The sequence below is a fragment of the Antedon mediterranea genome, chromosome 7 (assembly GCF_964355755.1).
Source record: "Antedon mediterranea chromosome 7, ecAntMedi1.1, whole genome shotgun sequence".
NCBI lineage: Eukaryota > Metazoa > Echinodermata > Crinoidea > Comatulida > Antedonidae > Antedon > Antedon mediterranea.
Window position 1 is genome coordinate 23,843,261 of NC_092676.1, and position 60,948 is coordinate 23,904,208.

The 60,948-nt window shown below is 33.9% G+C and overlaps 3 protein-coding genes and 2 long non-coding RNA genes across 8 annotated transcripts; 1 reads left to right on the forward strand and 4 right to left on the reverse strand.

Annotated features, from left to right (window-relative positions):
- Positions 1–6,851: 6,851 nt before the first annotated feature.
- Positions 6,852–8,018, reverse strand: LOC140054238 (uncharacterized). Its single transcript, XR_011846496.1, has 3 exons — positions 7,949–8,018; positions 7,559–7,656; positions 6,852–6,930 (listed from the first exon to the last, which is right to left on the reverse strand). It is a non-coding gene; the product is annotated as an uncharacterized lncRNA (long non-coding RNA).
- Positions 8,019–15,058: 7,040 nt separating this feature from the next.
- On the reverse strand, positions 15,059–15,796 carry LOC140054894 (uncharacterized). Its single transcript, XR_011846583.1, has 3 exons — positions 15,750–15,796; positions 15,352–15,422; positions 15,059–15,088 (listed from the first exon to the last, which is right to left on the reverse strand). It is a non-coding gene; the product is annotated as an uncharacterized lncRNA (long non-coding RNA).
- Positions 15,797–17,873: 2,077 nt separating this feature from the next.
- On the reverse strand, positions 17,874–37,238 carry LOC140054702 (uncharacterized). Of its 2 annotated transcripts, none has more exons than XM_072099777.1 (5): positions 37,043–37,238; positions 25,632–25,773; positions 23,010–23,966; positions 21,810–22,579; positions 17,874–20,492 (listed from the first exon to the last, which is right to left on the reverse strand). In XM_072099777.1, exons 1-5 carry the CDS (start codon positions 37,043–37,045, stop codon positions 20,403–20,405), a joined length of 1,962 nt encoding a protein of 653 aa, XP_071955878.1. In that variant the 5' UTR covers positions 37,046–37,238; the 3' UTR covers positions 17,874–20,402. The 2 variants fall into 2 exon arrangements, with proteins under 2 accessions (XP_071955878.1, XP_071955879.1); XM_072099778.1 differs by having other exon boundaries at positions 20,429–20,495.
- Positions 37,239–38,947: 1,709 nt separating this feature from the next.
- LOC140055764 (protein downstream neighbor of son homolog) lies at positions 38,948–51,861 on the forward strand. Its single transcript, XM_072101163.1, has 10 exons — positions 38,948–39,091; positions 39,690–39,984; positions 40,307–40,402; positions 41,399–41,572; positions 45,590–45,711; positions 47,898–48,130; positions 48,456–48,561; positions 50,002–50,148; positions 50,663–50,858; positions 51,416–51,861. The coding sequence occupies exons 2-10, from the start codon at positions 39,691–39,693 to the stop codon at positions 51,755–51,757; spliced, it is 1,710 nt and encodes a 569-aa protein (XP_071957264.1). The 5' UTR covers positions 38,948–39,091; position 39,690; the 3' UTR covers positions 51,758–51,861.
- Positions 51,862–52,064: 203 nt separating this feature from the next.
- LOC140055763 (uncharacterized) lies at positions 52,065–60,473 on the reverse strand. 3 transcript variants are annotated; one of them, XM_072101160.1, is made up of 9 exons: positions 60,315–60,473; positions 58,239–59,944; positions 57,673–57,860; positions 56,781–57,173; positions 56,490–56,600; positions 56,083–56,205; positions 54,129–54,276; positions 53,530–53,717; positions 52,065–53,424 (listed from the first exon to the last, which is right to left on the reverse strand). In XM_072101160.1, the coding sequence occupies exons 1-9, from the start codon at positions 60,389–60,391 to the stop codon at positions 53,290–53,292; spliced, it is 3,069 nt and encodes a 1,022-aa protein (XP_071957261.1). In that variant the 5' UTR covers positions 60,392–60,473; the 3' UTR covers positions 52,065–53,289. The 3 variants fall into 3 exon arrangements, with proteins under 3 accessions (XP_071957261.1, XP_071957262.1, XP_071957263.1); XM_072101162.1 differs by lacking the exons at positions 52,065–53,424; positions 53,530–53,717 and adding an exon at positions 54,966–55,031 and having other exon boundaries at positions 54,213–54,276; XM_072101161.1 differs by lacking the exons at positions 52,065–53,424; positions 53,530–53,717 and having other exon boundaries at positions 54,136–55,031.
- Positions 60,474–60,948: the final 475 nt, after the last annotated feature.

The window sequence follows — 60,948 nt, forward strand, 5'->3', positions numbered from 1 at the left end:
GCACACGATTTTGAGGAATTTTTGAAAATATTTAAAATGTCCTCCTCACTTGCAGGTTCAAACTGAGAAAACTGTATGGACCTAGTTAAATCATAAGATATAGTACATTTATCAGAAGCAGTTATAACTTCTGCAGTATTTTCATTTTCTAGTGAATCACGAATTGATATAATTTTAATTACAAAAGCAAGAGCTTCATCTGAGACAGCCGAAGGAAGGACTGATGACTTGGAGCGATTTAAAAGTTTATTTACTAAATTTAAAAGTTTCTTTTGATCACCTGTGCAGTTACTAACCAGACTAGAGTATAATACCGCGTCTTGGCCTTTTCAATCAGTCCATTTACTACGCATCTTTGGTCACAGTATTCCTGTCTATCCTTAAGAAGCTTTGATTTCATCCACTTACGTTCAAGTTGACGACGTACTTTCCTTTCAGATCGAATTTCATCTGTATACCACGGTTTAGCTTCCTTTTGCCTAATTGGTTTTTTTTTTTCTGAACTGGTGCATGTAAATCAAGTACAGCTCTGAGATCAGAATAGCTTTCTACACTATCTTCAAGAATTACACTTACATCGGTTATATTAGACACACAAGCTTGAATTTCATTTGTGAATTTCTCAACATCAATTTGTTTTAGGTTGCGACTTTTTGATGTCATAGAATAGTTGTAATATTCTTGTTGCTTGTGTTTGCAAACATATGCTCCATAACTCAAAAATTTATTGTAGATGGAGAAGTATCCTATATATTTAAACTTAGAGTTTACGAATTTTCTTTTTCTGTTTGTACGTTTGTTGATATGGATGAAATTTCCAAAATAAAAGAAATTGAAAATATCATTACCATATTTGTGCATATAAATATCATATTTGGGTACATCACAATAGTTTGATAGTGTAGACAGAGCTTTAGATAATGATGTACTGTAATCAGTGAAGTTTATTTATATAAGTTTTAAGCTCTGTCTACACTTTCAAACTTTATGTGACAAAAAGTGTGATGTGCCCTAATATTGTAGTGATATATATTTTTGTCACATAAAGTTTAGACAGAGTTTTAGAGTACAGTGTGCCTACCTAGTGCCGTATTCCTACAACGAACTCCAGCAAGTTGAGTACGGTTATAGCAACTTCCAGATATAATTCCAAATCCCCCTGCACCACCGCCATTTGTACATTCGCTCAATGCATTTTCATACCCGTTGCAGTCGACTCCATCTGTAACCATGCCACTACCTATGCCAAATGTGGCGTATCTTTCGTAGTCGTAACAGCAACGATAATCCAAGTACCTACATGCGACTGAACAAGCCTTAAAGTTCCAACCAAATGAACAGATTCCTCCACGGATGCCAAAACGGGCGTCAATTATCAGCTCAACTAGGCCTTCATTAGGTCCATCTCCGCCCACAAGAACGATTTCTGTACATAAGAGCAAAATCACGGTATCAACAAAATTGTACATTTGTATAACAAAATTAATGCAAAGCCCAAAAGACGTATATTACCTACTGTATACAAACAAACAAAAATAGGGCAACAGTGTAAAGCTCTGTCTACACTATCAAACTTTATGTGACAAAAAATGGGATTTTCCCATATATGGACATGGTTATATCACTATCATAATGTGGGCATATCACTACCATATTTGGGCACATCACACTTTGTTTTTGTCAAACTAGTTTGATAGTGTAAACGAAGCTTTATGCAAGAAAAACGAATATAATACAGTAATAGTAATAAAATGTAATTACCTTGTAACTCGGCCATTACAATTTGGTATGCTATGTAAAAACAGTATACAGTAAATAGAATGGTCAGATTGCTCAAAAGACCACAAAAATGTTTATAATAAATTAAAATTTATAAATCAAAATGCAAATTACTAAGAAAAATGACGATGTTGTGGGTATAAGCTGCTGGATCAAAGCTATCAAAACAGTCGGCTTTTTGGGCCCTAACCCTTGTTCGGTGTTAATTAAACTGTGTTAATTAAACTTTCTTTTTTCTTAAAATATCAATTTATATGTGATATTATTTACCTGAATAGTAAAACGTTGTAAAGACCAAGACAATCTTGAATAAAATCGCATGGAAGTACATCGCAAGTACACGCTAGAATGAAAAATGATAAAAGCAGTTTCTAATGTTAGTTTCCACTGTGTCTAAGTGTCTACATAGTTATTTAAACATCTAACACTTTATCTGCAGATATGTTAAAATTAGCCAATATGCCTACCTGTGGTACCACCATTACAACCATACCTAACAGTAATGACGTATCCTTAACATTTGAATAGAGTCATTGGCCTACCTGTGGAGTACCACCGTTAAAACCATGCCTAACAGTAATATATCCCTAACATTTGAGGAGAGTCAATAGGCCTACCTGTGGTACCACCGTTAAAACCATGCCTAACAGTAATAATTATATCCCTAACAGTTGAAGAGAGTCAATAGGCCTACCTGTGGTACCACCGTTAAAACCATGCCTAACAGTAATAATTATATCCCTAACATTTGAGGAGAGTCAATAGGCCTACCTGTGGTACCACCGTTAAAACCATGCCTAACAGTAATATATCCCTAACATTTGAGGAGAGACATTGGCCTATCTGTGGAGTACCACCGTTAAAACCATGCCTAACAGTAATACATCCCTAACATTTGAGGAGAGACATTGGCCTACCTGTGGTACCACCGTTAAAACCATGCCTAACAGTAATATATCCCTAACATTTGAGGAGAGACATTGGCCTATCTGTGGAGTACCACCGTTAAAACCATGCCTAACAGTAATATATCCTTAACATTTGAGGAGAGACATTGGCCTACCTGTGGTACCACCGTTAAACCTATGCATTAACAGTAATATATCCCTAACATTTGAGGAGAGACATTGGCCTATCTGTGGAGTACCACCGTTAAAACCATGCCTAACAGTAATACATCCCTAACATTTGAGAAGAGTCAATATTATTGGCCTACCTGTAGTACCACCGATATTCACATAAAAAGAAAGTCTTCTCAGCTTCTGGAACCCAACCCAATGAATAAAATGTAATGAAAAATGCAAATCGGTGACCAACTAAAACGTGATATTGAAAAAAAAGCGTGGAAGATTACTTTTGCAATCTACAATAACACCATCGTCAATTTCTTAATAAACTTATTGATATTATATATTACTCTAAATAATGAATTATTAAACAAACCTTTCCACGTTAGCAAAAAATTGTCTACTAACTATATTGAATCCTCGAACCAATGCAATTATTTTAGCATTATCGAGGTTTGCGTCTTGTCCATTTGAGATTATTCTGGGCATAATAAAATAACATTGCAATAGGATTCTCATTTCTTTTGAATTAATCACATTAGTATATTCGTTTTCAAAATTAATGAAAATATACAGTAATACTCGATTTAGATACATTGCAAAATGAGATAATAATTGTATTTCTCAACATGCCAACGCGGAGGAAAGAAGACAAATTCTCTACCATGATACTGAATCTGAAATATGGTATAGTCCATCTATGGCATAGTCCATCTATGGTATAGTCCATATATGGCATAGTCCATCTATGGCATAGTCCATCTATGGCATAGTCCATCTATGGCATAGTCTATATATGGCATAGTTCATCTATGGCATAGTCCATCTATGGCATAGTCCATCTATGGCATAATCCATCTATGACATAGTCCAACTATGGCATAGTCCATCTATGGCATACTGTAGTCCATCTATGGCATAGTCCATATATGGCATAGTCCATCTATGGCATAGTCCGTCTATGGTATAGTCCATTTATGGCATAGTCCATTTATGGCATGTTCATCTATGGCATAGTCCGTCTATGGCATAGTAAATCTATGACATAGTCCATTTATGGCATAGTCTATTTGTGGCATTTAGTCCATTTATGACATAGTAAGTCTATGGCATAGTTTATCTATGGCATAGTCCATCTATGGCATAGTCTTCTATGGCACAATCCATCTATGGCATAGTCCTGTGGCACTGTCATCCAATATCTGTGATGCAGTTTTACATAATTCTGTATCACATGTGGTGCCTGTATTTATGTTAAGGCTTGGCTGAGGTTAGGCGTATGGCCAATTTTACCGGCGTCCCATGTGATAATATGCGATTATGTATTAAAGAATTTGATACTTTACATATTATAGATACAGTATCAAAAATTGGCTACTGCTCTAATCGCAATAAAATGTTTTCAAACTTACTAAAAAAATTATTGTAAAATATGCTTCATGTGCTTTTTCAACGCTTCATTGATTGAATACAGGTTTCATTACAATTATACAATCGATTTCTTAATTTTATCTAATAACTACATAAACAAATCGATATGCTATATATCCCAATTCATGATTAAAAATCTTGCATAATGTTTAATATGTTGTAATAAGTAAATTAACTTGTAAAATTTAATTTAAAATAAAAACATTTAAAAAAAGGTAAAAGGTACTAGTTACTACAATTATTGCGTACGGTAAATTTGTCAAATCATTAATTGGTACATACATGCTTTTATTATTGTCTTGTAAACTTACAAATGACAATGATTTTGACCACATAAAATGAATGAATGAATGATCAATTTTCTCTCGTCTTTCAGTTTATTAGTTTATCTCATTTCACATTTATTTAGTCTCATCGTTTTAAGCTCTTTTTACACTATAAAACTTGATGTGACAAAAACAAATGTGATGTGCCCATAATATGGACATGATGATGTCATATCACTACCATATTTTGGCATATCACTACCATATTTGGGCACATCACTTTTTGTCAAAACTAGTTTAATAGTGTAGACAGAGCTTTATAGTAGCACTCATACATATCATAGAAGAGAATTTTGTTTTTGAAAGAAACGAATATGAATAGTCAAGTTATGTATATAAAGCAAATACCAGAATAAACTTCAACCGAAATTGTATTGTATTCCAAACATGATTTACTGCCCTCTCTGTGTAGAACTTTAAAAGATGTAACATAATGTGTAAGTGTAGTTTTAAGTAATACCACAGTGTCGAAATCATAATCATACAATAACTTGATTATAATTGATTTATACGACTTAAAAATATTTATATATAAGTAATAGACAAAGTTTCTATTCCAAAATGAAACTGAATTGTGGGTTACACCATGGAGGTAAACATTATAATTATTTTATAACTCCTCAAACGTAAATCAATTGTATGTTATAATGTAACTACCTGTACCTTTGATATGCGATATTATGGATCTTTAACTATTTTTAATTTTTTTCTTTTTAAAGCATAAACATAATATTATTTTGAACGAGCGGTTCAACTAAAGGCCCTATTACTAAGTACAGTGATTGCTACATCTCAACCAATAATTATGAGAACAACTTACAAGCATGAGCAAATTTTAATATAAAAATAAATAATTCTAGGCCTATATTTGTGGCCTACCGGTACGTTTCAACAGGATTATTCAAAATTATACCATACATTCTAAAAACTTTAAAAAATTTTAAAATGTTATTCTACATGAACTGCTTTGCTTCAGTGAAGTTGTACAAAAATATCTCTGATTGCACCGCCGCCCACAATCTTTCACCGTAGATATTCGTCAAAAAGACACCATGCATTATGCTGGCCTACAAGCCTTTGTACAGGCTATTTGACTATCGTGTCGGTGTAAACTAAACAAAAACTTTCTTTATCTTAAAAAAAAATAAGCGAACAAAAAAATAAGCGAACTAAACCTTAGCGAACAATAATTCATAATTCTGGTTTACAATGTTTTGCCCTAAAACTCAACTTAAAACGGTTTTTACTTACTAAAGTCGTTAAAGATGTCGCTCTTTTCTACCTCGGTTGACTTAAATAGTGGACTGCACCCCAGTCATTTCGTGGGTTTGGTTCAATCGCGATAACATCAAAGGACTAACCAAATTGTAATTGACGAATGGGACACAACGTCTGTGGTATTCAATTTATGCAACACATCTGATGATGAATTGTACTGTGCTGTATTGTTTTCATTATTGATGCATTTATACGAGGGGTTATTGTTAAGGTTTCAAAGACCGCATCCCATTTTTACCCTGACGTTTTAAACTATGCAGACCAGTACTGGCAAATGATATGCCTAACTCATGCCTAACCAATCCACCTAGTTTCTTAAGCTTGTACTTTCCCCTTTTTTTGCGGGACAAATAACCCCTGTGAAAATAATGACAACGTCCTGATTGTTTTATAACTATTAACTAGTGGAGGTATACTCTCATATCTTATCAGAAAAAAGACGTGTTTTCTCTATGATCTCAGCTACAAGGAAAAGGCTTCGCCTTTCTAATACATTTCAATTAATATTCTGCTATTCCGAAGAGGTATCAACGCTGTTTGGCATGTGTTGCATTTTGAATTTCTTCCATGCTGATTTTACCTAAAAAGTATACAAATATAAATGCTGTAATTAGCATAAATATTGGTTCTTGTTCACCTGGGCGTAAAGAAGTATTGGACGTGGCGAAGATCGGTAACTAACAGTATTTCTATGCATTAGTGTGTCTACCTCACTGCCTTCAAGTCACATGCTAACTAATGTTTTTCTTATGTAAACCAGCACAAAGTATAGAAAAGAAACATTTGCTTTTATATTACAATATTCTAATTATTCCGGTTGATTTTTCAAAATATGAGACACGTGAATGGTTAGTTATGTCTTAGCTTTAACTTTTCTCACCTCTTTGCTAAGAAAACACTGTGTAAACCAGATCAAAAATCCTTGAAAAGACGACGAAAAAACAAACAGGTATTGTAACACGATGCTGTTGTTAAAGAGTAGGAAAATACCGAAGATCCAGGTTAACCCAACTGCTGGTGTCAGAAGAAGAATTCTATACAACAGCGTTCTAAAATTTAAATAAAAATGTTATGTGTCTCGTCTAGTTATTTAAAATCTCTTTGCTTGCAAATTGTTGCAGTCACTATTCAGGGAAAAGTGGGACTCGTGTTCCTTGATCAAAGTCATACTTGCAAGATACAGTCAACTTCCTAGACTGATTGAGGCACTCCTAATTCGATCTGGGAACTGGGCATCACATCAACTATTAAAATTGTCTAAACAGGCTGAGCGCGAATCATCGATGATGATGGCACTATGGGTTTTTTCCCGAGAGAAACTTAATCGAACATTATCTCTTACAGCGTTTATTTATTTATTTTATTTAACCTTATTTTAAAAAGGGGTAACCCTAAACAGCGTATGCGGACAATCAAGGGGCCCTCTTGATGAGTTATGATAAGTGTCTGTGTGTAGACTGGACCGACGGTTTATAGTCCTTATCCAAGAAGATCGTTCTACCACCATGGCAAGGTATTACCATGGACCTATAAATTTATAGGTCCATGGTATTACGGTTAACCTGTCTTAACCGCTCACTTGCATGCGTTCAATTTGTATTAAAATAGCCATTCGTTGGATTGCTTACTTTGAGGGAAGAGTATTAGGAATTCTTAACTATACCACTGTTTACTTACCTTATCTGCTGAAGTTTACTTCTCTCATCATCATTTTGAATACTTTGTGACTTAGTGTACGCAACATACCCTACGACACTCAGTTGAACGGTTACAATCTGAAAGCCAAGTTAACCAGTGTAAATGTAAAGAATATGGTTAGAATATAGAAATGTTCCCGCAACTAAAAGTCTCTCTCCTACAGATATTTCTGGCCTCAATGAACTTATACAGCTGTATCTGTAATGCAGATAAAACATATACCACAAACCCAGGTAAAAGAGACATAATTTAATTAAAAAATGTATGACAGTTATATAATTTATACTATACATTCAGTTAATTGCTATCTATTTTCATACTATAAATAAAATTCTTTCTGTTTAAAAATTATAATAAAATAATGTTTACCAATATTGTGAAAATAACGGGACCTATGAATGTCCATGTCACGCCATTACTAGTGTTTAGCCAACAACTTAAAAAAATAAAAGAAAACTAGTTTCATTACACCTCTCACTAGAAATAAATATATTTATAAATGAATGTGTAGCCGATCGGTTAGTGGCTAGAACCGTAGCCCATAGCCTTATGGCAAGGGTTCAGGTTCGAGGCTCACTCATCGCTCCATGGTTATAGCCTAGTACAACCGTCGATACGAGTAGAGGGTTGTGTACTGTACTAGTACACACATCATGTCGCCGACAGACGAACAATGTTGTTGGCAGCACCGAAAGTTGAAGCATGATAGTAGAAAATCTAAGTCCATAGCGCATTCAGACGACATGATTTGTAAATAAATAAATTCTATTACGATTAATTATGGAGGCATAACACAGATTCTGTGGTACGTTACGTAGGCATAAAGCTCTATTTTGTAAATTTAAACTCTGGTGATAAAAAGTCTTTTCTTATTTCGTGCGATCCTACAGTATGATTCAGGACACATTAACAGGAAAGTCTTATCAGGTCCATTTTTTAAAATACCAGGGTAGGGTGTTTAATACCTTTCAGATGCGTAGTGTTTGCCGCCAAAAGAAACGGTAATTATAACCAACAGCAGAGGAAATGCCCATCCGAATATTCTGAAAAATACAAATCTTCTTTCTGGATCACAAAACGCATGTTGAATACACATGTACATATCTGTAGACAAAATTGCCATCCACGAAAACGCCACCAACAGGGAGTAATGCAGACAAGCTGCGATGAGAGAACAGACGACCTGCGATAAACAATCAAAATCTTTAATTCATTGATTTGATTTTGTTTTTGTACTATGATATCAAGTTAGTTACTATTCATTTAACAAAATAAATATAATATATTGGTTGTGTCTTAAAGAAAATTCATTTATGAGGTAGGGAAGTTGCTATTTAAATACCCCATCTCCCCCCTTCCTCCAAATCATTTATTCCATTTATTTACAAAGTACAGAACAGACAAATCGTAGAAGGAAGTGGACATTTACTAAAAAAAAGTGAGTGGTACTGTGTGTAATTTAATGAGTAAATTATAGTGTTATATTATCGACAAATCAAGAACGAGTTTGCAAAGACAAATTTACCAAGAAAATATAATTTGCTAAGCAAATTAAACTCACCTTGTTTGTTATGTTAAATGACAGAAAAGAAAAACAGAAGTTTGTACATAGCAAAGAAATAACCAAATGCCTCAACATCCTATACCGTCTGGATTTCCTAAGGTCACTAAAAAAGCAAAGTAAATTTAAAAGCTGTCAAAAATATCTGTTTCGCTGGCGATATTTCAGATTTTATGTTAATATTAAACGGGTTTTATTTGTTCAAACCTGAGCAAGCATATGATACACATGGTGAATATAAGAAACCCGTTGGATATTGTCAACCCTGCATACGATAGTACTTCCATTCCAACGGCAGCGTTTTCATCTACATTTGAAGTATCCTGAAATGATATCAGCAATTTACGTTACATTTAAGTTTTAAGGTAAAATGCCACGCATACATTTTACAAAATGTGTAATTTTGTTTGCCCGATATCCTAAAGCGTGGTTCCCACTAGCGATGCAACACAAGGACGTAACGCAACGCAAGTGAATTGACCAATCACAAGCAATGGCTTATTCGCTTGTGATTGCTAACTGTCTATAACTTCGCTTGCCATTGGTTAAAACGCTTGCGTTGCGTTTACGTCCTTGCGTTACGTTCTCTAGTGGGAACCAAGCTTTATCTGATCAACAACCATACAAACCAAGCTTTGTGTTGAGTTTTTTTTTATTACCATAGTATATGAATTTCATAATATTCATAACTTAACATAGTTAATTACAATAATTAAAAATAATAATAAATACTACAGTAGTAATGAATACAATTTATGTGTTTAAATTTTAAATGTAAATATGTATAATTATGTTTGTATGATGATGTATGTTTAAGCGGATATTAGCCCTTGATGGCATTTGCAGCAATAAAGAAATTGAATTGAATTGAATTGAATATACAGTACATCTCCTTAAATATTGAAGTTCTTAACACATTCACTTAGCGTATTAAATTCTTAGCGTATTCACACAATTCATATCAATTTGGCATATTCATTTCTTAACATAATCATTATTTTAGCATATTATTGTGTTCATTTTTATATATAAAGATTGTCGGGTTGCACCAAGGTATACTACATTCGTTGATAAAAACATGATAGATTCTTGTAACTGATCAGATCGATACAGATCAATTACTCATTCGGAATCGCTAAGTTGCAATCGGCTTTTTCGGCAGTGGGATCAACCAAAACTCAAACATGGCAGATTTGCCCCCCAAAAAACAACATGAAAACAATCAAGAATGAAGTCATACCTCTGACGTTTGCATAAGAATTGCAAACGTTGTCAGGTGGTTACATTGACAAGTTATTGGTGAAGTCAGAAAATCTTCTGATATAGTTTCGCAGCCTTCTTTAGACCATGTGCTTAAATAAACAAATTTGATAATTTGGATGATAGAAACTCGCAAGACAACATAAACTCTAATTTGTAATAATAATTTTTTTTCGATTTGTGGGTGTGAAACTCTTATATAGATGTCCCTCCCCCACCCCGACACTAAGCAAACACTTACACAGGGTTTACAGTTTCATCAATAAAAGAACAGATTGGTTCCATGTTTGCAAGTTCTGTATTTTCAGATATCTAAACAAAACACAATATTGATTAGTGCAGAATAAAGACTATTGGTTTTATTCATAATTTTGTCGTAGTCATTATTATTTTCAAAACTAGTTATACATTTTGTATCATTTAGTATACATAGTATTGTTTAATTTCTAGGCCCTATTCCAGTTTTACACGATCAATTTTTGTGTTAATTAATAATAAAAAGATGTTTATTTACCCTTAATGTTGGAAAAACAAGTTTCACATTCGCACTTCGTGCATCATTTTGTCCATTAACATAAACTGTTACAGATACAAGATCACTCACAACTTCAGAATGTGTAAGATTGCTACTAAATATGAAGAAATGAAGAAATGAAAATAAGAGGGTTTGATAGTTAAAGATTGAGCAAGGGTGCTAAATTGGACATAACAACGCATAGTATTTGTTGTATTTTGTCTGATGACTGCGTGTATACACAGAGTTTTTTTTTTAAAGGGTAAATTTTGGAAATAATATTATGGGGAGATACGAGGATCGAGTAAATACTTACGGTATTGACACATTTACAGATATCAATTTTGCTGCGATTATTCCAATTGATTCTATTTAAGAAATGAACTACAATTAGTGGACAAACACTATTTAATAAAAATCCTGTAAAACATTTTAACAGCTTTTCTTAGAGTGAAAGATCGAACTCAGAACTAACTAAGAACTTGTACTTCCCCAAGTCTGTAGTTATTGACATTTTTTTATGTTAATCCACCAAAAGTCGGCTTTTCGCTTTTTGTCTGAACATACACGAGCTCAAATAGTATACGTATGAAACGCCATATGTCAAAATATTTATCTGTTTACTAATATTTTAAGGGAGTGAAAGAAACTTGTATTTGCTGTACTACTATACAGTACATAGAGCTTGTTGATTCCAATCAAACCGGTTTACTGTGACTGTGACTACTAAAGCGCAACGCAAGGACGTAACGCAACGCAAGTGAATTGACCAATCACAAGCGATGGCTTATTCGCTTGTGATTGCTAACTGTCTATAACTTCGCTTGCCATTGGTCAACACGCTTGTGTTGCGTTTACGTCCTTGCGTTACGTTCTAGTGGGAACCAAGCTTAAGAAACAGTAACTTACCATTTGTGTTTGCGTCTGATTCGAGTGCAAATTCAATTGCATTTGGTCCCTTTGTTATAGGAGTTAATTCAATCGTTGGACTTGATGACTTAATGAGTACACCATCTAATGTATAAACATAATTAAACTTAGATAATCTAACAACAGGATGCTGAGATAAAAGGGTTTATCTATGGCTGCGACACGATCAGTTTCACGCTCCTTGACAGACACTGCGCGCCGCAGTGAATAATGTACATAGTACAATGCTGTTGGTTTTGTCGCAATCAGACATAAGATCAAAAGAGTGCCTATCTTAGCAAGGCGAGCTCAGTGTCCTGTTGTAAGATTGCCTTGGTTACATTCATTATATGTAAGATACAAGATACAAGTCAACTTTATTACATCACCATCAATACGCTTCATATTGTTGTTAGCAATATGGCTACTATTTTGTGCCATTTATTCCTGTCGTGGGCCTCGTGTTTCTCAAGTGGCCTAGTGTAATTTAGTGCGGTTAGTAATTCCGGAGGCATATCACCTTTATTGTCAAAATACAATTTTGAGATATGTTCTGTATCTGAGTAGAATCATTAAATAATACGGATATATCCAATATTTAGTGTTCATTAGTGCGCATTTACCAGATACGTTTTAATTCTTATATGTGAAATATACAACTGACAGGACATAGAATTTCAATAGTCTAGTATCGAATATTTTGATAAAGACATTTAATTATTATCGAAAACTATTTTTTTAAACGGAATTTTAATTATTACCTGCTTTGTCATCCATCGTAAAATATTTCGACTCTCCGTCTGCTAGTTGATACAACTCAGAATAGAGCACAGAAGTGATGTTATCAACAAGGGCAATGACGTCATTTGAAATGTCGGTATCTGGTCATTTAAGGGAAGTAAATGTTAAAATATAGCTAGCAATTTTGAAATCTTAAATTTTGAAAATCGTTAGAAAGTCATACACGATGATGATAGAAGATGAAAGTATATAAAAAAAATAAATATGGCCTGATGTGTAGACTCAATTAAAGTGAAAATGTTTTAGTCTCAACGATTATAGGCAACGTCTTATATAGGCATAAGTTAAGATAAGTAGTAGTAATTAGTACAGTCTTGTATTTTTAATGTATTTATATGTAATGTTACTTTCTATGGACCAGCGATTCCGAAATAAAAGATTGAATGAATGAATGAATGAACACACCAGTTTATTGTTAACCACTTCGACAGAAAGTTATTTTATTTTATAATATTAGACATTCATTCCGAATATCGTACCTTGTGGATCATCGTTAAAACATCTAACACTAGCTGTTTCGGAGACCAAACAACTTCCAATTCTGCCAATTCCATTATGAAGGCAATCACTAAGTGTTGCCTCGGAACCAACACATTGCATCGACTTAACTATAGGATTTGCTTCTCCGTGATACGAGCCCGTGTAGACTTCAACGGCAGACGCGTAACCTAGCTGTCGACAAGCAATTGTCCCATCATCAATGTCCCATCCGTCATCACAAACCGCTCCCCATGCTCCGTTTTTGTCAGATATCTCCACTCGACCTTCATTGGGAGATGGTCCATTTACTAGTCGAATATCTAGGACCGTATAACAAAACATTTATAAAAATTAAATTTTACCTCATAAAACTTCGTAAATTAAAATGGAGGCCCGTTGTCTGGAAGTCAACGTGGTTTCTGGTTAAATTGAACTTTATTTTGTCTTTTTTCCCCCAATAAAAAAAAACCCCATATATTTCTCAAATTACATTTATATACAGACAATTAGCCTACATAAATATCTATGACAATTTAAATAATAGCTTCGTGGCTATACGTTTTTCTCCTCTTTAATACAGTCTTTTATTTCTTCTTTACTTTTCTGACCACAGAACACAATTATTTTCTTTACCAACAAAAAAAAGAAAAACAAAATTAAAAATATTAATTTTGCAAAAGTAACTTTCATCTTTTTGAAATTTAACACTTACTATATAATAAAACAGTTCTCATTAAATGTTAGGAAGGGGGAAGTTAATTTAAAGCTCTGTCTACACTATTAAACTTATGTGGCAACAAAATGTGATGTGCCGATACATGGACATGATGTCATAGAATAGTTGTAATATTCTTGTTGCTTGTGTTTGAACACATATGCTCCATAACTAAAAAATGTATTGTAGATGGAGAAGTATCCTAAACTTAGAGTTTGCGAATTTTCATTTTCTGTTTGTACGTTTGTTGATATGGATGAATTTTCCAAAATAATAGAAATTGAAATTGAAAATATCTCTACCATATTTGTCAAACTAGTTTGACAGTGTAGACAGAGCTTTAGATAACGGTGCACTGTACTCAGTAAAGTTTATTTAGATAAGTGTTAAGCTCTGTCTACACTATCAAACTTTATGTGACAAAAAAGTGTGATGTGCCCTAATATTGTAGTGATATGACGTCATCGTGTCCGTATATATAGATTTTTGTCACATAAAGTTTGATAGTATAGACAGAGCTTTAGATTACAGTATGCCTACCTAGTGTCGTATTCCTACAACGAACTCCAGCAAGTTGAGTACGGTTATAGCAACTCTCAGATATAATTCCAAGTCCCCCTGCACCACCGCCATTTGTACATTCGCTCAATGCATTTTCATACCCGTTGCAGTCGACTCCATCTGTAACCATGCCACTACCTGTGCCGAATGTGGCGTATCTTTCGTAGTCGTAACAGGAACGATAATTCAAGTACCTACATGCGACTGAACAAGCCTTAAAGTTCCAACCAAATGAACAGATTCCTCCACTGTAACTGGCGTTAAATAACAGCTCAACTAGACCTTCATTAGGTCCATTTCCACCCACAAGAATGATTTCTGTACATAAAAGCAAAATCACGGTATCAACAAAATTGTACATTTGTATAACAAAATTAATGCAAAGCCCTAAAGACGTATATTACCTACTGTATACACACAAACAACAATAGGGCAACAGTGTAAAGCTCTGTCTACACTATCAAACTTTATGTGACAAAAGATGTGATTTTCCCATATATGGACATGACTATATCACTACCATATGTGGGCATATCACTACCATATTTGGGCACATCACATGACGTTTTTGTCAAACTAGTTTGATAGTGTAGACGATGCTTAATACAATAAACAACGGCTACAATACAGTGACTATAATACAGTAATACAAATACCATTAAACACAAATGTAATTACCTTGTAACTCGGCCATCACAATTTGGTATGCTATGTAAAAACAGTATACAGAAAATAGAATGGTTAGATTGCTCAAAAGACCAAAAGTGTAATAAATTATAATTTATAAATCAAAATGCAAATTACTGAGAAAAATGGCGATGTTGTGGGTATCAGTTGCTGGATCAAAGCTATAAAACAGCCGAAACAAAATTGTAGAGTTTTTTGGGCACTAACCCTTGTTCGGTGTTAATTAAACTATGTTAAATAAACTTGCTTTTTTATTAAAATATTAATTTATGTTTTTATATTACCCGAATAGTTAAACGTTGTAAAGACCAAGACAATCTTGATTAAAATCGCACGGAAGTACATCGCCCACATGCTAGAATGAAAAGTGATAAAAGCACTTTCTAATGTTAGTTTCCACTGTGAGAAAAGTGTCTACTTAATTGTTAAAATATCCAACTCTCTATCTACCACCTACCACCGTTAAAACCATGATTAACAGTAACGTATCTTTAACCCTAACATTTGAGGAGAGTCAATTGGCCTACCTGTGGTACAACCGTTAAAACCATGCCTAACAGTAATGTCACCCTAATATTTGAGAGGAGAGTCAATATGCCTACCAGTCCTGTGGTACCACCGTTAAAACCATGCCTAACAGTAATGTAACCCTAACATTTGAAGAAAGTCAATATAAACCTACCTGTAGTACCATCGATATTCACATAAAAAGAAAGTCTTCTTAGCTTCTGGAACCCAACCCAATGAATAAAATATGATGACAAATACATTCATATTATGCAAATCGGTGACTTGGAAGATTATTTTTGCAATCTACAATATCACCATCGTCAATTTCTTAATAAAATTATTGATATTATTTTATTCTAAATAATGAATTATTAAATCAACCTCCCCCCGCAAGCAAAATAAAATGTTCTACTAACTATATTGATTCCTCGAACAATGCAATTATTTTAACATTGTCGAGGTTTGTGTCTTGTCCATTTGAGATTATTCACGGCATAATAAAATAACATTGCAATAGATATCTCATTTCCTTTGAATTAATCACGTTAGCATTTTCGTTTTAAAAATTAAGGAAAATATAATACTCGATTTAGATACAATGCAACATGAGATAATAATTGTATTTCTCAATATGCAGCGAGGATCGTGTCGAGAAAAGTATGCCAACGGAAAGGAAGTAATGCACACATAGAAACTGAAACCACCCGATTCTCTGCCATGATACTGAATCTGAACTATGGCATAGTCCATCCATGGCATAGTCCATCTATGGCATAGTCCATCTATGGCATAGTCCATCTATAGCATAGGCCATCTATGGCATAGGCCGTCTATGGCATAGGCCATCTATGGCATAGTCGAACTATGGCATAGTCCGTCTATGGGATAGTCCATCTATGGCATAGTCCATTCATGGCATCTATCCATGGCATAGTCCATCCATGGCATAGTCCATCCATGGCATAGTCCATCCATGGCATAGTTCATCCATGGAATAGTCAATTTTTGGCAATATTACATATCTAATAACTACATAAATAAATCGATATGATTTATATCCCACCACAAATTTTATTTAAAATGTACAATTCCAATGTTGCATCTTCAATTACCATCAAAGTTTGCTTTATATAATTACGTTTTATCGAATGTATCGTATCTCAAGGTCCATGTTTCACTCTATGATTACATTCATGATTAAGATCTCTCACAATGGTTAATATGTTGTAATAAATAAAAAACATAAAAAAGTGTAATTAGCCCGAAAGGTTCTAGGTACTACAATCATTACGTACGGTAAATTTGTCAAATCATTAATAGGTACATACATAATTCTTTTCTTGTTGTCTTGTATAGTTATTGCTGACAATGACTTTGTCCACAAAAAAAATGAATAATAAGCATTAACATATTAAAAAATAACATAACATTTGATTATTCTATGGTTAAAAATGGTTGGGAAATAATTGTTATCTCCTTAATATCTAGAATCTTTAACAGTGCATAATTTGTTTTGTGTTTTATATTTCAAACATGCTTTGCTGCCCTCTCTGTCTAGAACCAAACAAAAATGAGTTTATGAAGTTTTAAGTAACTCCACACAATTTAAGCGAGCGTAGAAATTATAATCATACAATTAATATGATTATAATTTATTGATATGACAAATTTTCTATTAAAAAATGAAACGTGTGGGTTACACCATGGAGAGAAACATTATAATTATTTTATACCTCCATGGTTACACATACTCAATAATCTTTGATTGTTTTTCAATACTGTACCCCTATAAATACAGGTATAGGTATAATAGGCAGAAAGAAGAAATTGTAAATGCGTTGCTTTTGATAATTTTAGAATGAACTTAATACGTCGCATTTTCAGGATTTTTTAGTATGTGTTGTGTTTGTGTACTGATGTGCTCCAACGACAATTATGTACCGTAATTAAAGAACCACTTTACGACGTCACCTGATCCAAGAACTACTCCATGTAGACAAACAGCTATATCTTCGGTGACGGAACTTATTTCTGTTCGCCGAAAATGTACTCGGTAAAAGGACTCATCGGACTACTTCAGCTATCCACGTACTTACAGTAGTCTGACCTATGACGTCAATACCTATGCCATACGTCACATTACGATATTTAAAGTTCAATTACACAGACATAAAAACACGACAACAAATATAACATAAATCACCATTTATTATACACTGAATACGTATTACGAATTTTAGTAGATTTTTTTTTTTAAATCAACAACTAGACGGCAAACCACAGTAAAGCTATAATACATAAAACGAATTACATAATCTACTTCTGAAATGAAAAAAAACCCCGAATTTACATAAGACACATTTTTTTTTAACTGTAGGCCTATTGGTTATCTATATTTCGTTTACAATTGTTAAAAACCAACACTACCGGTTACAATAATAAACAACGTTTATTGACGGTTAAGTGTGTAGGCCTTAATCATTTAGTTTTCATTTTAGTTAATTGTAATATAAATATAATAGAAACTCCTCAAACGTAAATTAATTATATAATTTATTACCTGTACCTTTGATATGCGATATTTTGGATCTTTAACTATTCTTAATTTTTTTTTTTTACAGCATAAAAATATATTATTTTGAACGAGCGGTTCAACTACTAGAAGTATGCCCTTAGACTTGCCCCAAGTCTGTATTATCTTTTTTTTTTATTTATTTTTTGTTATTTCGACCGCGATTTTTGTCTGAAAAAATCAAGTAGTATACGTATGAAACGCCATATGTGCCAAAATATTTATCTGTTTACTAATATTAAGACAAAACTCCGTCTGAAACCCAGACTAGTATGCCCTATACATACAGTACAGTGATTGCTACATCTTAACCAATAATTATGAGAACTACCCAGCATGAGCAGATTAAATATTAAATTATATAATTCTAGGCCTATATTTTTATTAGGCCTACGTTTCTACAGGATTAGTCCAAACTATACCATACATTTTAAAAACACATAACAGAGTTCACGATTAATAATTAAAATGTTATTCTACGTTAATTGCTTTGCTTCAGTAAAGTAGTACAAAAATATCTCTGATTGAACCGCCGCCCACAACCTTTTCACCGTAGATATTCGTCGACAAGACATCATGCATTATGCTGGCCTACAAGCCTTTGTACAGGCTATTTCACTATCATTCCGGTGTAAACCAAAGAAAATACTTTCTCTATCTTAAAAAAAATAAAGCGAAATAAACATTAGCGAACAATAATTCATAATTCTGGTTTACAATGTTTTGCCCTAACACTCAACTTAAAACTGTTTTTACTTACTAAAATCATTAAAGGTGTCTTTCCTTTCTATCTCGGTTGACTTAAATGGTGGACTGCACCCCAGGCTTTTCGTGGGTTTGGTTCAATCGCGATAATATCAAAGAATCAACCAAATTGTAATTGACGAATGGGACACAACGTCTGTGGTATTCAATTCGTGCAACACATCTGGTGTTGAATTGTACTGTGCTGTATTGTTATTAGTATTGATGCATGTATACATGCGTAAAGCCTGGTTTCCATAAAATCGCTACACCATTTCCATTGAAATCGCTACACGCGCAGATGTCGCCGACGCGCATCGGGGAGGTCTCCCCGATTCATCGCAGACAAATCGGCAAAGTTCAACCATGTTCAACTTTGCCGATTTTGTCGGCGATGAATCGTATACGCGTGTGTACCAAAGGATATTTAGCGCTCGCGTACTAGATCCCCGATAAATTCTAGCGTTTCCATAGAATCGCTACGCTCTGTCGGCGACAGCAGTCGGCGACACGGTGTAGCGATTTTATGGAAACCAGGCTTAACCAGGGGTTGTTAAGGTTTCAAAGACCGCATCCCATTTTAATCCTGACGTTTCAAACTATACAGACTAGTACTGGCAAATGATATGCCTAACTCATGATCTATCGAGTTGCTTAAGCTTGTACTTTCCCCCTTGTTTGCGGTACAAAGAACACGTGCAAAATAATGGCTAGTCCTAAGTCCTGATTGTTTTATAACTATTAACTAGGGGAGGTACACTCTCACTCTTTCCCGATTTAATATAGGCTATAACTTACAAAACGAGCACAGTTTTTAAGGCTAATCTATTAAACACAGTACTTTCTAGCAAAATATGTTGTGAAGCCTACATTTTTTCTTTAATTTAATTGTTAAAATTCATATAAATATAATATAGATAGTTAGTTGATATTTATCATTGTTCATAGTTATTCATATTTATTAGTTGGATTGGTAACAATTATCTAATCATTGGATGGACAAAGTAGAAATGACAACATTGTTAGTGTTTGTGGAAAACATCAGATAAGACGGATTTTGTTTTTATCAGTATATGTAAAACATTTTGGAAATTTCAAATTATAATCGAGGGTCTAAAGCTCTGTCTGCACAATCAAACTTTATATGACAAAAAAAATCCGATGTGCCCATATATGCACAGACATGATGACGTCATATCATATTGGGGCGCATCACATTTTTTGTCACATAAAGTTTTTATAGTGTAGACAGAGCTTTAAGATTTAAACACGACTGAAATCATCTCCAACAAATGCTGCGTTTCAGTGTAGTATCGGGTGCACTAAAGCAACTATAGGTAATGTACACAATAAATTCGTCAATTAAAAATATATAGATATACTCGAGATAAAGTGTATTAATCCCAGCCAAATACAGTCCTTGCGTATAGTCAGTCGATGTTCTGGAACACAGCACACGTGCAAGCGTCACGAATGACGTAAAGTCTTTCTTTTTATAGATGATGCCATTCATTTTCTGTCTTCAGTTATTTCCACAAGTTTGAGCAACTTCTCGATTATCTCTAGTTCATTGATCTCTTTCAACAAGTCAGCCAAATTCTACTTTAAAAAATACGAAAAACACTTAATCAATATAGAAATAAATTGGAAGGAATGACACAATATGCGTAGACTACCAAAAAAACTAATGTTGAATAATTAAGTGAGAAAGCACGTTCCAATGTTCTACGCATGCGCACAAATTATTTCTAAGATCGTCTGAAATCGTAAATGTCCGGTGTTCTCAATCAAGCTTACAACGTTACACCTACAGATTTTTTTTTATGTAGAACACCTTTTGCCAATTGATTGAAAGGAATACAAACTACTAGAAAGGAACACCGTATACCAAACAAGATTGTTCATAACACGTTCCACCTTAGTAATTGGTCCTTGTTAACATCCGCTTGAACATTATTGATTAAAAAAGTGTACATTCAAGAAACACAATTATGCTCGTGGATTGCAACTAGACTACCTTGCGAACTGAATGCAATTATGGATTCAAGAGAATGCGTGGTTATATGCTGAAGGTAAAATTGTAAAGTAATATGGCACTTATGTTATAGACTTTAATTGAATCTGAAATCATGTTCGCAATAGGGTATATTTGTACTTGGGTTGATGTTTGAAATTACTTATTGGAAGGACTGTCAGCAAATAGATGATAATGATGCTCAACGGAAGTTTTGTCTTTATTTGGTAATGGTCCGTGTGTTTCGATTTGTACTGCATTACCTACTATTGCCAAAACAAATGGAAATTGACATTTATGTAGATGAGATTTCAAAAGATGTCAACATATCAGGCAAAGAACATTATTTCTAAACCGCCCGGTGATATACTGAAATTTTAATTAATTAATTTGAAACGATACAGATGAGGAAATCTGTGAGAATGAGAAAAAGTCGCCCCAACCGAGACTCGAACTCGGACCGCCTGCTTGATATGCAGATGTCCTAACCATTAGACCACTGGGGCTTTCATGGTATTGTTCAAACTCGATTGGATAGCGACTCTTTAACATTCTCGGCGTGGTACGACGGAACAGCACTAGTCCTCAGTTGTACGCACGCGCAACAGAGATCAAATTGATACGCCCTCATCTTTCAGTATTTTTATTCACGAGGCGGGATCTCCGAAGAGATACTTTTATATATATAAACATATCAGGCAAAGAACATTAATTCTAAACCGCCCGGTGATATACTGAAATTTTAATTAATTAATTTGAAACGATACAGATGAGGAAATCTGTGAGAGTGAGAAAAAGTCGCCCCAACCGAGACTCGAACTCGGACCGCCTGCTTGATATGCAGATGTCCTAACCATTATATATATTATTTATTTATTTAAAAAATTATAAGCCTATATTACCGTAGATATATCGCTTCCTTCGGCAATATTATCTTCTGTACTTGATGTGACTATGGATGCTTCTGAATCTAAATATTCATCTATAGAGTTTAAAGTGATGTCGTTACGTTGAGGATTTCTCTGTTTCGACTTATACACTTGTTCCAGACGAATTGGCAATGGACGTATCAATGCCTTCTGTAAAGGACTACGCTTTGAGCCGAACATACCCCTGTGGATTTCATTTCCATATGCCTGGTATCCAGCATGTGGGCCTGGCAAATACATACGTGGCTTCCTAGGGTTGATGAGGTCTTGTGAATTCAACTTCTCTACAAGCCTGTAGAGCTCTAATAGCTGTGATGGATCTGGTACATCCTGGTTATCAATTGGATCATCAGCATTCGTAAGAGGATTTGGGTTAGCGCTTCTATATGCAAAGTATTTCCCTTCGTTGTAGTCAGGCATATCAAATCTGTGCCCTCGCCGGCTTTCCAATTCTGGGGAAACGGAGATAACATGCGGTAAAAATCGACCGAATTCCCTAGAATCACTAGGCCGAATTAGTTCGGGCATATATACGTCATTGTTGAAAACCTCACTTTGCTCGCTTTCCGAATCAAATGGTTCTTGCAGATCATAGCTGGATATGTCAATAGATTCTTCTAATGCGTCCCATACATCATTTTCTACTCGGGGCGCCTGAAGACTTCGTTTGGTTTTACTGGCTGCTGGAACTAAATCATCCGCAATGTGGTTTAAGTCAAACGGAACTAAGAAATCATCGTTTCCTTTAATAAAGACAAATATATAATTGTATTAAATGAAGTAACGCATATCTACATTTCTGACATTTAGTAGAAATAATAACTTTTTTCAGTTAATTTGTGTTCTGTTTTGATACACTTCTCCCGTTAGTTACCTAATGTGTGCTAATTCAGGAACAGCAGAGTGTTTGGATTTAAGACATTGTCAATTATTGGAATGCATTTTGTCAAAAGTTTGTATATTGTCCGTGACGTTCTAAGCATTCTGGTAAGAGGATTTGAAAATGTAAGTTAGGAAAAAGAAGTATATCAAGGCAACGACAAATTGTAAAAGATTTGATATCTTTCCAAAAAAGTTAAAAACATTCCGGTATTAATAGAGGATTTTCACATAAAAGTAATAAGAAAATTAAGTTTATCAAGGCAGAAATAGCATAATTATCTTACAAATTACCTCTTTTTCGCATTCCTTCAAGTGTTGGAAAGTTTACTGCGTAATATTTAAATAAATCTACTGCCCTCTTATTTCTTTTATCTCCCTCATAAAACGGCATGTCATTGAAAGCCTCGGCCACATTATTAACGTCACCAGGTCTAGGATATCTTGCTAGAGCCTTCTCAATATCCGCTCTTTTAGGATCCACTTCATTAAACTCCTCTTCTTCTATATCGGAAACATCTTCAGAGACACTACTGAACAGTTCAGATACCTCAGAAGAAGTTAAACTAATGTCATAATAAGATGATGATGAAAGAGAAGAAGTATCAGTTCCATCAACTTCTTCCTCTTCTTCATTATCACTTTCTTCAAAACTTTCAAGAGAGCGTTTGCTTCTTCGAGTTTTCACTTCGTTGATGGCTTCCTCCATACCGCCAACATCGTTAGTCTGCTCTTTGCTGTTTTCCTCACTTTCTCCACTCTCAAAATCAGTTGGTCTGTCGTATGAAGGATCCTTAATAGTGTCATAACTATCACTATCAAAAACTGTGTTCTTAAAACTGTCGTCTTCTGATCCTTCACTGAATTCCGTCAACCAGGAGAGTTCTCTCCAGTCTCCGATGTAGCTATAATATTCTCCATAGTTACTTTCACTTGCCATTTTCACGGAGCTAATTAGTTCATCTTCTACTGGCTGTTCCTTTACTGATGTGTCAATGAAAGATGATAGGTCCGAACTTTGATCTTCTACGTCTGAAATTTGACCTTCTACGTCAGACGGTAGTTCAGACGATGGTATGAAGATCATGTCATACGGTAGGTCATTTGGTAGAATGTTTGAAGACGAATATGCAATTGTATTATTTGGATTAAAGTTTGCAAATGTGTTGTCGCCGGATGCCTCTGTTTCTTTAGTTTTTGCTTCTTTTGTTTCACCTTCAGTTGATATACCAGCCATTAAGTTTACTTCATCTATTAAAATAAAATCAAGAACATCAAGAATTATTTCAACAAAACAAAATGAAAAGTTTGTTTCTATCTGGAATGAATATTTAAGTACGACAAACAAGTATAAAGTTTGTACATAAAATAGTTGGATAAGAATTATCAGAAATTATATCATAAAGTTATTATATTCTATAGAATGTAGTTAGCGGCAAATAGTCTAACGGAAGTCTAGACTTTGCTTTATAGTTCGGCTCTGCTGGCGCGTCTTACTACAAGTTATGCATAATGGAACATAGGCCTACGGATCAAGTAGAAGACGGATCGATCTTTTGTAGTTCACAACGCGACCTCATAACACCTTACAACAAATAGTAATTTGAAGTCTGGATGATTAGACGCCATTATATTGCGAACAAGAGATAAAGCGTCAAGAAAATGCATGTCTGAGACTTTGTACATTAATACATTCAAATTTGTTTATAACTCATTGGTTTAGTTGCATCTAAAGCGTTTTGGTATGAGTTTCAATTTGCGACGACCGACGACCTATATTGCAATTTGTGTCGTTGGTTGTCACCTGGACCCCAAATTCTTAAAACGTTCCGGTTTGAATGATTCTGCGTGCGCACAATTTTTAGATCGTCGCAAATAGCCTAATAAGCTCCCTATCGACACATATTCGAGAGTGACACATTGAAATATGATTGAAGCATTTATTCACATAGCTACCGCTTGGCACCAAAGGTATACCAACGTTAAGGCCAATTCACGAATGGTAACGGTAATACGAATATAGCGACGGGCGGTTTCCGCTAAAGATAGATACAGACTCTACATGGGACAATTTACTCGGTTTTCCGCTTACCGTTACCGCTCATCTGTGTGAATTGGCCTTCTTACATGTAACCACATGCGTAGACGTTTGGTTAGACGTAATTACTTTCAACCAAAATACCCCACCCATTCAATACATTCTTCCCCTTCTACTTTTAGTATTAACCGATGGATAATTACGTGAATCTTAATTGGTGTTATCTGTCAATAATTGCTTTCGAAAAACGTACAGCGAGTTGTTGGCTTACTCTTACGCACGGATTGCTAATAAGCATCATTTAAGGATTCGGCTAACCAATGAAGCGAATCCAAAATCAGTTTAATGGATGACCGTTTATAACTATATAAACCTATTTAAATACGATATTAAATTTCAAAACTGCATGCTATTGTTTTATGAGTTACAATCCTGGCACTAGGTCAGGATTGAACCATAGACCTTGGGATTGAAGGCAAGCACCTAACCACTTTACAGCTTCATTACTCTAAATGTGTAAATGATGTATTTATAAAAAAAAGAAGTATTAAATAATTATAATAAATAGGCCTATAATGATGAACACAAAAGGACAATTAACTTAAGCTCTGTCTACACTATCAAACTTTATGAGACAAAAATGCGATATGCCCATTTATGGACATGATGATGTCATATCGCTACCATATTTGAGCATATCACAACCATATTTGGGCATATCTCACATTTTTGTTCAAACCAGTTTGATAGTGTAGACAGAGCTTTATATTAGCTTATAGAAGTGTTCACGGAATATTTTGACAGCGAGTTTTTGATGTATAATAATAAATCAAAAAGGTAATTAGGAGAGATTAAAATTGAAGTTATGACATATCTACCTTGTACGTTTGTGTTTGGTTTAAAAATGTCACCGCCTGAGGTGTTCTCTAAGACAGGTGCGCCAGCAACGCGTTGGCTGCTCTTCATAAATGCACTCACCATGACAACGAAAAACAGACGATGTAGAATCATTGTTGAAACCTGGCAAGATAAAAATACAAAAGTGCCAAATTTAATTAATCTGCATTGATGACCACAAAAACATATTCTATAAATTGATAAATAATTATTCATCCGTAACTTTATGCTCTGTGTCTCATTAAGTCAATTCAATTGTAGGCGTTAATCAACAATGTTTTTTTTACAGTGAAAATAATGTGTTGCGTCATTGCGTATGGTTATCAAATAACGTAAATTGTACGCAGCATTAAAACCAACGCGTTTATTAATTTAAGAAGTTGATGATTAATCAAAAGATTTCAAGAATCATGTATTTATTATCATGTATGTTATTGTGTATCATGGAAATAAATTAAATTTAATTGAATTGAATTGAACTGTGTCGTCGGTGCGAAGAGTAAAATTATTACTATACTAAAATACCAATAATGTTGGTTTGGTTATACAAGTAGGCATAAAAGTTACAGAATACATAATTTTTTTTACGCGCTATTTTAAATTATGATTTTTAAAGTACGCGGTACGTAGGCGAATCTCATTTAATATTCAGAATCATGCCACTGTTTTCGTTCGTCCTTCAGCTCTGTCTACACTATCTAACTAGTTTGACAAAAACTGTTTGATGGGCCCAAATATAGTAGTGGTATGCCTAAATATGGTAGTGATATGATGTCATCGTGTCCATATTATGAACACATCATTTTTTTGTCACATAAAGTTTGTGTAAACAGAGCTTTATGAATCTAAAATAAAGGCTAGATGGTAAATCTAGAAGAAATATTAGAAGAGATATGGAGGATTTTTTCAAGAGCAGCAGCAGAGCAGTTCCATCAAACAAGATATGTGTCCTTTTTGTCGATTCTTTACGACCACTTCACGTTGAAAGCATAAAGCTTACAGAACATCGATGATGATTCAATGTATTTAGCTTAATGTTTAGCTTTAACAACAACGTTGACAATGTATGTAAGTGCACTACGGATAAACAGTAATGTATGAAAATAACCTGTATACGTATCCTACTGTAGTGCCCAGTTCTTAAAAAATGTTGCGCACAAAAGGCTAAACGTTGACAATTTATGTAAGTGCACTACGGATAAACAGTAATGTATAAAAATAACCTGTATACGTATCCTACTGTAGTGCCCAGTTCTTTATAAATGTTGCGCACAAAAGGCTAAACGTTGACAATTTATGTAAGTGCACTACGGATAAACAGTAATGTATGAAAATAACCTGTATACGTATCCTACTGTAGTGCCCAGTTCTTAAAAAATGTTGCGCACAAAAGGCTAAAACACACACTACGAGTTCCTTGGGTTTCTTGTAAATCTGGATATCCCGTATGATACCGTTCTCCACCAATATAGGCCTAATTTTTCGAAAAGTAGAGGCCTACAACTATTTAGTGATAATTGATGGTTAGAATATTGATACATTACAGAATAATGAATTTTGAAATGATCAAAACATCTTTATACAGTAAGATTTTACCAATCACATTCGGACTGTCGCTTGTCATTCGTCAATCTTCGGAACCTGGTAAACTGCCACCCTGAATATGAAGGGGTTCACTGTTACTAAACATTTTTTTTCTCTAAATGATAATATAATACCTAAAAATACTATGTAGGCCTACCAATTCATGTTCTTAAAGAAAAATAAAGCAATACATTTCAATTCTTTAATCTTATATTTTGATCGAAAACATATCTTTCATCAATTATAAAAATGTATGTCATAAGTCATTATTTCAACCGAATGTGCGAAATGTCAATAAAATGCAATGCGATCTGAAGTTGAGCCAGATTAGTCATTAAGGATCACTGATCCAATTCTAACCTAACATTGTATGTAAGGCAATCTTCTCAGCATTAATATCCTAACACATGTATGTAAAGTATCCTACTATTAGGAAGCCAGATAAAGATCTTAATAGCAAACACGTCCGCTCTCAGAATAATTCAACTCACTTATAAGTTTTGTCACTTTTCAAAACCAGCCTGGAATACTAATGTTCTCTACTATAAATATATTGATTTAGGTTTGTGTGCAATGCTTGGTTTTCACTGGAGACGCAACGCAAACGTAATCACAACGTTATGCGTGGTTCTCATAAAGCGTGGTCCCCACTAGCGACGCAACGCAAGGACGTAAACGCAACGCAAGCGTTTTAACCAATGACAAGCGAAGTTATAGACAGTTAGCAATCACAAGCGAATAAGCCATCGCTTGTGATTGGTCAATTCACTTGCGTTGCGTTACGTCACTTGCGTTGCGTCGCTAGTGGGAACCACGCTTAAGTGATTTGATCAATCACAAGCGACGGATTATTCGGACTGTCGAAGGCAACTCATTATTATCTAACTAAAGCTAGACCCAAAACTACCATTCTTTCAGTTGCCTAAAACGCATAAACTCGAAACTTTATGCAAAAAAAGATGTAGGCCTATTAAAGAAAGATGGACAACTTTTAAAAATAAATAAGTAAAGATCCACCTGTATATCCTGGCTACACATGCTTATTGAATACAATCATTATTAACGAAGATTCCGTTTGTCTGTTAAGACTAGAGTTTTGATTTAGATAAAATATATTGAAATAAATTTACACTAAATCACTTTTGATACAGTGGCATACATCAGGTGTTTGTACACCCTAATGATGATTAATTCTGTCAAACCTATGCAACTAATGACTATCGATAAGAAATCAATTTGTTACGTTAGCATTGCTTCTAGGCTAACGTTAGAAACAGGTCTCGGGTTCACCAATTTAGACACGGAAACAGAACGGTCGTGATTCTGCATCTATGATATCACTTAGAAGATTGCTTTACATTATATCAATTGAATTTTACATTCGTACGTATAACACATGCTAAGTTTACGGGTGTATTTTATAACGATGTAGTTATCGCCATCTTTAATGTCTCTATGTCGCATTGCCACAGTTATCAAAATGCCTGAAGTAAAGATTTACTTAAATGAGACAATTTAATTAAGGTAGTTTCTATAAAGTACAATTCCTAATTTAATTGTGTATGTTTGAAAGAGAATTTATCCCAGACTTGTACGTAAGTTTAGTTATACATACTATACTAGTGCCAATCCACTTTTACCAATAGAAATCCTGATTGATTAGCGCCTATAAACTTGGATGGATATTATGCTTATTATATTCCTGCAAATATTCTGTCTCCCCTGTTAACAATTTGTCTAATACGAGTAATACGCCATTCTGGGCATTAAATGAGATGGAGATGGTTTAAAGCTGTTTTACACTATAAAACTAGTTTGACAACAAAAGTGTAATATGACGTGCCAAAATATAGTAGTGATATGCTCAAATATGATAGTGATATGACATCATCATGCCAAAATATGGACCCATCACATTTTTTCACATAGAGTTTTAAAGTGTAGACAGAGCTTTACAAAACACAGTCAACTAATCAGAAATCTAAGCGCTGTATACATCAGTACAGGCATTGCTAAAGCGATCGGCGATAGCTTGCGATAGCATGCAAAGGTTCATTATAATTAATAATATATTATGATGATATTTGCTATGTGTAAACTGACGCGCTAGAATCAACATCAAGCTCACTCTTGAAACCATTAATATCCGTTTGATGTGAATATGGTAAAATACTACAGTATAGCGTTTTATCATCGCCACTAAAGCTTAAGCTTGGTTCCCACTAGAACGTAACGCAAGGACGTAAACGCAACGCAAGCGTTTTAACCAATGACAAGCGAAGTTATAGACAGTTAGCAATCACAAGCGAATAAGCCATCGCTTGTGATTGGTCAATTCACTTGCGTTGCGTTACGTCCTTGCGTTGCGTCGCTAGTGGGAACCACGCTTTAGTTCTCACTAGAGACGCAACGCAAGAACGTAGACGCAACGCAAGCGAGTTGACCAATGACAAGCTACAGTTTGAATATTTGGTCAAATCACTTACGTTGCGTTACGTCCTTGTGTTGCGTTTCTAGTCAGAACCAAGCTTTAAGTCGGCCTATATTCACAACCAACCCACACTCTCACATCCATCATATAGTGATGTATAAATGCAAGCTAAACCAATTTAAAAAATGGTTCATTTCAATGCATTCATCTCCATGAAAACCATAGTCTGGCTTTATCAAATTACTTTTCTAACTCATTATTACATTCGTCGCCTTCTTTCTCAATGTCATTATAAATTAATAAGGAATAGTAGTCTATAGCAGGTCTTTTCTAGCTGATGCTATGTTTTTTGTCACGAGATTACGCATACGTAATGAGAGTTCGTTACCTGCATTGTTCAACTAAACCATAACAAAGTATGAAGTCTTGCTTGTTATAACTTGTACTATACTAATAATGTACTTGTTGAATACATTAAAATGAAGAGAAACCCTAGACGGTCCAGCCATAATGATGTAGGAAATAAGTAAATGATTGGGTACTGTTTACGTTTTATGTTTCTGACGAGTAAAACGAAAATAAAAACAAGTTTAATGTGTTAAATCACAAGAAATGAGATAGATTTTTTATTTATTTATTACACCTTATTTATAGAGGATGACCATAAACAGCGTATGCTGACAAAAAAAAGGGGTTGTGTGTATACTAGTACACCGGGGTAACCCCCTACTCGTCTCAAAAGATGTACTAGGTTCTTTAAATTGCACATGACCCTGATGTGTATAACACTGGACCTACGGTTTATAGTCCTTTCCCGGTAAGAATCATTCTACCACCAGAACCATGGAGCGAGTGAGGCTTAAACCGATAGATGACAAATGCCAGCGTAAAATATAAAAAAAAACCTAATTGACAAACAAAAATGTTAGAACAGTATAAATGTAGACTAGTGGTAATTAAAAGGCATAGGCAATTAAATACAATATCTTGAACATAAGAAAAACAATTTTATAGCCTTATAAATGATGTTTTTTCACATTGCTTATACCGTACTCTACGGTTTAATCCAGTTCTGACCTGTAGATGACCAGTTCACAAGACTAACAGAAATAATTATCAATTTGTATCGTTGGTAACGTTTAGGTAATGAGCACACGTGATGTGCGCAAGATATTACTGGTGCGCGACATTATGTTAAAGCTGTTGTTTTATTTAATTTTAACTAATGCAAGTGGACATTTTAAAGGGCATTGAAGTATATTAACCTAAAAACATGAAGCATACACAAATTAAAAAAAGTATCACAGAAAGGTAAGTTAAATAGACCTTGACGGTTTGAAAACATTATTCATTTCATAAATGTATAATATTATATTATTGAATAATGTATCCACAATCAATAATTAAAATTGAAATAAGTCACGGTCGAACCAATACCTTGACGGAGACTCATAATTAAACAATAACGAATGTCCTTATAAAGGTGCAATTAAGTGAAACAAACTTGGTGTTTTACCAAGGCAATCTAACACACAGGACACTGAGCTCACCTTACTTGGATAGGAACTCAGTCTTTTGATCTTTATGTCTGGCTGCGAAAAATACCAACAGTATTGTATATTCTCCGTAGCGCACTGTGTATATTCAAGCTCGTGGGACTGATCGTGTCGCAGCCACAGATAAACCCTTTGATATGCGTAGCAATATCCTGTTGCTATATTGCCTTGGTTTGACGTTCATTCGTTTCATCTCATTTAAATATCAAGAACTTAGGCCTACAAAGTAATGCTGTGTTTAAAACAGGCCAATATTTAATGACTTTCAACGTATTGTATTTTGTATGCACACGACGAGTTCAGCCATGAGTTGAGCCTAGCCTTCGTGGATATGGTTAATCTAAATTGAATTGAAATTACGGCCGGGTTTGTATTCTGCCCAAGACAATCTAATTTCCTTACTCGTAAGCGTGGTTCCCACTAACGACGCAACGCAAGGACGTAACGCAACGCAAGTGAATTGACCAATCACAAGCGATGGCTTATTCGCTTGTGATTGCTAACTGTCTATAACTTTACTTGTCATTGGTTAAAACGCTTGCGTTGCGTTTACGTCCTTGCGTTACATTCTAGTAGGAACCAAGCTTAACCGAGGCAATCCTTGCTCTGATGCTTAGGCCTACTATGGTTTGACAAGTCAAATTACTGTAAATTTAGTTAGAATATATAATAATATTATAGAGACTCATGTATGGCGTATGAATGTCATACTTAAAGTAAAATTAAGATATTACGTCACAATATCTAATTTAACTACATCGGATTCTTGTTATGTCGTTTAGTAAAAGCGTCTTTCACAGCGATAAGCTGGAATTTTGTAGGCCTGCGTCAAAGAACGCCATATTCAAAACCGATTTGTTTACATGTAATTATACTCAGAGAATGTAGAGTAATATCCTCATTTAGTGTAGAATAATTACTGGTTAATAGCAACGCGAATATTTCGAACTAATTAAACTGATTTAAAACGAGTTCTATTGAATATAATTTTCCGTACACGCAACAATTAAAAACGAACCCACGGATTGATAAGATTTATGGTACAGGCGGAATAGTGAGGCAAAACCAATGTAGCAATGTGGTTGAGAATGATAGATTCTAGCAAAGCTACCCAACAACTCCCCCTTCCTCTCCAACCCCGATCTCAACCTCTCCGCAAAGGTTTTAAAATGTAGTTTAAAACCTCCACAGTGTAACAATTCTGGTGATTTTGATACTGTACTCTTTTAAGTTCCATAACCCAACCCATCCTCACCCAATCGGGCGATATAGTGTCTTTATCGAAATATCTCAACACACAAGAAATCATCTTTATAATATCAATAATCCTTACAATAATTAAAATCATATAGTATATTTCATCTAATTATTTTGTTCTTAATATCTTTCACTTCATCGTCCATTTCTTCTTAATACGATTATCGTGTTGGGCCTAAAGGCCAATTTACACAGAGTGGTAACGGTAATAAAAATATAGAATCTATGTTATTCCTTACGACCATTTTACACGTAACGCGGAGCGGACGGGCGGTTTTCGCTCAGGCCAGATTCTACGTGGGGACAAGCTACGCGGTTTAATTGTCCGCTTAGCGTTACCGTTCGTCTGTGTAAATTGGCCTTATAATGTGTGAAATTACGTATCCGCCATGCAAAACGTCAGTAATATTTTGTACCTGTATTGCTTTTCACTTCATTCAATACAAGATGTTATGCTTCACTCATTCTATTCATTAGCGACGGATACTGCAGTCAACACACTTCTTAAATCCTATACAATTTCATAATATTATTCCACGTTATGAAAAACGTAATAAGCATCCGTGCGTCGTCGAGATAGAATAAATTACACGTGTGATACTGCCTCGATGTATTCCAGCGACGAATTGCTTGACTGACATCTAATTGATTTTCAAAGTTATAAATGCAATATACAGAATATTCAATATATAAATGTGTCATGTATAAGATGTTAACGTCTTTATGTAATATGAAATTAAGTACGCTGTGACAATTGACAATTAAAATATCAAATTTATTTCTATACAGAAAAAATGGAAATATATATAAAGTGCTGACTTTTATACATTCAATTCCAAATTATTATTCTTGAAATAACCGACGACGTACATATTTTATGCCGTTCAGATTACAGTGAGCTGGCATTGCCAAGATATGAACTCGTAACAACCCTTTGATATTATGTCTGGCTGCGAAAAAATCTTACAGTAGCCTACTGTACTCTATGTACATATTCTCCGCGCGGGGCGTACTGATCGTGTCGCAGACACAGATACACCCTTTGATCTCTGGAGCACAGAATTATGTTATTAGATTGCCTTGGTATAATGACAACAAGTTTAATTCATTCGTATACGATATTATTACAATGGAATTACGAAATGACAATGTAATTACGTAATCAAATTATTATTCATAATTCATTATAAACGAAGAGTAAGCGCCATCATCACAAGAAGTAACACTGTTGGGAATGTGTTTTATTTTCTATCCTTAGTTAATCTTAGTTTAATTAGAAAACTTTCCAATTCTTTTTTTAAAGTTGATTAATGTTGGTTGTAATAGGATGTCCTCTACATTAATTACTTCTTTATTTATATACGACAAGTCCTCACAACGGTCGTAAAATGGGAAAGGATACGCCGCGCCTGTCAACGTAGTAATTGATAAAAATAATAACAAACTCTTACTTATCGTTAATTTTACAGGTAATTAACTTACGCACTCATCGCCTTGCTCGAGTACCATACAATTAGCACGAGTGTGAGATAATAATGTTTCTATAGTCGAGTATGTATATCGGTAGAATACCGTACATAATAAATTATTATAAAATGTTCGTATCACCTAACTCATCGTGGTGACGATTTCATATCTGTTCTTATTTTTTTATATTATATTTTAGATGCTGTTGGATTTATAAACCCAGTTTCTTACTATTTAATTATCTGTTATACTTATGTTCCAAATTGTTTGTATTGTATGCAGCGAATGTTATTCCTGTGAACATCGATAAACTATTTTACTAGACGTCAAATTTTACCACGTTTCTATTAATTTGACAAGATTGTTCAGGTATGAATGATGATCAAAGTTTCAGTTATTTTCGACATTCTTCAAAAATATGTATTGCCGAATTTCAGTTTTACATTAATAAAGCAAGATTTTTGCTAATTTGTGAATTTCAACTGATCTTAAGATATTATAGGCCTAACACATCTGATTAGAATCTAGTCATTTGATTGGATGATTGTGGGTCACATGATATTCTATAAATACGCTATTGAACCCATACGTCATCAATCGTGCGATCAATTTTTGTGACCGGTATTTGAATTTATAATATGCGCGCGCGCGTTACATCTTTGTAATACATACTTCCTAATGTTGAAAGACGTTCGTAAGCATAGTGTATTTCAACAGATCGTGTCATAATTAGAGATCGTCGATTTATATAATCTCCTTATCAAATCAATAAGAATCACAAATTACTGTATGAAGCACATCAATAGAGATGCTTCCGACCCTGAACCGCCGACACAAACTGGCTAATTCCACATTTTGTCAAGATCTCAAAATTATGAAAGCAAATCGCATGTAGAGAATAACACTTCGGTATAATAATTTCCCAGCGAGGCTTCTCTCACTGCGCAGGCGCATTATCGGAAATTGTTGCGAAAATTGCGCCAAGATTTGTTGTCTGATTAAATGCAGATTGTTAAGTATGAAATAATTTGACATTTATATATAATTAACTATGCTTTTAAAACAATAATGATAGGATTCAAACGGTGTCGATGCAGGTGGTCAATTTTTTAAAGAACTGGTGATTTAAAACAAGATTGTTTTTATAAATAATTAGAAACAAAAATCAATACGCGAGAACGTCACGTATCAATTGCTCATACTATGTTATTGCCAAACAAAACACATCATAACAATTAGTGGATACAAAGGAAAAACTTTAACGATGATGCTCTAGCATCGAGTACTGACCGTGGATAGAGGACTGAATCACTGTCAAATTATCAACTCGTTTCAGTCGATTTTTTAGTCAAAAGAACATAAACAAAATAAATACATCAACATACTTAGGAATAGTGTTTATAGGAATAACGTATATAGGCCTATAACGTGAACATCCATTGTGTTCCAAATATGGGTATTGCCAAGCAAAGCGCATCATAACAATTAGCGGATACAAAGGGAATAACGATGATGCTCTTGCATCGAGTACCGTGGCTAGAGAACAGAATTACTGTCAAATTACTCGCTTCGGTCGATACATAAATGTAACTACATCAAGTTAGTGTTAGTTTTTTAGGAATAACGTATAATATGAACATTCATTGTGTTCCAAATAATATGTTCTAGCATCGACTATCGTGGATAGAGAACAGAATCATTGTCAAATATTACTCATTGCTCGTTTCAGTTAGCAAAAGAACAAACAATGTAGATACATTAACATAGTTAGGTACAGTAAATAGAGAAGAATCACTGTCAAATAACTGATTATCAACTCGTTTCAGATGATGTTTTAGTAAAAAGAACATACACAATAAATACATTAACATAGTTAGGTATAACGTATAGGCTTTTAATGTGAACATTCATTGTGAATAGTCCAAATATGTAGAAATATTTTAAAGCAAAAGAGTTCAGAAGAAATAAGTTGATGTGAAAACAATGAGCTTGAAGAGAAAATCAATCTTACCTCAGTTCAGAAAAAAAGAGAATGACTGAAGAATTAGTAAAGCAAGATGACAACAACAAATGAGGTTATAAAAAAAGAGCTATCTGTATTAATCAACGATAGAGATAGAGGTTAGCTACATGACGCGGGCCTACTTCTTACGCTCTGTCCCCACTATCAAATTGTATGTGATGTGTCCATATGGACATGGTGATGTCATATCACTACCATATTTGGGAATATCACTCCAATATTTGGGCAAATCACATTTTTGTTAAACTAGTTTGATAGTGTAGACAAAGCTTTCCACACATATTCGGTCCACAAGGAGAGACTAGTACGTATGTATGTCCTCAACAAATAACATTACAAATAATAGTATTTAAATCCTATTTCAAAACAAATATTCGGTACACATTACTATTCATGTAACTGTACAACAATGGCATAGCATTAAACGGATTGCTATAAGCAGAAGTACAGCAATAAAAGAATTAAGCATTTAATTATTATAATTATAAGCACTCACATTTTAGATCGTCCATAAAAAATTCAGGGAAGAAGAATGAAATTTCCTGATACAAATCTTAAGTAATAAAACAGCTAATTTAAGGGATTGAAATGACCACACATGAGCCGAGAGGAAAATAATAAGAAAACAATTTTTAAACATCTGAAACAAGAATTATTATACATTTTTTAAATAAAATTATTTAATTTATACTTATTTATTTCTATAGTATAGGCTAATGCTGGTTTTAAAACAGTCCAATCTCAGAGTTGAGTAATAATAAGACTTGAATTTAGATTGGATTCATTCAATGTAATCTTATGACATGGGAAAGATAATAATAAACATGAATTACTTATTTTCTCTATGCAACAAAAGTATAATGCATTCCGGCATCCTAAATCTATTTTTAATATAAATATAATTAGTAAATCCAATACAGTAATAACTATTATCGCCACGCAGAAAATGTACCACAATACGTATTATGGTAGTGTTGAATTTGTATAGGCTTCCTACCAAAATATCATTTCCAAAACAACTCAACAAATTATCTCGGTCTAAATTTCACAATTTTTATAACAAAAACCACTTACCATCGTAAAAACCGTTATAGAAAAATATTGACGAACAAGGCACCTTCACACATTAAAATACAATTATATCCTGTATATTGGAATAATGTCACTATATACTCAGTTGATTTCCTTCTCTCTAGCGTTGATTTCCCGAGTATAGTCACCGTTATACTAAATTAGATGGAGTGAGAGAGAAACGCATCGTCGTCTACAATGCATCTCTCGATTCTAATTTACCTTTTCTAACAGACGCTGACAGATCTTGCAGGTTTCCGCTTAGGTCATCATCAGCATAATATCAACCTTGCTTAAGCAGGTGGATTTACGCGTTTTGTGTGTTTCCAGAAACGCGTCATGGTTCGTATATAACGCATTATGTGAAATGTTCAGGAAAGGTCGGTGTAACGCGTTTTAATCCTTATGTGATTCTCACTATAGGAAAATCGTCTATTGTTTTTTTTTCTTTTTTTTAATAGGCAAACTATCATTTAAATTACAACAATAGCTTTTTTTTCTTCGATAATTAAATTTAAACAAAAAATAGACATAACAGGAGCAACCCTGTTATTATCGGTAAAAATGTAGGTGATGATTTTGGACCACCCTTTTAAAATATTGTGGAGGAAAATAACAATAAATGTCAGATCGCCAGTGGTATTTATAACCCTCAATATCCATATGAAAAAAATGTTATGTTAAGAAGACAAATATTGAAATAATCATCAATATTTATTTGGTGAACCAGACGACTGCAGTTTGACGTGGTCAAGTTGATGTTATTAGATTTGTTTTTTTCGGTATTTATTCCAACATTTGTATTATCTGCCAGTAATAAAAATAATAATAATAATAATAATTTATTGGAAACAGTGTCACACTTGGATGATATATATATATAATAGGTGTTTATTCATAAAAAAAAACACATAAATAGTACAAACAGAAGGCAGCCAACGGCTGAAAAAATCTGCAAACAACGTACAAAGTAAAAATTTAAAAGACTCTACAACAATATAATATATACAAGTACACAGTAAATCAGATCAAATTAAATGAAACAAAATAAATGCACATGTTGTGTGAAATACACAACATAAAAGGCATACAAAAATAAATAAAATTATTAACTTAAAAGAATAAACTTCCTACGTAAAACATCGTTAAATTCCAAAATCAGTGATAAAAGCCATGCCAATAATGAATTGAAATTAGAGATTTGTGAATTTGCCATTTTAAAGATTACCGCTAATCCTTAGATACAACTAATTATTTTACGCCGGTGAATATGAGGCCATTGTCACTTAGCTGTATTATGAGGTCATTCAAACTACCATGTATTAACCTTCCTTGTGTGTGTGCAATAAATAGTGCTGTTGGAGGGTTATAATTGCTATAGGCCTACATAAGGCGATGGTATAATATCAAATGTACATGCTCATCACAAGGCCCTCGGGGGACATAATTGAATAAATTTTATGAATTATACAATGAAACTCCTTGTTTTTTTCGTGAATTGGGCCTAAATGTTCTTGAAAACTATAGGCTACAGTGAATAGATCATATTCAGTAGACCTACGGATCATAATTATATGGGTAGAGTCCTGCTATTGAATTTTCCCTGTTAATAACACGCCAGAGCATGCTTTTTAAAATTAATAAACATCAACAAACGATACATTTAATTAGGATAAAGGCAAAACAATTAATATTAACATTTAACATGCATCTACTACTTTGATGGTTAGTAGATTTAGTAATAGTAGGCCTAGTTTATGAACGGAACCGTATTTTATCGTACTAAAGTATGACGTCAATTGTGGCTGGGTTGGGCCGTAGAGTTCCGTACTGTAGTACTCCATTGTTTCGTCGTTCCGGACCGCCGAAAAGGAAACAGTATAAGCGCGGGAAATTTGTGTTTACATTTTTTTGTTTTTGTGTTGTGAACGTTTCTCCTTAACCTTTGGTATTCTTAAATCATTAAATACATATTGAAGCCTGCACAACAGCTTATTACATCTTTAAGTTATCCGTAATATATAATATACAAGGTAATCTTGCAAAAAACAGGTAGGTGGCAGCTATTTTAAGCTAGGCCCAGGCCTCTCGGGCCCTCTACTTTCTAGCTAGCTTCTAATCTTAACAACAGCGGTCTGAATTTGTGGATGGTCGGCGACTGGATTTGTCGGCACACCGTGACCTTCCGTCATCATGGGCCTAGGACTACAATTACTCCTATTTTAGGGCCTAGCTTGGTTGGTCTATGGTTTTTATTTAGTATTGATTTGCTGTATTGTCTAACCAGGTAATTAGGCCAGCCAGGGATAGGCCTACTAGTACTAGACTAGATAGGGTCTAGGCCTAGCTAGTAGAAGTCTAGGATGAGTTTACACAATTTAAAAAATAGGTTTGCCTACCAATATTGGACCTACCTAGGGCCTAGCCTACCCCTAGAGGCTTACATGATTCCTGGCTGGGTGGGGGTTGGCCTTTACAGTATTTAGAACTAAACTACTTTACTATTTTTATACTACTGGGGCCTAAATGTAATCAGATTTCATTTTAAGAGTCTCTATATAATTTATAGAGTCAAAAGTTCAACTGATGATTGATATTTTTTATTCCACTAACTATCTGTCTACTGTATTCTATCAACTTTTCAAAAAAGAATGAATGATTCTGCAAATTCCTCACCAAAATGGACCAGGCCTTCAAATACAATAAAGGTAAAAAAACGTGGACGAAGAGGCTCGTTAGCAACTGAAAACACAGCACTAAGCAGTAAGCAAAATAACCTGAATACAGGTAGGCAATCGGCAAAACGGAAAAATCCATTTAGCTGTTCGCAGAAGAACAAAAAACAAAACAATGAAAATCTATCTACAGAAGAGATACCATTTGAAAGCAGACTAAATGAGAAAAATGAACTCTTCCAAAAATTAAATAAAGCAAGTATTGAAAATGTGAGTTAAAAGCATATGGATATAATTTATTTTATAAAGTTTAGTATTAGAAATTGAGACATACAATACGACTTGACAATACATATTCTATGCTGGAATTACCTCGAAAAGAAGCCCATGGGCTGCTTCTTCTTTTACTAATCTTGGATGGGCTTCAGCTATTTATAATGGGCAGCTTCTAGAGGAGATTTTTTTTTTCTAAATGAATGCTGTCAATTTTGTGCATTTTTACTACGATAATATGATGAAAAATTATCTGCTAATTTTACATAATTGAGAGCATTATTTTATATTTTTATGCTTATTATTTTTATCAAATTAGAAATTACCTGAACGAAGACAGTCGGAAAATGAGGTTACTAACAATACGATTCTCCAAGAACAAGTTACGACAAAAGAAAATTTGATAGATGAACAGGTTAAATTTCAATCGTTTACTTTTAAATAGTTTTATCAATTTTAGAACAAAACCTTCTAGTGTTTGCCTAGACCCAACACATTTAAAAAAATTGTATATTATATATATTTATATAGTAAACCCAAAGGCAAATTACTGAAAAAAATGACAATGCTGTGGGTATGCATGGGTGGATCTCAATGGAAATACAAAATAAAATATGCGGTAAGCTAAATCAAAATGATAAAGTAAAACAGCCAGAAAAAGTAGCAAAAGCTTTCAGGCAACACTAGCCCTATATTCACTATTGGCAGTACCGTCAACTTTCTACTTGCAATCTGCAATTATTAGGTAATAATACTAGATCTTAAGGAAATACATTAATGTGACAGACATTAAGCTATTATTGAAAGAAATAGATCTTAACTAGTGACATTAAAGGTCTGTAAGAATTTACCGATAAATCCATTTCAGTAGGAATAAAAATGTCAATTGCTCTGTGATCATGTGATACATGTTGATTGTATTTACATAAATAAATAAATGCACTTTAATTACAAGGAAATAAATAAAGGCAGAGGGGCATTTATTTGAGAGGGGCGTTTATTTAAAGCGGGGTGTTGTTTTTTTTTTTGTTCAAATAAATACGGTACTGATATTTGTATAGCTTTTAAAACAACATTCATTTTAACAATAACTAAACAAAAAGCACAAAATAAAAACATCTTGTATAGGATACTGTTCAAGAAGGATTAGTGGCAGACCCAGGAAATGAAAGTAGTTTGATAGTGTAGCCAGGGCAATACATTGGCTGACTCCTTCACCCCCATGAGGATGGCATGGCAAATCATTTTACCAATAGACAAGCATAATACAGTACTGTATGTTGAAAACATTAACTCTCCATAATTCCTGTTGGTTATTGTAACTCTGAACAAGAAAAAAAGTTACTTTATAGCTCATTTCACCATTCCCAGGATAGAATTGAAATACAACATTTGTTTTATATTATTTCAGAAGCCGAAATCACAGATACGTATAGAATATGACAATTTCCCAGTCGATTGGAGTATAAAAACCAGACTGCGATTTACATCAGAGAAAAGCTATAGTTGGTGCGCTTCATTGAAGAGCTGTGATGAGGCCGCTGGAATGTCGGCATTTGTCAAATGTGCACATGAATCATTAATGGTATGTACAAATAATGAATGTTGAGTTCTAATTCCCATAAGATTTCCTAGCTGTTACGTTACTTGTTGATTTTGAATTACAAGAAACTTCAGTACTTGGGCAGATATAATGTTTGTAGATAAATATATATATATGAAATATATATTCTGAACTTCTTTTTATTGTAGAGCTGTAGCTTGGTACTGATATTTAACATGCTTGCCTAAAGCTCTGACTGCACTATCAAACTATACGACAAAAAAATGTGATGTGCGCAAATATGGACACAATGATGTCATATCACTGCCATATTTGGGCACATCACACTTTTTCTTGGTCAAATTAGTTTGATAGTGTAGACAGAGCTTTCAAAGTTGTAACTCATGACTAAATTCTACTACACTCCCTAAGCTTCAATAGACCTTGTTTATAAACATGATATACTGTAGGTTATCGTACTGTAAAAAGTGGGAGCGCGTCCCACGCCCCCTCTCCCCTGATGCTACTCCTAGACCCCTCCCCGCCAACCCCTGTGTAGCTACAGTAACTAGTGTATCATATCATAATATAAAATCATTGATGTTATTGGATAGATAGATACTATACTATTATATATAATACTATAGAATAAACCAGTTTATTCACTACATTCAGTGACAGACTTATTTTTTTTAATGCTACATTTTTTATGTATTATTCTTTACTGATGTGCATTACAAATGCAGCTTGGCTCCTTACAAAAGATTAATGTGTTCTAGCAGATTTCTATACCTTTAATGTCGTAAAGGAAATAACGATGAAATACAAGGACTGCCTTGATAATCGTTAATATGGCACTGCAAACTGGCGGTATAGGCATAACAACAGGCCGGGTAAAGTATATACACCACATTTTGTCATTGAAAACTACTTTTTTGTTTATAAATACATAAATATAATAATAAAAAAGTGAAAAAATAGTGAATAAATATACCATGAAAGCCTTATTGGTCTAATGGTAGAGTGCCAGCATATTAAGCAGCAGAATCTGGGTTCAATTCTTGGTGTTGGTCATTTTTTTCACCGAGTACTGTTTATAGTATTTTTAATACAGTAGAAATTTGAGCTAGTATTTAAAATAAAATATTTTACAGAACAGGCTACTTACAATATTATTTACACCGTTTTCATTTTGTTATAATTGCATTTAAATGATTTTAAAAAATAGTACAAAGATAGAATAAATTAATTTAACCAAATCCAACATGTTCATGTTATTACTGATGTTATTAAGTGTAATTAGTTATTAATTCTAGACAGAATAATAATTTACACCTTCTAAATGTGTTTGTCCCATGAACAAGATTGCCAGCTTTAAGAAGTAATTTTACTTATGGATCATTGGCAATTTGCCTAAAAATATTTGAACAAAAAATTAGAAACATAACAAAACCCTTTACTTTATGAATGTTGGTTTGGTAAAGGTTGTATTGTTTTCTCAGCTGATAATTATCAATTCATAGATAAATTTAAAGAGATGAGTTCTAAGTAGATGTTTAAAAGCCCTAATGGTGTTGCTATTTGATTTCAATTTATACTGTTTCAAAGGGCAACCAGTGCCTGAAGTGACTAAAATGTGAATAAATGTAGTTGTATGCTGACTGTTGTGCCTGTCCATAGTACATGTACATCAATTTAATAAATTAATAATTTAAATAAGTCTGTTATTTTAACAAAGATCACAAAATGGTGAAAATTGAAATTTCAGGCTCTGACTGAATAATGGCTACGGCCCTGTACCTAGAATTGTAATTGTTTATGTTTACGTTACATTGGCATTTTAAGCTCAGGCATAGGTATGGCACGCCAGACGTGCCAAAATATTGTTAACATTAAGCCATTCTTGCTCTATAATTTAGACTGCGAGACCCAGAAGATAGCAGTTGACATGTTTGAGGCGAAGCAATGTTGGTGTGTGGGTGAATTAACTACCAACAATAGATAATTTCATAAGCTTTCTTTTGTATCAGTAAACAGAGTAATTAACCTTAACTTCAAGAGTGTAATCCCATTCAATTATATTTACTTTACCCTAAAGCCAAAACAAAACCAGCATCAATTTATTTTCCAATTATGTTACACGACGTTTACAGTAAACCATTTAAAACTATTGATTTTGTTTTTAATGCAAGTGTACGATAAACACAAGAATTTTCACCATCTCTCTACAACTTCTAATTATTCCTATTTTATAGAGTAAATTGCCATTATTTTCTAGTTGATGAAAAACATACATAGATGTAGACTTAATTCTCTTGGCCTTTTGAAAGATAATTAACTTTAGAAAAAGTTCATGAACTCCGCAACATTGCAAAAACTGTCTATACTTTAATAATTGAGATGTAAACTTATTCTCTTCTATATAAATCACTATATTATAATCCATAAAATATGATCTAGTATGACTAAATCAACTCTGTCAAGTTCGTCACTAATAAGGCCGTATAGAAATTCCAAATGTCTTTCACATAATACCTTACCAGAGAGGCATAGAAAACACAAAAGCCTCTCGTAGTATAGCAATAAAAAAACAATACCCTTGTGTGTGATTCCGATGAAAAAACAATACCTTTGTGGAAGCGTGATTGTGATAAAAAAAATAATATTTCGTAGGTTCGCTATAAAAAAACAATGCCCCACTGATAGGCTACGAAGGGATATACGTGGGAACAAATTAGTAATTAATAGCTGTACTCTAGGTATAAGCCTATTTTACTGTGTGATCTTACAAAATCATAAATTTTGTTACAAGCGAGCAAAAGAAGGAGGGAAGGAAAACAAAAACAAGAAACAATTTTTGTTAAGATTGAACAGAAAAACCAAACATCATCACAACCGTTCTAGACTACTGCAATTACAACCGTAATAAGATTGCGAAAATAATTTCAAGAAATGGAAATGACAAAGGGCCAATTTAAATTTACCTACAAAATGTATTACATGATTTTGATTTAGTAGAAATCCTCCTCAGGGGTCAATTTCCCTTGAAATAAATGAGGGGTAATATATGTTTTTTAACAATAAAGCTAATCACTTTGTTGGTCCTGAAGGCATCCCCTTATATAGAAGTTCTACTGCATTTACTTACTGTACTTATCACATGAATTTTTAAAAATAAAGCTTTACATCCTTAATCAATTTAAATGATTATCATAAAAAAGAACAATTATTATTCAACTGTGAGCTGCTTTCTAATCTTGAACTTTTTCACAGAATATATTTGTTAAAAATAATTTTAATTAAACTAGAGTGATAAATAATTATTTACATTTAGATTGACTTATGTGAAGTTTACGAGATGAAAACACCCACGGTTTGATTTACAGGTTGCATGCTGTGTTTATGCAAAGAAATTAGACCTATCTCCCTATGGTTTATGCCTGATAGTAAAACAGGTTGGAACATGCATTTTTAGTCGAGATGGGCTTCAGTTTTACTGTTTAAACCATAAACAATATGAATAAACCATGAATACGTATATTTTCGAATGTCGGGTTGTTTTTAATGTATAATAGTAATTTAACTTTAATGTTAACAATAATGTGCAGAAATGCTGTACTAAAGAGCTTTTCTATTAAGTTGTATAGCCAGTAAAACATCCTATATAATACATTCTACATAGCAATTAATGAATTCATATGTATAAACACATTCCATATTAAGGAAACCCAATATTGATATTATACAATATTATATCATCATCATCGTTGGCTGCATCTGCCGTGCAAGCTGCGACCAAATAAGTGACCATATTTCTTATAAAATGAGGAAATATATATGGGCTAGGCAATCCAACAACAGGACACTGAGCTTACCTTGCCAAGATAGGAACTCGTAACAGTCCTTTGATCTTATGTCAGGCTGCGACAAATACCAACAGTACTGTACTACTGTATATTCTCCGTAGCGCACTGTGTATCTTCAAGGGCGTGGAACTGATCGTGTTGCAGCCACAGATAAACCCTTTGATAAACATTGTTAAATAATTGTTATTTTCAGAACCCTGAAGATCTAAGTCAACTGAAATCAATGTTTCATCAGCACACTATGGTCTGGGTTCATCCGTCAGTTCCGTGGTTCAAATCATTCCCAAGGATTGTCCCTGAACCAAAAATAGCCAAGTAAGTTAAAGAGCTAACATCTCTTAAGCTCTGTCTACACTACCAAACTTTATGTGACAAAAAAAATGTGATATTGCCATATATTGACATGTATCACTATCATATCACTAATATATTTGAGCACATCACACTTGTTTGATAGTATAGACAGAACTTTACATACCTCAGAACCATGTTAGGTTTACAATATGTATGATGGTATATGATATGGTATAAGAATCTAAGTACTATGGTAAGTGTTTAAAAAGTGTCGTGCATGAAGGCACCTGTAGGGGACAGGAAAGCTGTTGAATGTGACAACTTGTAGTCCACTGCGCATTATAAAAAGGAATCTACTGTAAAGCACTTATAAAAAAACGCTTTGATAAAAACGCTATAATATAGTGAGTTTTACACTCAAATAACAAAATGTATGAACTTAATTTTTAATGATGCTGTTTTAAATGAAGTATTACACTTCTTAATGGTAACCTACGATGACATTTAAAAGACTTTGGCTAGACTGAAAATAAAACAGAAAGTAATCGACCAAATTCAATCTGGTTTTAAAATAAAAGCATTACTGTTTACTTAAATTCAAAATCTAAGTCTATAAATAGGAGAGAAAACAGTAAGTACAAGATGTTAATAAATTGTTGACAAATCTCTGAAGATCTATTTTTAAATATTAGTATTTTGTTTGCTTGACAGGCCCAAGAGAATAATAATACCATATGATTCCTAAACATAGAAACTAAAGTTGAGAATGTCAACTTTACTAGGGTATCTTCAAAATGCCAACCATTAAAGATATATTTTTCCCTTGAAAAAAATAATTTTTTTTTCATTTTTGTTGTTGAATATGCCCATTTAATATTAGTAATAACTGTAATTTAAAGCAAAAAAATAATCATATTGGCTGCCAGCCAATGGTTTGTTTTTTTTAGTCGAAACTACAAAATGACATATTCAAAGTCTGTATTAATTTTCATGTTTTTGGGAGACAATACATCTTTAAACAACATTTTGTCATGCTCAAGGAAATAAATATAAAGAATATTTATAAGTAATATTTAAATTAATGTTAGAAATTGACTTGAAACATACCAAGTTAGTGATACTATTTCCCATAAGATTTTCCACTAAAAAATACTCACTCAAGAGTGACCAGATTCAATCAACTTTCATTTGTTTTTTTCTTATATAATCACAGTGCATAATACATGTAAAACAACACTGTAGTCATTTCCTCTTAGGCAAATTGTCTTATAGAGAATTAATTATAGTATATTGAATTCTAACATGTTTTAGGTGAAAAATATTTTTGCCTATTAACAATCTAGTAGTACAGTAGTTATCTCACATACAATGGCAGTAGAAATAATTGAAACATCGAAATGGTTATTAAATAATTTTTCCGTAAGCTCGAAATTTGTCTTCTGTATAGTAGTATAATGTAAATTTACAGATAAAACTCTATAATTTATAATTTAGCCTTCAATGGAATAGCAGATCATCCTAAAGAAAAAAAGCCGATTTAATTAAAAATGGTATAATTATAGCAAAATTAATTAACTGGTTGATGAAAAGGTACCTGTGTTAAAATGTGAATGTTGTATATTATAAGATAAGATAAATTTTATTGTCATGACCACAACAAGGCGAACATGAAATTTGTTTTCCTTGATGCTTATACACTTACAATACAGAAAAATATAACACTTAACAGTAATAAATATCAATACAATTATATGAAGACTAAAATTAGAAAACGTACGCGATTACAAGAGGGATATTACTGCACAGTAGAAACCTATATTCTGGGTATACCTTCTGGACCAGACAATGTGTCCCTTAATGGCCGTCTCCTAAATAAGGGTTAGTCATGGTGTTACATGGTATATTTTCTATGTGCTTCAGGGTAAAGTGTCCCTTAATATATGGGTGTCCCCTAAATAGGGGTTTATCTCAGTCTTAAAACATATATTTCCTATTTGTTTCAGTAGAAAGTGTCCCTTAATAGGGGTTCCCCTAAATAGTTGTAGATTGTAATGTTAAAACATATATTTACCATGTGTTTCAGGTAAAGTGTTCCTTAATAGAGGTTTTCTCTAAATAGGGGTTGATCAATATTGTTAGAACATATTATTTCGCATGTCTTTCAGGGAAAAGTGCACATCTATCATATATTCTGTCTTTTGTTTCAGACAATCTTTTGCAGTTCTAAATGACAGTTTTCAAAAGGCTTTGTTTACTAGCTGGTGTGAAAGTTTCCGATCAGTCTTCCACCTTCTTCGAGCTAAACGTTGTCCGTATTTCTACCTGTGTGCGCATCAGTTCTCTATCTTGTTTCAAGCTGCTGGTATTGGTGGCAGCAAACAGGTGCACGCCGTTATTACACCAACAACCAAAGGACTCAGAGATGCATTGAACAGAGAAGGTAAAATGCGACAACTGGTTAGAACCAGTTTTGTTATAGTTTTCCTGAATCAAGTCTTACAGCTGTGAAACATTTTTGAGGAAGGTGGGGTGGATGAAGAAGGGTAAAGCAAATTGTGAAAAGTGGGGAGGGAGAACAAAGGAAGATAAAGAGGGGAAAAAAGAGAAAATAGAAGAGGTATTGAGAAGGAAAGATGGAGATGGGAAATCAATTTGATAAAGAGTAGAGAAGGCAGAAATGAGTATAGAAGGAGGTAAGAACAGGAGAAATTTTGAAAGGGTTTGTTATGTTTTTGTTGAATAAACCCATATTATTTTCTTTTTAGGAATAGAGTTTTCCTTACCAAACCTACAGCTAGGTGACGATGAAAAGGCATTGAGTGTCTCACCAGATATATCAATTAACAGTCCAGATAATCTGACTGATGAAATGTTAGTACATAGTCAGAATATTCTTCAATTTATTAAAATGATAATGATTGTTCGTGGAATTAAAATTCATCTCGCATGTTACTGAATAATTTATGTGCAAACAGACAGGATGAGCTGATTTAACATAGAAATTGTTTACTCACCACAATACAAGTCTAATTATTTATGAACCTTCTATACATATATTATAACATTTGAGTACATAACCATAACAATCTGAGCATAAAATTAACAATTATGAAGTGAAAAACAAATATTCAATAATTCATTCTAAAGCTCTATAAAACTTGGACATGATGATGTCATCACTATCATATTTGGATTTGGAATTAATTAAATTAGTTTGATAGTGTAGACAGAGCTTTAAATAATGATGTACTGTAATCAGTGAAGTTTATTTATGGAATTTTTAAGCTCTGTCTACACTATCAAACTTTATGTGACAAAAAATGTGATGTAGGTACCCATATATGAACATGATGTCATATCACTACCATATTTGGGTATATCACTACCATATTTGGGCACATCACTTTTAATCCGGGTTAACAATAAACTTGTCAGTTTTCGACAACCTAGCCGTCCTGCACGACCTTAAAGCTCAGGTACAGGCATGAATTTTAAATATAATATTTGGTTAATTGTACATAAATCAAATATTTGAACAGAAATCAAGATGAATAAACATGAATTTCCCCCTTGATATGGTCAAATACAAAATTTTGCAAAATTCTTCCATAAAAACCAGGAAGACTTTTTTTCAGTAGGTAGGTAGTTAACATAATGTAACAACATGTCTGGTGACTCCCTAGCAGGTGAAAAAAGATGGTGGATATACGGTGGATAATTTTTGTTATAGCATGAAAATAAAAATCTGAAGTTGAATAAAAATACCAGAAATGTAATATTCAAGTTATATTACCTATATTTAGTCATCTGATAACATTTTTTACCACACCGTTTATTTTTCATAGCTTTTTAAAATGCCTCTCTATTTACAAAATTTGTGTACAAAAGAATAGAGATTTTACTGTGTAATTTGAACTATCCTCCACTGATAAGAAAGTGCTTATTTTCAACAAGGTCTTGTAACACAAAGAAAATCCCAAAAATTATGAAACATAGGGGAAACTATAGATCGATAATTATTGGAATGTATGATCAATAGAAATTTTTTGCCCGCACCTGGCCTTTAAGCTCTGTCTACACTATCAAACTTTATGTGACAAAAAATGTGATGTAGGTACCCATATATGAACATGATGTCATATCACTACCATATTTGGGCACATCACTTTTTTTAGCTAGTGTGATAGTGTAGACAGAGCTTAATAAAAAAGACCATTAACTGCTAAAAACTAATAAATAATTGGATAATAAAAAAGATTTTTAATTAGATTGACACAAACAAATAGTCAAATTATGTTTTTTATTTTTAAGGAATTGTTCTGAAAATCCACGCCTCTGTGAAGAAGCTGATGACGATGATGACATTACGCAAGACGATGAAGCTGCATCATCATGGATACAGAGTATTGGTTTAGATAAAAAGGAATTCCCATCTCTTGATCCAGCCAGAGTAAAATTGTATCCTTTAATACTACCTGTCCTATTTACTAAAATAAACTGTTTTTCAATTGACAATTAATCGTAAAGATGTGTTTTCACCCATTAATTTAAAAAACCCTTATAAATCAAACAAGACTTATGCAGGGACGGATTCTATATTATAATACACACTGATTTACTAGAAAATTCATTTGATGTTTAATGTTTGAATAAAAATATTCTAATAATAAAATTCCCAACAATTCAATGGGTTTAGCTAGCAGGATAAAAAATCTGAAAAGAAAAGGACAAAAGTATATCAAAAAAGTTACAACTTTAGACTACTGTAGTAATTAGGGGTTTTCCACATTTGTTTAAAGCTCTTGTCTATACCATCAAACTTTATGTAACAATACCCATATATGGACAAAAATGTGATATCACTAACATATTGTATTTGGGCACATCACAGTTTTTTTGTCAAACTAGATAGAGCTTTATATTTGTAATATGTTCACAAGTACAGTATCTTTCTTTAACTTGTAAAATTCAGTAAAAGAGACAAAGTTGTGAAGCTGGACAACAAGCCTCAATCTCTTGTGCTAGTACAAGGTCAGGACACCAAGGCCCTGTTTAACTTCTTGCTTAATAGTAGCACAGTTGTAGCAGTAGCTGGGTCACAGGCAGGCATCCCACCTACCCTGCTAGCACCTATAGCCTTTGAAGGGGCTACTCTACAGAAATGCAAGGTAACATTTAGTTCTAGACAGTGTTTAAATATTGAGGCACCATTTACCGTACCTGAAGAGCAACAAATATCGGCATAGATTCAAGGCCAACTCGCTCCTAGTTCTGGTGGTGGAACAAATCTCTGATAAGGACTATAAACTGTAGGTCCAGTGTACACAGTTTACCCATGTGCACAGTTCCAGGATGAACCCAGTTTCCAGGTTACCCCAGTGAACTGGTTCACAAAAACAGCCCCTGTATCAGGGGGATTACCACCTATCTCATATCACAGTGATAAATTAACTAAATTGGTAATCCTTGGCCACATGTGCCTAAAGATATAAAATAAAAAAACATGTTAATCGGATGTAGCAACATGTGCCTAAAGACAGGACAAAATTAAAAAAATTCTAGGTAAAATTGTCAGCCTTGTATGTGACGTGCATTGGTCGAACAAGAAAGTTAATAAAAAAAAAGAACTGTACATATTGCAATCTGGACAGGTTCATTTGGAAGTTCATGACATAGCCTCTAGTTATATTACTATGATTGAATTTGAATTAATTATTCATTTCAGGTAAGAAACAGTGTCATCAAGCAAAAGACAGCATCAGGGGCCTTAGAAGGTGTCAACAGTTTGGAAATTTCAGGAGTTCTTTTACCAAACTCTGTGAAGGGACTTTGTGAAGTGTTAAAACAGACGGGAAGCTACGCAGCATCTTTCAACATACATGAGCCTACAGCACCATTCAATCAAGCACAATTAAATACAGCCAATCAAAATCCAGATAGTGGTAACCTGAGTGAATGTGGGTTGAGTGATCACATGATATCAGAACTTTATAATGGAGAAACATTAAAGAAAGGTTTCTTAAGAGAAGTGTTATGTAAAAATGGAAAATATGGCTGGTCCCTTTAAGAAAAAATATATAATATAGTTAATAAATTTTAAAAACATTCTTGCAATAATATGGTAGATATGTTACATATTGATAAATATGGTATTTTTATTGTAAATTTTAATGGAAATTTTAAAAATAAATGTAAATGCATCGTAAATTTAAACATAGTTAGTAATTATTGCAATGTAACTTACATTTTTAATAACAAAATAGTTAAAATATTACGTGATGTATTTATATTTTGTTCATGCCTACAAATTACATTTTTCAATAGACAGAACTTACATCTATAGAAATAATTCCAGACACACTGTATAGTGTATAGTCTGTTGCAGTTCGCATTTAATGATAAAAATAATAGTTCATTCTTATATAGCGCATATAAGCAAGCTCTCAATGTGCTGCACATTATTACCCCAGTCATTTTTGGATCAAACACATGGAAACATATAATACTCCCATAATAATGCAGCTACTAATCAGTGCAAAGTACGGTCTTTTTCTAACAGATACCCATTTAATACACCTGGGTGGAGAAAGGCAAATGTAAGTGTCTTGCCTAAGGATACAAGCAATGCGGCGAGAGTGACTTCACGATAAGTAATCTAACCACCAATACATTTTTTAATTCGGAAAACAGAAAAAGTACTTTATTCTTGTTTTGTACAAAAATTTATTTTATTATTTATTTACTTTTCCTTGCTTTACTAACATTTCTGTAACTGAACAAAATAATACTACTACTCATTTTAAAATACAAGGCTTTTTACAGCATATTCAAATTAAAAGTCAGTTAGCATTCAGCACCAATAGAATTCATAACATGTTTTTACTCAATTAAAAGGGTATACAAGCAAAGAAAATAAATTCAATTATAAAATAGCAATAATGCATGCATTTTCAGGTACTTTTTTTAAAAACATATTCAGATACTTATTTCAATCTTATAGCATTCAATTAACATAAAACCCTGCAGGGTTTACAGATGCTTAGGCATCATTTTAATCTTTAATTAACAGTAGTTGTGTATGAAGGCTAGCATCTACTTGATTATCATTTCAAGACTCCAGACTCTTCTGCATGGCTAGTGGTGGCTGCTTATTCACCACTATCTTACCTCTCTTTGTTAACATAGTTGCATCTTCTGAAGGGCAACAGTTCGCACTTTAGTTATCTCTTGCTTCCAATCTAACTCTCATACACATAGTCGAATGTATGTTCCATCTTCAGTGGGCAAGACTGACCGCTTGATAATTGCTTCAACCTAGCATTCCTTGTGTACATAGTCCATTGGTATAAGGCTCATCTTTTGCAGGGCTACAGTGGCCACTTCAACCTAGCATTCCTTGTGTACATAGTCCATTGGTATAAGACCCATCTTTTGCAGGGCAGTGGCCACTTCCACCTAGCATTCCTTGTGTACATAGTCCATTGGTCTAAGGCCCATCTTTTGCAGGGCAATAGTGGCCACTTCAACCTAGCATTCCTTGTGTACATAGTCCATTGGTATAAGACCCATCTTTTGCAGGGCTACAGTGGCCACTTCAACCTAGCATTCCTTGTGTACATAGTCCATTGGTATAAGACCCATCTTTTGCAGGGCAACAGTGGCAGCTTGGGCCTTTGCTTGCTTTTTATTTGAACTAGCTACGGTAGGTTGATATTCCTCATTATTTATGAGAACCTGTCGAAAAACAAAAGTTGAAATAATGGAATCCCAAAGGTATTCAGTACTGTACACTTATTATTTATCCATAATAAAATCGTAAAATATTATTTCCAAACTGACCTTAAAGACAAAATTCTTCTGATGAGATGGTCCGCTATCGTGAATAAGCTCAAAGTGCGGTGCACGCCATTTGCGTTTGTTGCAGATTTCCATTAGAGCCGATACAGGATGCTTGCTGGTTAAATCATGAGTCGTGACTCTAACAGCTGGGGGCTTTCCCCTACTAGCCTCTGATGCAGACACCAATCCTATAAAACAAACAGTATTATAATCATCTCATAACAAGTGCATTTCAAAATGTAAACAATAATACTTAAAAAAAATACCTAAAATATAAATGTATTAAATATTATATTATTATTATTATTAGTAAATAAACTTTTTAAAAAAAGCTAATAAAAAGGAACATTATTAAAAAGTGATAAAAACATCTAATCTAAAGCTGTCTTCATTATCAAACTTTATGGGACAAAAAAATGTGTCACATCACTACCATATTTGGGCACATCACACTTTTTTTTAAACTAGTTTGATAGTGTAGACAGAGCTTAATATAAGCGGCATTCTTTGAATGTATAAAAAACAACTGTTTAATATACAGTAATTAATAAAATATATTGATTTTTCAGATCAACTCCAAATCAATTCTAACAATTTACCTTTCCTGTCCGACTTGATTTCAATAAGTAATGGTTCTTTGCTGCCCTCTTTGTTCTTCCCCAGACCTTCCCCCTGCCGCCACCCCATACGTTGCAGCATCATCATCCCAATGCCACTTTGAACAGGCATAGATTTCAAAAACATGTCCTGGGGACAAATCAGTAATGTATTCTACTAATATATGTTTTGAAGATGAAGATATTTGGCACAAAAAAAAGAAAAACATTGTTTATAATATAAATTTAAAGAGTCATATTTAATCTTTCATATATAAACAAAACAAAAAAGCAGATAAAAACATTATTACAAACCATTTTCTCCACATTTTTTTTTTCATGATTGTGATAGAGAAGTTAAAAATGTTGTTTAAAAGTGTTAAAAATTCGGAATTCTGTAAAATAATGCTCCTACTGTAGTGACTGAAAATCCTAACATGAACAACCAACCAGAGTAGCAAATGATTAAATCTAAATTACTCTTCAATTTTTCAAATTGTGTAATTGCTTTATTATGATAAACAGGTAAAATACGTTTCTAAAATTATTTTAATTCTAAAATTTTTATTGTGGAGTCCTATGATTTTAGAATCTAATACGTCAATGGGCCGACAACATCAAAACTTCAATAAATAGTGATGATGTAAGAAAAAAACAAAACCTATTATTCTATGTGGAAGTAAATACCAGTGAAAAAAAGAATCAGCTTTAAGAATTTGTGAAGAGTACTGTCCTCATATGATGAACAAAACGTCCCGCATATCAGGGAACGTCCCGCATATCGGGAAACGTCCCACATATCGGGGAACGTCTCGTTACACAGCAGGTTCCTATACCTACCAACCAGCGCCATCAACCTCCACGGGGTGTGTACCATCCGAGTCGTAAAGCGTGTTGTTGAAACTCCTGTATTAAATAAGTTTGCCAGTGTTTATCAGAGTGCAGCGGATTGACCCATCAGTGGAATGGTTGAGTCCATTAAATACATAATGTATTGTTGTTAACGGAAGCAACCATTCCACTAACAGGTCAATCTCAGAATCAAATGTAATGAGGTCAAAATTTGAGTCAGATTTTTGTTTCTTTTGTTGATCCGACATTTTAAAGCAAATTCGCGTTACATTAATATGATTCTCTGCCTCTGATATTAATTGCATATGAGCAATCTCCTAATAAAAAATAGAGGCACATTACTCATATGCTTGGCTAAATATACATGCCTATCGTATGCAGGATTTATGAAATGTGGTTTTTAGATATATTTTCATAAACGGCCATATTTTTTGTTATACTGTACTATTATACAGATATAATATTACTGTACCTATATACAATAATTGATCGTATATGCGCATGCATGCAAGTACATCAACGGCCTAAAAAAACACAGAACCACAGTGTTTGTTCTCTTTTTTCAATATTATAATGCGAATTTAGTATAAATTATTTGTATACGTACAAAATTATTCCGATAAAAATACAAAAAACTATTACTGAAAATGTTTGCAAAAATAGGTGGTAGATAAATTTGTTTATTTCTTTTTAAAAAGAAATAATTTGAAGTACATGTACAAAACTCAGAGAGAGCGATTAACACTAAAATCTGGCACGCCAATGACATTTAAGAAAAGTGTATGATTGGTTTTCCTGTTATTTACTAGCGTTATCTTTAATTTGAAAGTTACTTTATTTTATTTCTTTCAACAAAACATAATATACAAAATAAATGTTACAATGGAAGTGGAGAGCCGAGGAGGGTCAAGGGTTGGATATGGGTAGTACCACCATCACTGGAAATTGTGTGACCCTCTAACTATGCAGCTTCTTGTGTCTATGATTTAAAAAAATGTTTATTTCACAACCAGGCCTGGCTAAACGGATTTGGATCTATAAAGTACACAGCATGGACAAAAGCGTTTTAAATTACACACTGACTGTAAAAGAAAAGTTAAAATACCTTTTTAGCCCAGGCTTGAGCCCTTGGATTTGAGTTGGCTAGCTCCTTAGGATTCAGTATCTGGACTCCTGTACTGCCTGTAAACTGGCCTGGCTTGTTGCCCACATTCACCCAACTCTGAATCTAAATATCAGTGAGTGAGAAAATAAATGTAAGGACACACAGACTACAAATAATTTATAAATAGTACTGTAAAGTAAGAAATTGTTTTAATGAATCAAGTGGTTCCTATACACTATATTTGAAACCGTAACTTAAGGGGACACTTTTCTGTGAAGCAAATGAAGGTCAATAAAGGTCACAACAACCAACCTTTATTAAGGATACACTTTGTTGGGTGTCCCTTTAATAGGTGTTATATACAAAACACATTGTCTATGTACAGTAATAGATTTGTTTGTATTTACCCCTCTTTGAGCTTTGTGAAGTTGACCTAGGGCCTCAACATCTAGAGGGTTCGACTCCAAGGCCCTGGCTGCTTTCAGTCTTGCGGATACCATTGTAGCTATATCAACATCCTACAAAAGAAGAAAATATTATTGTTCATCATCATCATCGACTACTTTAAAAGGAACGAACAAATTCATCCACACTCTCATCTACCTGTAGAGTGTGACAATGCTTTTACCACTAATCTCTACACATTGAATGCCAAAAAAAACCAAACAAATTCTAAAAGATTTTGTTATAATGTTTACCGGCGTCTTTGTTTCCTCAAAAACTCTATCCTCCGGATCTACTACTGGACCTGTAGGTGGCGCTGCAGCAACAGGTGGAACTGGTGTTGCGGTAACTGGTGTCAGGACACTAGTTGATGTTTGATTTGTAGGAAATGACAACTGCCCTCCTGCTGCCATTTTGGGAATTTCGGTAACAGATGTTTCGGTAGTGGTTGTGGCAACAGTTGTGGTAACAGTTGTGGTAGTCGGTGCCTTTGATACCGATTCAGTAGTAGCTGGTTTCTGGTATGGCACCCATGCACCATATGGTGAAACTTCTTCCTCTTTCTTGCGATGCTGGGATCCACTGGACACAGGAAACTGTATTCTGAGCTTGTCTTTGTCCATATTTGGTGCTCTTTGAACAGCATTCTATAAACAATTAAATGCATTATCATCAAAAATTGAAAAACCACCAAAAGTCAAATGATTTGTGAAAGATTTAACAGCAAATAATAACATTTACCCTACTTTTTCAATCAGGTTTTAGTTTCTGCATATATAAACAAACGGGAAGTGGTGTTTTTTTTAGGTCAACTATATATCTATTATCAAGATGCAAAGAATGCAGTGTGTGACATCACAAGCTGTAATACTGGTGGTTATGTGATGGGAATCCCCTTTCCATTCATAAAAAAATATAAAAAGACCACAGATGGTCATACAATATTGTATATGTGCTTGTGTGTAATCATTTTTGTTTATTTCAATGCAGAATACAACACATTAAGTTCTTTATAATCAGGGAGATAATGTGGAAAACCAAAAGCACAATCTTAGGCCGGAAGATGAGTCTAAAATACAGTCTCCACGGGAATGTTGGCATGTATGATATAAATTATTACAAAATAAATGTTAAGCTGTACTATACCTTGATATTGACAACAATACTCTGTATGTGGGGTTTTAGTTTGAATGGATGATTGATGAACGTGTTGGATTCTTCTTCATCGGAATCTACAGGTCTATTCACGGGTGACTCGTCATCAGAATCAACGCCCTCGTCTCGCTTCTGAATTGCTTGGCAAACTGCCGTTAATTCATTTATTGTCTGCCCACCTTAATTGAAAAAAAAAAAGAATAGAAAAATCATTAAAAAATGATATATAATTATTCTTGTTTGTTCACATTAATTAAATTTTTTTCTTCTGAGAAAGAGTACTGAACCTACCACAGTAGACTACAACTAGATTAAGCATTTTTATTTAATTTTGTTTTCGTACGCATCCAACAGTGAGTAACTCGCCAATTACAGGATGGATAAACTATTTATAATGATGAATATTAACAAAGTCTCATTTTAGGCTTAGGGAGTGGAGTTGAAAAAGTCGTGAGTTACAACCCTGGCACTAGGTCGGATTGAACCCCGGACCTTGGGATTGGAAGGCAAGCATGTTAACCACCAAGCTACAGCTCCACTACAAATTTAATACATACCAGCTCTTTGGCTTGCTTTATCTTCATTGGACAGCGGAGGTAGCGTCATGCCAGCTGGTAGCAAGCCTGCTTTCATCTGAGCATATGCGTTTGCTTTCGCGATTTCCAACAGCTTTGCTTTGTCTATACGTTCTGCTGGAGATCGCGAACGTGGTCGACGATCACTGTACATTCGACTTGTTTTCGTTTTGTACGAGCTTCTATTGCGTGAACGTGACCTCGAACGCCTGTGTCTTTCAGACGTATGTGACCTGCGGGGAGAACGTGACCTACGAGGAGAACGAGACCTATGTTTAGATCGTGATCTTCTGTGTTTTTTGCTTTTTGACCATGATCGAGATCGTCGACTATCCTCATGTTTTTTATCGCTATCTCGGCTTTTCTTTTTGTGTTTCTCCGTTATCTCGCCTTCTTCATTTACAGTCTTATCCCTCTTTCGTTTCTTTGACTTATGAGATTTCTTTTCTTCTTTGTCCTTCTCCTTCTTTTCTTGTGTCTCCTGTTTATCATCAGTAATGTTTTCACTTACCGACAGAGTTTCTTCTTTTATGCATTGCACCGTTTGATTAAGATCTGGTTCTTTTACAGAAGTCACTTTGTTATCAGTGACAGGGTTCTCACTATTTTCGCTTTTAATTTGTGTGGTTGTTACCGTTTCTACTGGTATTGTTACTTCAGTGTCATTCTCAACTTGTACACTCTGTTTCGCTTCTACTGTCTTTTCCTCCGTTTTCATTTGCTCTTCTTCTGTTAATTTATCTTCAGCAACAATTTCTTTATTTTCAATTATAGACCTAGACTCTTCTTCTAAATTCTGTATTTGTTTTTCCTCATCTTGTTTATCAAGATTTTTAAAAGTACCAATATTTTTTTCTATATCTTTTTCTACCTTTACAGAGATAGTTTCGTTTGACACAGCAGTACCATCACTGGCAATTGTTACATTGGGTTTCTGAGGTTCCACCGGGGGTTCCACATTGTCTTTTGTATCAAACTCTACTATTGTTTCTTCTTTAATTTTATCATGTATTTTACTTTTCTTCTTTTCATTTGTGTTTTTATCTTCTAATTTTACTTTATCTTTAGACTTATGTTTTGATTTCTTGTGTTTACCCTTTTTGTGTTTATGTTTATGCCTGTGTTTCTTTTTCTTTTTATCACTACTCTTTGATTGTTTTTCTTCTAGCTTTTCTTTCACTACCGTTTTATCTTGTTGAATTTCAACATCGCTTAAACTCGAAGCAGTTATTTCGCCTTCTTCGGGTACATCGCGCCACGGCAAAACCTGCTGGTTCTCCGTTGATTCCTCTTCTGAAGATGATCCCAAGTTGTCAACCTCTTCATCTGTTTTTGATTCGATCACCTGACTTGAAGTATGATCAGAAAGATCCTTACTAAATATTTTAATTTGTATTGGTTTTTTTTCTGAATTTTTTTCTTTTCCATTACTCTGCTTATTATTGGTTTCATCTTTGTCATCATCAGCCGGAATGACATTGTTTTTCTCACAGTGTTTCATTTTCCTCATACTCTCCTTCATTTCTTTAGCAATTCTGTTTTGAATAATGGCACTAAACATAGACTTTTCCTTTCCATGTTGATTATTTGTGTCTTTTTTATCTTTTGACATGGAATGATCTTTTGTTTTTACAGTACTTGCACTGTAACCTTTTTCTTTATTGTCTGCAGTTTCATTCTGTGGATTTCTGTAAAGAAAAGTATCAACATCACAGTAACAATATTATAAATTTAAATGAGGAATTGTCAATAGTCAATACATTGTCATTACAATACAAATAATAATATTCATGTAAAAAAAAGTTATGCAGTATTTTAGGCCTATTATGCCTGTCAAAGGGTAGACTTATTTTAGTTAACAGACCTCTACTTTACCTTACTACTAGGCCTATCAATTGCTTTTGTTTTCTGGCTCCACTACCTAGACCTAACTTTATTTTTTTGCTGGCTGCTGTGTCTGGTTCTGGCCCTACACTTACTACAAATATAGCTTAAAAGAGCCTACACTAACTGCAAGTAGGCCTAGGCCTAGGTAGGCCTACTCTAGATAGTTACTACCTTTGTTTTTCTTTTTCAATTGCCTGCATTTTTTGAAGTGCAAAATTCATCAGTGCATCTTGAACATTTGAGTCCATTTTCTCTGTTCTTTAATTAGAGGAACATGCACAAAAGATGAGATTCTAGCCTATGATGCTAGACTGCATACTCGAACTACATTTACATTCGCACAAAAACCAAAGCGCCCTCAAAATTAACTTTGAAGCATGTTTGTCACTCCACCAGCCAGAGAACGCTTGTGTCAAGCTAGCCAACAATAAGCCAGCCAACAATAAGCCAGCCCACTTTTATTTTTTCCAGCCAACAATAACTATGAAACGCCGTTTGTGCATTCTTTACATTTTCATTGTTACTTATGGCTTTTATGATATTAGGAATTAAATATTTGTGAGAAAAACGGCGGATTGTTCCTGGGATTCACTTGGTGGGATTATACTAGGGTACCCCCTTAGTCGTCCAGTATAAGTTAGAGTGGGACCACTGGTCCCGTTTACTCAGCCCTCATCACTAAAATTTGAGTGTAACTCAATTACGATTTTTAAAATATAGTTAAATTTGAAACTGTATTTGTGAGAAAATGGCGGATTGTTCCTGGGAGTCACTTGGTGGGATTATACTAGGGTACCCCCTTAGT

Coding starts and splice junctions, on each gene's coding strand:
- LOC140054702 (XM_072099777.1), bottom strand. Junction 22,580..23,009: donor TGAAGGAATGCGAAAAAGAG/GTAATTTGTAAG, acceptor TCTTTATTAAAG/GAAACGATGATTTCTTAGTT. Junction 20,493..21,809: donor AAGGAAGCGATATATCTACG/GTAATATAGGCT, acceptor TTTTTAAAGTAG/AATTTGGCTGACTTGTTGAA.
- LOC140055764 (XM_072101163.1), top strand. CDS start 39,691: ATGAATGATTCTGCAAATTCCTCACCAAAATGGACCAGGCCTTCAAAT. Junction 39,985..40,306: donor ATAAAGCAAGTATTGAAAAT/GTGAGTTAAAAG, acceptor TTATCAAATTAG/AAATTACCTGAACGAAGACA. Junction 41,573..45,589: donor GTGCACATGAATCATTAATG/GTATGTACAAAT, acceptor TGTTATTTTCAG/AACCCTGAAGATCTAAGTCA.
- LOC140055763 (XM_072101160.1), bottom strand. CDS start 60,391: ATGGACTCAAATGTTCAAGATGCACTGATGAATTTTGCACTTCAAAAA. Junction 57,861..58,238: donor TAAAGCAAGCCAAAGAGCTG/GTATGTATTAAA, acceptor TTTTCAATTAAG/GTGGGCAGACAATAAATGAA. Junction 56,206..56,489: donor TTCACAAAGCTCAAAGAGGG/GTAAATACAAAC, acceptor ACTGATATTTAG/ATTCAGAGTTGGGTGAATGT.